Source organism: Dermacentor andersoni, chromosome 2 (assembly GCF_023375885.2).
Source record: "Dermacentor andersoni chromosome 2, qqDerAnde1_hic_scaffold, whole genome shotgun sequence".
Classification (NCBI taxonomy): Eukaryota; Metazoa; Arthropoda; class Arachnida; order Ixodida; family Ixodidae; genus Dermacentor; species Dermacentor andersoni.
This window is the reverse complement of record NC_092815.1, coordinates 222,332,675-222,403,723: the sequence shown is the minus strand read 5'-3', so window position 1 is coordinate 222,403,723 and position 71,049 is coordinate 222,332,675. Positions and strand designations below refer to the sequence as shown.

General features: G+C 56.0%; 2 long non-coding RNA genes across 2 annotated transcripts; both read right to left on the bottom strand.

The window, feature by feature from the left end:
* Positions 1–45,664: 45,664 nt before the first annotated feature.
* On the bottom strand, positions 45,665–48,157 carry LOC126539830 (uncharacterized). Its single transcript, XR_011892661.1, has 5 exons — positions 48,085–48,157; positions 47,979–48,029; positions 47,594–47,647; positions 46,525–46,739; positions 45,665–45,718 (listed from the first exon to the last, which is right to left on the bottom strand). It is a non-coding gene; the product is annotated as an uncharacterized lncRNA (long non-coding RNA).
* A 3,753-nt stretch (positions 48,158–51,910) lies between these two features.
* Positions 51,911–54,532, bottom strand: LOC129387124 (uncharacterized). Its single transcript, XR_008614425.2, has 3 exons — positions 53,671–54,532; positions 52,244–52,405; positions 51,911–51,991 (listed from the first exon to the last, which is right to left on the bottom strand). It is a non-coding gene; the product is annotated as an uncharacterized lncRNA (long non-coding RNA).
* Between the last annotated feature and the right edge of the window lie 16,517 nt (positions 54,533–71,049).

Below are 71,049 nucleotides of genomic sequence, written 5' to 3'. Positions count from 1 at the left end.
AGCCCGCCTGTTCGAACGCCGTGGCCCGTGGAAACCGACGCGTCCCGTACCCGAGAGCTAGCGCCGTTCCGTCCAGCCAATCGGCCGAGAATGAAAGTACGGCTGTCACGTTCACTCCCACAGCAGCCCGCCTGTTCGAACGCCGTCGCCACTGGAAACCGACGCGTCCCGTCCCCGAGAGCTAGCGCCGTTCGGTCCAGCCAATCGGCCCAGAATGCAACTACGGCTGTCACGATCGCTCCCACGGCAGCCCGCCTGTTCGAACACCGTGGCCCGTGGAAACCGACGCGTCCCGTACCCGAGAGCTAGCGCCGTTCCGTCCAGCCAATCGGCCGAGAATGAAACTACGGCTGTCACGTTCACTCGCATAGCAGCCCGCCTGTTCGAACGCCGTCGCCCGTGGAAACCGACGCGTCCCGTCCCCGAGAACTAGCGCCGTTCGGTCCAGCCAATCGGCCGACAATTGAACTACGACTGTCACGTTCACTCCCATAGCAGCACGCCTGTTCGAACGTCGTCGCCAGAGGAAACCGACGCGTCCCGTCCCCGAGAGCTAGCGCCGTTCGGCCCAGCCAAGCGGTCAAGAATGTAAATACGGCTGCCACGTTCGCTCCCATAGCAGCCCGCCTGTTCGAACGCCGTCGCCCGTGGAAACCGACGCGTCCCGTCTCCGAGAGATAGCGCCGTTCGGTCCAGCCAATCGGCCTACAATGGAACTACGGCTGTCACGTTCACTCCCATAGCACCCCGCCTGTTCGAAAGCCGTCACCCGTGGAAACCGATGCGTCGTCCCCGAGAGCTAGCGCCGTTCGGTCCAGCCAAGCGGTCAAGAATGTAACTACGGCTGTCAGGTTCGCTCCCATAGCAGCACGCCTGTTCGAACGTCGTCGCCAGAGGAAACCGACGCGTCCCGTCTCCGAGAGATAGCGCCGTTCGGCCCAGCCAAGCGGACGAGAATGCAACTACGGCTATCGCGTTCGCTCCCATAGCAGCCCACCTGTTCGAACGCCGTCGCCCGTGGAAACGGACGCGTCCCGTACCCGAGAGCTAGCGCCGTTCCGTCCAGCCAATCGGCCGAGAATGGAACTACGGCTGTCGCGTTCACTCCTATAGCAGGCCGCCTGTTCGAACGCCGTCACCCGTGGAAACCAATGCGTCGTCCCCGAAAGCTAGTGCCGTTCGGTCCAGCCAAGCGGTCAAGAATATAACTATGGCTGTCACGATCGCTCCCATAGCAGCCCGCCTGTTCGAACGCCGTCGCTTGTGGAAACCGACGCGTCATGTCCCCGAGCGCTAGCGCCGTTTGGTCTAGCCAATCGGCCGGGAATGCAACTACAGCTGTCACGCTCGCTCTCATAGCAGCCCGCCTGTTCGAAAGCCGTCACCCGTGGAAACCGATGCGTCGTCCCCGAGAGCTAGCGCCGTTCGGTCCAGCCAAGGGGTCAAGAATGTAACTACGGCTGCCAGGTTCGCTCCCATAGCAGCCCGCCTGTTCGAACGCCTTCGCCTGTGGAAATCAACGCGTCGTCCCCGAGAGCTACCGCCGTTCGTTCCAGCCAAGCGGCCGAAAATGCAACTACGGCTGCCACGTTCGCTCCCATAGCATCCCACCTGTTCGAACGCCTTCGCCCGTGGAAACCGACGCGTCGTCGCCGAGAGCTAGCGCCGCTCGGTCCAGCCAATCGGCCGAGAATGTAACTACGGCTGTCACGTTCACTCCCATAGCAGCCCGCCTGTTCGAACGCCATCGCCAGTGGAAACCGACGCGTCCCGTCTCCGAGAGATAGCGCCGTTCGGTCCAGCCAATCGGCCGACAATGGAACTACGGCTGTCACGTTCACTCCCATTACAGCCAGCCTGTTCGAACGCCGTCACCCGTGGAAACCGATGCGTCATCCCCGCGAGCTAGCGCCGTTCCGTCCAGCCAATCGGCCGAGAATGGAACTACGGCTGTCACGTTCAGTCCCAAAGCAGGCCGCCTGTTCGAACGCCGTCACCCGTGGAAACCAATGCGTCGTTCCCGAAAGCTAGTGCCGTTCGGTCCAGCCAAGCGGTCAAGAATATAACTATGGCTGTCACGATCGCTCCCATAGCAGCCCGCCTGTTCGAACGCCGTCGCCAGTTAAAACCGACACGTCCCGTCTCCGAGAGATAGCGCCGTTCGGTCCAGCCAAACGGCCGACAATGGAACTACGGCTGTCAGGTTCACTCCCATAGAAGCCCGCCTGTTCGAACGCCGTCACCCGTGGAAACCGATGCGTCATCCCCGCGAGCTAGCGCCGTTCGGTCCAGCCAAGGGGTCAAGAATGTAACTACGGCTGCCAGGTTCGCTCCCATAGCAGCCCCCCTGTTCGAACGCCTTCGCCTGTGGAAATCGACGCGTCGTCCCCGAGAGCTACCGCCGTTCGTTCTAGCCATGCGGCCGAAAATGCAACTACGGCTGCCACGTTCGCTCCCATAGCAGCCCACCTGTTCGAACGCCTTTGGCCGTGGAAACCGACTCGTCGTCGCCGAGAGCTAGCGCCGTTCGGTCCAGCCAATCGGCCGAGAATGTAACTACGGCTGTCACGTTCACTCCCATAGCAGCCCGCCTGTTCGAACGCCGTCACCCGTGGAAACCGATGCGTCGTCCCCGAAAGCTAGTGCCGTTCGGTCCAGCCAAGCGGTCAAGATCGTAACTATGGCTGTCACGATCGCTCCCATAGCAGGCCGCCTGTTCGAACGCCGTCGCCCGTGGAAACCGACGCGTCCCGCCCCGAGAACTAGCGCCGTTCGGTCTAGCCAATCGGCCGAGAATGCAACTACGGCTGTCACGCTCGCTCCCATAGCAGTCCGCCTGTTCGAACGCCGTCGCCAGTGGAACCGACGCGTCGCGTCACCGAGAGCTAGCGTCGTTCGGTCCAGCCAATGGGCCGAGAATGTAACTACGGCTATCACGTTCGCTCCCATAGCAGGCCGCCTGTTCGAACGCCGTCACCCGTAAAAACCAATGCGTCGTCCCCGAAAGCTAGTGCCGTTCGGTCCAGCCAAGCGGTCAAGAATTTAACTATGGCTCTCACGATCGCTCCCATAGCAGCCCGCCTGTTCGAACGCCGTCGCCCGTGGAAACCGACGCGTCATGTCCCCGAGAACTAGCGCCGTTTGGTCTAGCCAATCGGCCGAGAATACAACTACAGCTGTCACGCTCGCTCTCATAGCAGCCCGCCTGTTCGAAAGCCGTCACCCGTGGAAACCGATGCGTCGTCCCCGAGAGATAGCGCCGTTCGGTCCAGCTAATCGGCCGACAATTGAACTACGGCTGTCACGTTCACTCCCATAACAGCCCGCCTGTTCGAACGCCGTCACCCGTGGAAACCGATGCGTCATCCCCGCGAGCTAGCGCCGTTCCGTCCAGCCAATCGGCCGAGAATGGAACTATGGCTGTCACGTTCACTCCCATAGCAGGCCGCCTGTTCGAACGCCATCACCCGTGGAAACCGATGCGTCGTCCCTGAAAGCTAGTGCCGTTCGGTCTAGCCAAGCGCTCAAGAATGTAACTATGGCTGTCACGATCGCTCCCATAGCAGCCCGCCTGTTCGAACGCCGTCGCCCGTGGAAACCGACGCGTCCCGCCCCGAGAACTAGCGCCGTTCGGTCTAGCCAATCGGCCGAGAATGCAACTACGGCTGTCACGCTCGCTCCCATAGCAGTCCGCCTGTTCCAACGCCGTCGCCAGTAGAAACCGACGCGTCGCGTCTCCGAGAGCTAGCGCCGTTCGGTCCAGCCAATGGGCCGAGAATGTAACTACGGCTATCACGTTCGCTCCCGTAGCAGCCCAGCTGTTCGAACGCCGTCGCCCGTGGAAACCGACACGTCCCGTACCCGAGAGCTAGCGCCGTTCCGTCCAGCCAATCGGCCGAGAATGGAACTACGGCTGTCACGTTCACTCCCATAGCAGGCCGCCTGTTCGAACGCCGTCACCCGTGGAAACCAATGCGTCGTCCCCGAAAGCTAGTGCCGTTCGGTCAAGCCATGCGGTCAAGAATATAACTATGGCTGTCACGATCGCTCCCATAGCAGCCCGCCTTTTCGAACGCCGTCGCTTGTGGAAACCGACGCGTCATGTCCCCGAGAGCTAGCACCGTTTGGTCTAGCCAATCGGCCGAGAATGCAACTACAGCTGTCACGCTGACTCTCATAGCAGCCCGCCTGTTCGAAAGCCGTCACCCGTGGAAACCGATGCGTCGTCCCCGAGAGCTAGCGCCGTTCGGTCCAGCCAAGCGGTCAACAATGTAACTACGGCTGTCAGGTTCGCTCCCATAGCAGCCCGCCTGTTCGAACCCCTTCGCCCGTGGAAACCGACGCGTCCCGCCCCGAGAACTAGCGCCGTTCGGTCTAGCCAATCGGCCGAGAATGCAACTACGGCTATCACGCTCGCTCCCATAGCAGTCCGCCTGTTCGAACGCCGTCGTCAGTGGAAACCGACGCGTCGCGTCTCCGAGAGCTAGCGCCGTTCGGTCCAGCCAATGGGCCGAGAATGTAACTACGGCTATCGCGTTCGCTCCCATAGCAGCCCACCTGTTCGAACGCCGTCGCCCGTGGAAACAGACGCGTCCCGTACCCGAGAGCTACCGCCGTTCCGTCCAGCCAATCGGCCGAGAATGGAACTACGGCTGTCACGTTCGCTCCCATAGCAGCCCACCTGTTCGAACGCCTTCGCCCGTGGAAACCGACGCGTCGTCGCCGAGAGCTAGCGCCGTTCGGTCCAGCCAATCGGCCGAGAATGTAACTACGGCTGTCACGTTCACTCCCATAGCAGCCCGCCTGTTCGAACGCCATCGCCAGTGGAAACGGACGCGTCCCGTCTCCGAGAGATAGCGCCGTTCGGTCCAACCAATCGGCCGACAATGGAACTACGGCTGTCACGTTCACTCCAATAGCAGCCCGCCTGTTCGAACGCCGTCACCCGTGGAAACCGATGCGTCATCCCCGTGAGCTAGCGCCGTTCCGTCCAGCCAATCGGCCGAGAATGGAACTACGGCTGTCACGTTCACTCCCATAGCAGGCCGCCTGTTCGAACGCAATCGCCCGTGGAAACCGACGCGTCCCGCCCCGAGAACTAGCGCCGTTCGGTCTAGCCAATCGGCCGAGAATGCAACTACGGCTGTCACGCTCGCTCCCATAGCAGTCCGCCTGTTCGAACGCCGTCGCCAGTGGAAACCGACGCGTCGCGTCTCCGAGAGCTAACGCCGTTCGGTCCAGCCAATGGGCCGAGAATTTAACTACGGCTATCACGTTCGCTCCCATAGCAGCCCACCTGTTCGAACGCCGTCGCCCATGGAAACCGACGCGTCCCGTACCCGAGAGCTAGCGCCGTTCCGTCCAGCCAATCGGCCGAGAATGGAACTACGGCTGTCACGTTCACTCCCATAGCAGGCCGCCTGTTCGAACGCCGTCACCCGTAAAAACCAACGCGTCCCGTCCCCGAGAGCTCCGCCGTTCGGTCCAGCCAATCGGCCGAGAATGGAAATACGGCTTTCACGTTCGCTCCCATAGCAGGCCGCCTGTTCGAACGCAGTCGCCCGTGGAAACCGACGCGTCCCGCCCCGAGAACTAGCGCCGTTCGGTCTAGCCAATCGGCCGAGAATGCAACTACAGCTGTCACGCTCGCTCTCATAGCAGCCCGCCTGTTCGAAAGCCGTCACCCGTGGAAACCGATGCGTCGTCCCCGAGAGCTAGCGCCGATCGGTCCAGCCAAGCGGTCAACAATGTAACTACGGCTGTCAGGTTCGCTCCCATAGCAGCCCGCCTGTTCGAACGCCTTCGCCCGTGGAAACCGACGCGTCGTCCCCGAGAGTTAGCGCCGTTCAGTCCAGCCAATTGGCCGAGAATGCAACTACGGCTGGCACGCTCGCTCCCATAGCAGTCCGCCTGTTCGAACGCCGTCGCCAGTTAAAACCGACGCGTCCCGTCTCCGAGAGATAACGCCGTTCGGTCCAGCCTATCGGCCGACAATGGAACTACGGCTGTCACGTTCACTCCCATAGCAGCCCGCCTGTTCGAACGCCTTCGCCCGTGGAAACCGGCGCATCCCGTCCCCGAGAACTAGCGCCGTTCGGTCAAGCCAATCGGCCCAGAATGCAACTACGGCTGTCAGGTTCGCTCCCATAGCAGCCCGCCTGTTCGAACGCCTTCGCCAGTGGAAACCGACGCGTCCCGTCTCCGAGAGATAGCGCCGTTCGGCCCAGCCAAGCGGCCGAGAATGCAACTACGGCTGTCACGCTCGCTCCCACAGGAGCCCGCCAGTTAGAACGCCGTCGCCCGTGGAAACCAACGCGTCCCGTCCCCGAGAGCTCCGCCGTTCGGTCCAGCCAATCGGCCAAGAATGGAAATACGGCTTTCACGTTCGCTCCCATAGCAGCCAGCCTGTTCGAACGCCGTCGCCAGTGGAAACCGACGCGTCCCGTCTCTGAGAGCTTGCGCCGTTCGGCACAGCCAAGCGGTCAAGAATGTAACTACGGCTGTCACGTTCGCTCCCATAGCAGCCCGCCTTTCGAACGCCGTCGCCCGTGGAAACCGACGCCTCGTCCCCGAGAGCTACCGCCGTTCGGTCCAGCCAAGCGGCCGAAAATGCAACTACGGCTGGCACGCTTGCTCCCATAGCAGTGCGCCTGTTCGAACGCCGTCGCCAGTGGAAATCGACGCGTCGCGTCTCCGAGAGCTAGCGCCGTTCGGTCCAGCCAATGGGCCGAGAACGTAACTACGGCTATCACGTTCGCTCCCATAGCAGCCCGCCTGTTCGAACGCCGTCGCCCGTGGAAACCGACGCGTCCCGTACCCGAGAGCTAGCGCCGTTCCGCACAGCCAAGCGGTCAAGAATGTAACTACGGCTGTCACGTTCGCTCCCATAGCAGCCCGCCTGTTCGAACGCCGTCGCCCATGGAAACCGACGCGTCGTCCCCGAGAGCTACCGCCGTTCGGTCCAGCCAAGCGGCCGGAAATGCAACTACGGCTGCCACGTTCGCTCCCACAGAAGCCCACCTTTTCGAACGCCGTCACCCGTGGAAACCGACGCGTCCCGTCTCCGAGAGATAGCGCCGTTCGGTCCAGCCAATCGGACGACAATGGAACTACGGCTGTTACGTTCACTCCCATAGCAGCCCGCCTGTTCGAACGCCGTCACCCGTGGAAACCGATGCGTCATCCCCGCGGCTAAAGCCGTTCCGTCCAGCCAATGGGCCGAGAATGTAACTACGGCTGTCACGTTCGCTCCCATAGCAGCCAGCCTGTTCGAACGCCGTCGCCAGTGGAAACCGACGCGTCCCTTCTCCGAGAGCTAGCGCCGTTCGGCCCAGCCAAGCGGTCAAGAATGTAAATACGGCTGCCACGTTCGCTCCCATAGCAGCCCGCCTGTTCGAACGCCGTCGCCCGTGGAAACCGACGCGTCCCGTCTCCGAGAGATAGCGCCGTTCAGTCCAGCCAATCGGCCGACAATCGAACTACGGCTGTCACGTTCACTCTCATAGCAGCCCGCCTGTTCGAAAGCCGTCACCCGTGGAAACCGATGCGTCGTCCCCGAGAGCTAGCGCCGTTCGGTCCAGCCAAGCGGTCAAGAATGTAACTACGGCTGTCAGGTTCGCTCCCATAGCAGCACGCCTGTTCGAACGTCGTCGCCAGAGGAAACCGACGCGTCCCGTCTCCGAGAGATAGCGCCGTTCGGCCCAGCCAAGCGGACGAGAATGCAACTGCGGCTATCACGCTCGCTCCCCACAGGAGCCCGCGAGTTAGAACGCCGTCGCCCTTGGAAACCAACGCGTCCCGTCCCCGAGAGCTCCGCCGTTCGGTCCAGCCAATCGGCCGAGAATGGAAATACGGCTGTCACGTTCGCTCCCATAGCAGCCAGCCTGTTCGAACGCCGTCACCCGTGGAAACCGATGCGTCGTCCCCGAAAGCTAGCACCGTTCGGTCCACCCAATGGGCCGAGAATGTAACTACGGCTGTCACGTTCGCTCCCAAAGCAGCCCGCCTGTTCGAACGCCGTGACCCGTGGAAACCGACGCGTCCCGTCCCCGAGAACTAGCGCCGTTCGGTCTAGCCAATCGGCCGAGAATGCAACTACGGCTGTCACGCTCGCTCTCATAGCAGCCCGCCTGTTCGAACGCCGTCGCCCGTGGAAACCGACGCGCCGCGTCTCCGAGAGCTAGCGCCGTTCGGTCAAGCCAATGGGCCGAGAATGTAACTACGGCTGTCACGTTCGCTCCCATAGCAGCCAGCCTGTTCGAACGCCGTCGCCAGTGGAAACCGACGCGTCCCGTCTCCGAGAGCTAGCGCCGTTCGGCCCAGCCAAGCGGTCAAGAATGTAAATACGGCTGCCACGTTCGCTCCCATAGCAGCCCGCCTGTTCGTACGCCGTCGCCTGTGGAAACCGACGTGTCCCGTCTCCGAGAGATAGCGCCGTTTGGTCCAGCCAATCGGGCTACAATGGAACTACGGCTGTCACGTTCACTCCCATAGCACCCCGCCTGTTCGAAAGCCGTCACCCGTGGAAACCGATGCGTCGTCCCCGAGGGCTAGCGCCGTTCGGTCCAGCCAAGTGGTCAACAATGTAACTACGGCTGTCAGGTTCGCTCCCAAAGCAGTCCGCCTGTTCGAACGCCGTCGCCAGTTAAAACCGACGCGTCCCGTCTCCGAGAGCTAGCGCCGTTCGGCACAGCCAAGCGGTCAAGAATGTAACTACGGCTGTCACGTTCGCTCCCATAGCAGCCCGCCTGTTCGAAAGCCGTCGCCCGTGGAAACCGACGCGTCGTCCCCGAGAGCTACCGCCGTTCGGTCCAGCCAAGCGGCCGGAAATGCAACTACGGCTGCCACGTTCGCTCCCACAGAAGCCCACCTTTTCGAACGCCGTCGCGCGTGGAAACCGACGCGTCCCGTCTCCGAGAGATAGCGCCGTTCGGTCCAGCCAATCGGCCGACAATGGAACTACGGATTTCACGTTCGCTCCCATAGCAGCCCGCCTGTTCGAACGCCGTCACCCGTGGAAACCGATGCGTCATCCCCGCGAGCTAGCGCCGTTCCGTCCAGCCAATCGGCCGAGAATGGAACTACGGCTGTCACGTTCGCTCCCATAGCAGCCCGCCTGTTCGAATGCCTTCGCCCGTGGAAACCGACGCGTCGTTCCCGAGAGCTAGCGCCGTTCGGTCCAGCCAATCGGTCGAGAATGCAACTACGGCTGGCACGCTCGCTCCCATAGCAGTCCGCCTGTCCGAACGCCGTCGCCCGTGGAAACCGACGCGTCCCGTCCCCGAGAACTAGCGCCGTTCGGTCCAGCCAATCGGCCCAGAATGCAACTACGGCTGTCACGCTCGCTCTCATAGCAGCCTGCCTGTTCGAAAGCCGTCACCCGTGGAAACCGATGCGTCGTCCCCGAGAGCTAGCGCGGTTCGGTACAGACATGCGGTCAAGAATGTAACTACGGCTGTCAGGTTCGCTCCCATGGCAGCCCGCCTGTTCGAACACCGTCGCCAGAGGAAACCGACGCGTCCCGTCTCCGAGAGGTAGCGCCGTTCAGCCCAGCCAAGCGGCCGAGATTGCAACTACGGCTGTCACGCTCGCTCCCACAGGAGCCCGCCAGTTAGAACGCCGTCGCCCGTGGAAACCGACGCCTCCCGTCCCCGAGAGCTCCGCCGTTCGGTCCAGCCAATCGGCCGAGAATGGAAATACGGCTGTCACGTTCGCTCCCATAGCAGCCAGCCTGTTCGAACGCCGTCGCCTGTGGAAACCGACGCGTCCCGTCTCCGAGAGCTAGCGCCGTTCGGCCCAGCCAAGCCGTCAAGAATATAACTACGGCTGTCACGTTCGCTCCCATAGCAGCCCGCCTGTTCGAACGCCGTCGCCCGTGGAAACCGACGCCTCGTCCACGAGAGCTACCGCCGTTCGGTCCAGCCAAGCGGCCGAAAATGCAACTACGCCTGGCACGCTCGCTCCCATAGCAGTCCGCCAGTTCGAACGCCGTCGCCAGTGGAAACCGACGCGTCGCGCCTCCGAGAGCTACCGCCGTTCGGTCCAGCCAAGCGGCCGAGAATGCAACTACGGCTCGCACGCTCGCTCCCACAAGAGCCCGCCAGTTAGAACGCCGTCGCCCGTGGAAACCGACGCGTCCCGTCCCCGAGAGCTCCGCCGTTCGGTCCAGCCAATCGGCCGAGAAAGGAAATACGGCTGTCACGTTCGCTCCCATAGCAGCCAGCCTCTTCGAACGCCGTCGCCAGTGGAAACCGACGCGTCCCGTCTCCGAGAGCTAGCGCCGTTCGGCCCAGCCAAGCGGCCGAGAATGCAACTACGGCTGTCACGCTCGCTCTCCTAGCAGCCCGCCTGTTCGAAAGCCGTCACCCGTGGAAACCGACGCGTCGTCCGCGAGAGCTAGCGCCGTTCGGTCCAGCCAAGCGGTCAAGAATGTAACTACGGCTGTCAGGTTCGCTCCCATAGCAGCCCGCCTGTTCGAACGCCGTCGCCAGAGGAAACCGACGCGTCCCGCCTCCGAGAGATAGCCCCGTTCGGCCCAGCCAAGCGGCCGAGAATGCAACTACGGCTGTCACGCTCGCTCCCACAGGAGCCCGCCAGGTAGAACGCAGTCGCCCGTGGAAACCGACGCGTCCCGTCCCCGAGAGCTCCGCCGTTTGGTCTAGCCAATCGGCCGAGAATGGAAATACGGCTGTCACGTTCGCTCCCATAGCAGCCAGCCTGTTCGAACGCCGTCGCCAGTGGAAACCGACGCGTCCCGTCTCCGAGAGCTAGAGCCGTTCGGCCCAGCCAAGCGGTCAAGAATGTAACTACGGCTGTCACGTTCGCTCCTATAGCAGCCCGCCTGTTCGAACGCCGTCGCCCTCGGAAACCGACGCGTCGTCCCCGAGAGCTACCTCCGTTCGGTCCAGCCAAGCGGCCGAGAATGGAACCATGGCTGTCACGTTCACTCACATAGCAGGCCGCCTGTTCGAACGCCGTCACCCGTGGAAACCGATGCGTCGTCCCCGAAAGCTAGTGCCGTTCGGTCCAGCCAAGCGGTCAAGAATTTAACCATGGCTGTCACGATCGCTCCCATAGCAGCCCGCCTGTTCGAACGCCGTGGCCCGTGGAAACCGACGCGTCCCGTACCCGAGAGCTAGCGCCGTTCCGTCCAGCCAATCGGCCGAGAATGAAAGTACGGCTGTCACGTTCACTCCCACAGCAGCCCGCCTGTTCGAACGCCGTCGCCACTGGAAACCGACGCGTCCCGTCCCCGAGAGCTAGCGCCGTTCGGTCCAGCCAATCGGCCCAGAATGAAACTACGGCTGTCACGATCGCTCCCACGGCAGCCCGCCTGTTCGAACACCGTGGCCCGTGGAAACCGACGCGTCCCGTACCCGAGAGCTAGCGCCGTTCCGTCCAGCCAATCGGCCGAGAATGAAACTACGGCTGTCACGTTCACTCGCATAGCAGCCCGCCTGTTCGAACGCCGTCGCCCGTGGAAACCGACGCGTCCCGTCCCCGAGAACTAGCGCCGTTCGGTCCAGCCAATCGGCCGACAATTGAACTACGACTGTCACGTTCACTCCCATAGCAGCACGCCTGTTCGAACGTCGTCGCCAGAGGAAACCGACGCGTCCCGTCCCCGAGAGCTAGCGCCGTTCGGCCCAGCCAAGCGGTCAAGAATGTAAATACGGCTGCCACGTTCGCTCCCATAGCAGCCCGCCTGTTCGAACGCCGTCGCCCGTGGAAACCGACGCGTCCCGTCTCCGAGAGATAGCGCCGTTCGGTCCAGCCAATCGGCCTACAATGGAACTACGGCTGTCACGTTCACTCCCATAGCACCCCGCCTGTTCGAAAGCCGTCACCCGTGGAAACCGATGCGTCGTCCCCGAGAGCTAGCGCCGTTCGGTCCAGCCAAGCGGTCAAGAATGTAACTACGGCTGTCAGGTTCGCTCCCATAGCAGCACGCCTGTTCGAACGTCGTCGCCAGAGGAAACCGACGCGTCCCGTCTCCGAGAGATAGCGCCGTTCGGCCCAGCCAAGCGGACGAGAATGCAACTACGGCTATCACGCTCGCTCCCACAGGAGCCCGCCAGTTAGAACGCCGTCGCCCTTGGAAACCAACGCGTCCCGTCCCCGAGAGGTCCGCCGTTCGGTCCAGCCAATCGGCCGAGAATGGAAATACGGCTGTCACGTTCGCTCCCATAGCAGCCAGCCTGTTCGAACGCCGTCACCCGTGGAAACCGATGCGTCGTCCCCGAAAGCTAGCACCGTTCGGTCCACCCAATGGGCCGAGAATGTAACTACGGCTGTCACGTTCGCTCCCAAAGCAGCCCGCCTGTTCGAACGCCGTGACCCGTGGAAACCGACGCGTCCCGTCCCCGAGAACTAGCGCCGTTCGGTCTAGCCAATCGGCCGAGAATGCAACTACGGCTGTCACGCTCGCTCTCATAGCAGCCCGCCTGTTCGAACGCCGTCGCCCGTGGAAACCGACGCGCCGCGTCTCCGAGAGCTAGCGCCGTTCGGTCAAGCCAATGGGCCGAGAATGTAACTACGGCTGTCACGTTCGCTCCCATAGCAGCCAGCCTGTTCGAACGCCGTCGCCAGTGGAAACCGATGCGTCCCGTCTCCGAGAGCTAGCGCCGTTCGGCCCAGCCAAGCGGTCAAGAATGTAAATACGGCTGCCACGTTCGCTCCCATAGCAGCCCGCCTGTTCGAACGCCGTCGCCCGTGGAAACCGACGCGTCCCGTCTCCGAGAGATAGCGCCGTTCGGTCCAGCCAATCGGCCTACAATGGAACTACGGCTGTCACGTTCACTCCCATAGCACCCCGCCTGTTCGAAAGCCGTCACCCGTGGAAACCGATGCGTCGTCCCCGAGGGCTAGCGCCGTTCGGTCCAGCCAAGTGGTCAACAATGTAACTACGGCTGTCACGTTCGCTCCCAAAGCAGTCCGCCTGTTCGAACGCCGTCGCCAGTTAAAACCGACGCGTCCCGTCTCCGAGAGCTAGCGCCGTTCGGCACAGCCAAGCGGTCAAGAATGTAACTACGGCTGTCACGTTCGCTCCCATAGCAGCCCGCCTGTTCGAAAGCCGTCGCCCGTGGAAACCGACGCGTCGTCCCCGAGAGCTACCGCCGTTCGGTCCAGCCAAGCGGCCGGAAATGCAACTACGGCTGCCACGTTCGCTCCCACAGAAGCCCACCTTTTCGAACGCCGTCGCGCGTGGAAACCGACGCGTCCCGTCTCCGAGAGATAGCGCCGTTCGGTCCAGCCAATCGGCCGACAATGGAACTACGGATTTCACGTTCACTCCCATAGCAGCCCGCCTGTTCGAACGCCGTCACTCGTGGAAACCGATGCGTCATCCCAGCGAGCTAGCGCCGTTCCGTCCAGCCAATCGGCCGAGAATGGAACTACGGCTGTCACGTTCGCTCCCATAGCAGTCCGCCTGTCCGAACGCCGTCGCCCGTGGAAACCGACGCGTCCCGTCCCCGAGAACTAGCGCCGTTCGGTCCAGCCAATCGGCCCAGAATGCAACTACGGCTGTCACGCTCGCTCTCATAGCAGCCTGCCTGTTCGAAAGCCGTCACCCGTGGAAACCGATGCGTCGTCCCCGAGAGCTAGCGCGGTTCGGTACAGACATGCGGTCAAGAATGTAACTACGGCTGTCAGGTTCGCTCCCATGGCAGCCCGCCTGTTCGAACACCGTCGCCAGAGGAAACCGACGCGTCCCGTCTCCGAGAGATAGCGCCGTTCAGCCCAGCCAAGCGGCCGAGATTGCAACTACGGCTGTCACGCTCGCTCCCACAGGAGCCCGCCAGTTAGAACGCCGTCGCCCGTGGAAACCGACGCCTCCCGTCCCCGAGAGCTCCGCCGTTCGGTCCAGCCAATCGGCCGAGAATGGAAATACGGCTGTCATGTTCGCTCCCATAGCAGCCAGCCTGTTCGAACGCCGTCGCCTGTGGAAACCGACGCGTCCCGTCTCCGAGAGCTAGCGCCGTTCGGCCCAGCCAAGCGGTCAAGAATATAACTACGGCTGTCACGTTCGCTCCCATAGCAGCCCGCCTGTTTGAACGCCGTCGCCCGTGGAAACCGACGCCTCGTCCACGAGAGCTACCGCCGTTCGGTCCAGCCAAGCGGCCGAAAATGCAACTACGCCTGGCACGCTCGCTCCCATAGCAGTCCGCCAGTTCGAACGCCGTCGCCAGTGGAAACCGACGCGTCGCGCCTCCGAGAGCTACCGCCGTTCGGTCCAGCCAAGCGGCCGAGAATGCAACTACGGCTGGCACGCTCGCTCCCACAAGAGCCCGCCAGTTAGAACGCCGTCGCCCGTGGAAACCGACGCGTCCCGTCCCCGAGAGCTCCGCCGTTCGGTCCAGCCAATCGGCCGAGAATGGAAATACGGCTGTCACGTTCGCTCCCATAGCAGCCAGCCTGTTCGAACGCCGTCGCCAGTGGAAACCGACGCGTCCCGTCTCCGAGAGCTAGCGCCGTTCGGCCCAGCCAAGCGGCCGAGAATGCAACTACGGCTGTCACACTCGCTCTCATAGCAGCCCGCCTGTTCGAAAGCCGTCACCCGTGGAAACCGACGCGTCGTCCGCGAGAGCTAGCGCCGTTCGGTCCAGCCAAGCGGTCAAGAATGTAACTACGGCTGTCAGGTTCGCTCCCATAGCAGCCCGCCTGTTCGAACGCCGTCGCCAGAGGAAACCGACGCGTCCCGTCTCCGAGAGATAGCCCCGTTCGGCCCAGCCAAGCGGCCGAGAATGCAACTACGGCTGTCACGCTCGCTCCCACAGGAGCCCGCCAGGTAGAACGCAGTCGCCCGTGGAAACCGACGCGTCCCGTCCCCGAGAGCTCCGCCGTTTGGTCTAGCCAATCGGCCGAGAATGGAAATACGGCTGTCACGTTCGCTCCCATAGCAGCCAGCCTGTTCGAACGCCGTCGCCAGTGGAAACCGACGCGTCCCGTCTCCGAGAGCTAGAGCCGTTCGGCCCAGCCAAGCGGTCCAGAATGTAACTACGGCTGTCACGTTCGCTCCTATAGCAGCCCGCCTGTTCGAACGCCGTCGCCCTCGGAAACCGACGCGTCGTCCCCGAGAGCTACCTCCGTTCGGTCCAGCCAAGCGGCCGAGAATGGAACCATGGCTGTCACGTTCACTCACATAGCAGGCCGCCTGTTCGAACGCCGTCACCCGTGGAAACCGATGCGTCGTCCCCGAAAGCTAGTGCCGTTCGGTCCAGCCAAGCGGTCAAGAATTTAACCATGGCTGTCACGATCGCTCCCATAGCAGCCCGCCTGTTCGAACGCCGTGGCCCGTGGAAACCGACGCGTCCCGTACCCGAGAGCTAGCGCCGTTCCGTCCAGCCAATCGGCCGAGAATGAAAGTACGGCTGTCACGTTCACTCGCACAGCAGCCCGCCTGTTCGAACGCCGTCGCCAGTGGAAACCGACGCGTCCCGTCCCCGAGAGCTAGCGCCGTTCGGTCCAGCCAATCGGCCCAGAATGCAACTACGGCTGTCACGATCGCTCCCATAGCAGCCCGCCTGTTCGAACACGGTGGCCCGTGGAAACCGACGCGTCCCGTACCCGAGGGCTAGCGCCGTTCCGTCCAGCCAATCGGCCGAGAATGAAACTACGGCTGTCACGTTCACTCGCATAGCAGCCCGCCTGTTCGAACGCCGTCGCCCGTGGAAACCGACGCGTCCCGTCCCCGAGAACTAGCGCCGTTCGGTCCAGCCAATCGGCCGACAATTGAACTACGACTGTCACGTTCACTCCCATAGCAGGCCGCCTGTTCTAATGCCGTCACCCGTGGATAGCGATGCGTCGTCCCCGAAAGCTAGTGCCGTTCGGTCCAGCCAATCGGCCGAGAATGCAAGTACTGCTGTCGCGCCCGCTCCGATTGTAGCCCGCCAGTTCGAACGCCGTCGCCCGTGGAAACCGACGCGTCCCGTCCCCGAGAGCTCCGCCGTTCGGTCCAGCCAATCGGCCGAGAACGGAAATGCGGCTGTCACGTTCGCTCCCATAGCAGCCCACGTGTTCGAACGCCGTCGCCAGTGGAAACCGACGCGTCCCGTCTCCGAGAGCTAGCGCCGTTCGGTCCAGCCAATCGGCCGACAATGGAACTACGGCTGTCACGTCCACTCCCATTGCAGCCCGCCTGTTCGAACGCCGTCACCCGTGGAAACCGATGCCTCATCCTTGAGAGCTTGTGCCGTTCGTTCCAGCCAAGCGGCCGAAAATGCAACTACGGCTGCCACGTTCGCTCCCACAGCAGCCCGCCTGTTCGAACGCCGTCGCCAGTTGAAGCCGACGCGTCGTCCCCGAGAGCTACCGCCGTTCGGTCCAGCCAAGCCGCCGAGAATGCAACTACGGCTGTCATGCTCGCTCCCATAGGAGCCCGCCAGTTCGAACGCCGTCACCCGTGGAAACCGACGCGTCCCGTCCCCGAGAGCTCCGCCGTTCGGTCCAGCCAATCGGCCGAGAATGGAAATACGGCTGTTACGTTCGCTCCCATAGCAGCCCGCCTGTTCGAACGCCGTCGCCCGTGGAAACCGACGCGTCGTCCCCGAGAGCTACCGCCGTTCGGTCCAGCCTAGCGGCCGAAAATGCAACTACGGCTGCCACGTTCGCTCCCATAGCAGCCCACCTGTTCGAACGCCTTCATCTGTGGAAACCGACGCGTCGTCCCCGAGACCTAGCGCCCTTCGGTACAGCCAATCGGACGAGAATGCAACTAGGGCTGTCACGCTTGCTCCCATAGCAACCCGCCTGTTCGAACGCCGTGGCCCGTGGAAACCGACGCGTCCCGTCCGCGAGAGCTAGCGCCGTTCGGTCCAGCCAATCGGCCGAAAATGCAACTACGGCTGGCACGCTCGCTCCCATAGCAGTCCGCCAGTTCGAGCGCCGTCGCCAGTGGAAACCGACGCGTCGCGCCTCCGAGAGCTACCGCCGTTCGGTCCAGCCAAGCGGCCGAGAATGCAACTACGGCTGGCACGCTCGCTCCCACAAGAGCCCGCCAGTTCGAACGCCGTCGCCCGTGGAAACCGACGCGTCGTCCCCGAGAGCTAGCGCTGTTCGGTCCAGCCAAGCGGTCAAGAATGTAACTACGGCTGTCAGGTTCGCTCGCATAGCAGCCCGCCTGTTCGAACGCCGTCGCCAGAGGAAACCGACGCGTCCCGTTTCCGAGAGATAGCGCCGTTCGGCCCAGCCAAGCGGCTGAGAATGCAACTACGGCTGTCACGCTCGCTCCCACAGGAGCCCGCTTGTTCGAACGCCGTCACCCGTGGAAACCGATGCGTCATCCCCGCGAGCTAGCGCCGTTCGGTCCAGCCAAGTGATCAAGAATGTAACTACGGCTGTCAGGTTCGCTCCCATAAGCCCGCCTGTTCGAACGCCATCACCCGTGGAAACCGACGCGTTCCGTACCTGAGAGCTAGTGCCATTCCGTACAGCCAATCGGCCGAGAATGGAACTACGGCTGTCACGTTCACTCCCATAGCAGGCCGCCTGTTCGAACGCCGTCACCCGTGGAAACCGATGCGTCGTCCCCGAGAGCTAGTGCCGTTCGCTCCAGTCAAGCGGTCAAGAATGTAACTATGGCTGTCACGATCGCTCCCATAGCAGCCCGCCTGTTCGAACGCCGTCGCCCGTGCAAGCCGACGCGTCCCGTCTTCGAGAACTAGCGCCGTTCGGTCCACCCAATCGGCCAAGAATGCAACTACGGCTGTCACGCTCGCTCTCATAGCAGCCCGCCTGTTCGAAAGGCGTCACCCGTGGAGACCGATGCGTCGTCCCCGAGAGCTAGCGCGGTTCGGTCCAGCCAAGCGGTCAAGAATGTAACTACGGCTGTCAGGTTCGCTCCCATAGCAGCCCGCCTGTTCGAACGCCGTCGCCAGAGGAAACCGATGCGTCCCGTCTCCGAGAGATAGCGCCGTTCGGCCCAGCCAAGCGGCCGAGAATGCAACTACGGCTGTCACGCTCGCTCCCACAGGAGCCCGCCAGTTAGAACGCCGTCGCCCATGGAAACCGACGCGTCCCGTCCCCGAGAGCTCCGCCGTTCGGTCCAGCCAATCGGCCGAGAATGGAAATACGGCTGTCACGTTCGCTCCCATAGCAGCCAGCCTGTTTGAACGCCGTCGCCAGTGGAAACCGACGCGTCCCGTCTCCGAGAGCTAGCGCCGTTCGGCCCAGCCAATCGGCCGAGAATGTAACTACGGCTGTCACGTTCGCTCCCATAGCAGTCCGCCTGTTCGAACGCCGTCGCCAGTGGAAACCGACGCGTCGCGTCTCCGAGAGCTAGCGCCGTTCGGTCCAGCCAATGGGTCAAGAATGTAACTACGGCTGTCACGTTCGCTCCCATAGCAGCCCGCCTGTTCGAACGCCGTCGCCCGTGGAAACCGACGCGTCCAGTACCCGAGAGCTAGCGCCGTTCGGTCCAGCCAATCGGCCGAGAATGTAACCACGGCTGTCACGTTCACTCCCAAAACAGCCCGCCTGTTGGAACGCCGTCGCCAGTGGAAACCCACGCGTCCCGTCTCCGAGAGATAGCACCGTTCGGTCCAGCCAATCGGCCGACAATGGAACTACGGCTGTCACGTTCACTCCCATAGCAGCCCGCTTGTTCGAACGCCGTCACCCGTGGAAACCGATGCGTCATCCCCGCGAGCTAGCGCCGTTCGGTCCAGCCAAGTGATCAAGAATGTAACTACGGCTGTCAGGTTCGCTCCCATAAGCCCGCCTGTTCGAACGCCATCGCCAGTTGAAACCAACGCGTCGTCCCCGAGAGCTACCGCCGTTCGGTCCAGCCAAGCCGCCGAGAATGCAACTACGGCTGTCACGCTCGCTCCCATAGGAGCCCGCCAGTTCGAACGCCGTCACCCGTGGAAACCTACGCGTCCCGTCCCCGAGAGCTCCGCCGTTCGTTCCACCCAATCGGCCGAGAATGGAAATACGGCTGTTACGTTCGCTCCCATAGCAGCCCGCCTGTTCGAACACCGTCGCCCGTGGAAACCGACGCGTCGTCCCCGAGAGCTACCGCCGTTCGGTCCAGCCTAGCGGCCGAAAATGCAACTACGGCTGCCACGTTCGCTCCCATAGCAGCCCACCTGTTCGAACGCCTTCATCTGTGGAAACCGACGCGTCGTCCCCGAGACCTAGCGCCCTTCGGTACAGCCAATCGGCCGAGAATGCAACTAGGGCTGTCACGCTTGCTCCCATAGCAGCCCGCCTGTTCGAACGCCGTGGCCCGTGGAAACCGACGCGTCCCGTCCGCGAGAGCTAGCGCCGTTCGGTCCAGCCAATCGGCCGAGAATGGAACTACGGCTGTCACATTCGCTCCCATAGCAGCGCGCCGGTTCGAACGCCGTCACCCGTGGTAACCGATGCGTCGTCCCCGAGAGCTAGCACCATTCGGTGCAGCCAAGCGGTCAAGAATCTAACTATGGCTGGCACGTTCGCTCCCATAGCAGACCGCCTGTTCGAACGCCGTCGCCCGTGGAAACCGACGCATCCCGTCCCCGAGAGCTAGCGCCGTTCGGCCCAGCCAAGCGGCCGATAATGCAACTACGGCTGTCACGCTCGCTCCGATTGGAACCCGCCAGTTCGAACGCCGTCGCCCGTGGAAACCGACGCGTCCCGTCCCCGAGAGCTCCGCCGTTCGGTCCAGCCAATCGGCCGACAATGGAACTACGGCTGTCACGTCCACTCCCATAGCAGCCCGCCTGTTCGAACGCCGTCACCCGTGGAAACCGATGCCTCATCCCCGAGAGCTTGTGCCGTTCATTCCAGCCAAGTGGTCAAGAATGTAACTACGGCTGTCACGTTCGCTCCCATAGCAGCCCGCCTGTTCGAACGCCGTCGCCCGTGGAAACCGACGCGTCCAGTACCCGAGAGCTAGCGCCGTTCGGTCCAGCCTATCGGCCGAGAATGCAACTACGGCTGTCACGCTCGCTCTCAAAGCAGCCCGCCTGTTCGAAAGCCGTCATCCGTGGAAACCGATGCGTCGTCCCCGAGAATTAGCGCCGTTCGGTCCAGCCAAGCGGTCAAGAATGTAACTACGGCTGTCAGGTTCGCTCCCATTGCAGCCCGCCTGTTCGAACGCCGTCGCCAGAGGATACCGATGCGTCCCGTCTCCGAGAGATAGCGCCGTTCTGCCCAGCCAAGCGGCCGAGAATGTAACCACGGCTGTCACGTTCACTCCCAAAACAGCCCGCCTGTTGGAACGCCGTCGCCAGTGGAAACCCACGCGTCCCGTCTCCGAGAGATAGCACCGTTCGGTCCAGCCAATCGGCCGACAATGGAACTACGGCTGTTACGTTCACTCCCATAGCAGCCCGCCTGTTCGAACGCCGTCGCCCGTGGAAACCGACGCGTCGTCCCCGAGAGCTAGCGCCGTTCGGTCAAGCCAAGCGGTCAAGAATGTAACCACGGCTGTCACGTTCACTCCCAAAACAGCCCGCCTGTTGGAACGCCGTCGCCAGTGGAAACCCACGCGTCCCGTCTCCGAGAGATAGCACCGTTCGGTCCAGCCAATCGGCCGACAATGGAACTACGGCTGTCACGTTCACTCCCATAGCAGCCCGCTTGTTCGAACGCCGTCACCCGTGGAAACCGATGCGTCATCCCCGCGAGCTAGCGCCGTTCGGTCCAGCCAAGTGATCAAGAATGTAACTACGGCTGTCAGGTTCGCTCCCATAAGCCCGCCTGTTCGAACGCCATCACCCGTGGAAACCGACGCGTTCCGTACCTGAGAGCTAGTGCCATTCCGTACAGCCAATCGGCCGAGAATGGAACTACGGCTGTCACGTTCACTCCCATAGCAGGCCGCCTGTTCGAACGCCGTCACCCGTGGAAACCGATGCGTCGTCCCCGAGAGCTAGTGCCGTTCGCTCCAGTCAAGCGGTCAAGAATGTAACTATGGCTGTCACGATCGCTCCCATAGCAGCCCGCCTGTTCGAACGCCGTCGCCCGTGCAAGCCGACGCGTCCCGTCTTCGAGAACTAGCGCCGTTCGGTCCACCCAATCGGCCAAGAATGCAACTACGGCTATCACGCTCGCTCTCATAGCAGCCCGCCTGTTCGAAAGGCGTCACCCGTGGAGACCGATGCGTCGTCCCCGAGAGCTAGCGCGGTTCGGTCCAGCCAAGCGGTCAAGAATGTAACTACGGCTGTCAGGTTCGCTCCCATAGCAGCCCGCCTGTTCGAACGCCGTCGCCAGAGGAAACCGATGCGTCCCGTCTCCGAGAGATAGCGCCGTTCGGCCCAGCCAAGCGGCCGAGAATGCAACTACGGCTGTCACGCTCGCTCCCACAGGAGCCCGCCAGTTAGAACGCCGTCGCCCATGGAAACCGATGCGTCCCGTCCCCGAGAGCTCCGCCGTTCGGTCCAGCCAATCGGCCGAGAATGGAAATACGGCTGTCACGTTCGCTCCCATAGCAGCCAGCCTGTTTGAACGCCGTCGCCAGTGGAAACCGACGCGTCCCGTCTCCGAGAGCTAGCGCCGTTCGGCCCAGCCAATCGGCCGAGAATGTAACTACGGCTGTCACGTTCGCTCCCATAGCAGTCCGCCTGTTCGAACGCCGTCGCCAGTGGAAACCGACGCGTCGCGTCTCCGAGAGCTAGCGCCGTTCGGTCCAGCCAATGGGTCAAGAATGTAACTACGGCTGTCACGTTCGCTCCCATAGCAGCCCGCCTGTTCGAACGCCGTCGCCCGTGGAAACCGACGCGTCCAGTACACGAGAGCTAGCGCCGTTCGGTCCAGCCAATCGGCCGAGAATGTAACCACGGCTGTCACGTTCACTCCCAAAACAGCCCGCCTGTTGGAACGCCGTCGCCAGTGGAAACCCACGCGTCCCGTCTCCGAGAGATAGCACCGTTCGGTCCAGCCAATCGGCCGACAATGGAACTACGGCTGTCACGTTCACTCCCATAGCAGCCCGCTTGTTCGAACGCCGTCACCCGTGGAAACCGATGCGTCATCCCCGCGAGCTAGCGCCGTTCGGTCCAGCCAAGTGATCAAGAATGTAACTACGGCTGTCAGGTTCGCTCCCATAAGCCCGCCTGTTCGAACGCCATCGCCCGTGGAAACCGACGCGTTCCGTACCTGAGAGCTAGTGCCATTCCGTCCAGCCAATCGGCCGAGAATGGAACTACGGGTGTCACGTTCACTCCCATAGCAGGCCGCCTGTTCGAACGCCGTCACCCGTGGAAACCGATGCGTCGTCCCCGAGAGCTAGTGCCGTTCGCTCCAGTCAAGCGGTCAAGAATGTAACTATGGCTGTCACGATCGCTCCCATAGCAGCCCGCCTGTTCGAACGCCGTCGCCCGTGCAAGCCGACGCGTCCCGTCTTCGAGAACTAGCGCCGTTCGGTCCACCCAATCGGCCAAGAATGCAACTACGGCTGTCACGCTCGCTCTCATACCAGCCCGCCTGTTCGAAAGGCGTCACCCGTGGAGACCGATGCGTCGTCCCCCAGAGCTAGCGCGGTTCGGTCCAGCCAAGCGGTCAAGAATGTAACTACGGCTCTCAGGTTCGCTCCCATAGCAGCCCGCCTGTTCGAACGCCGTCGCCAGAGGAAACCGATGCGTCCCGTCTCCGAGAGATAGCGCCGTTCGGCCCAGCCAAGCGGCCGAGAATGCAACTACGGCTGTCACGCTCGCTCCCACAGGAGCCCGCCAGTTAGAACGCCGTCGCCCATGGAAACCGACGCGTCCCGTCCCCAAGAGCTCCGCCGTTCGGTCCAGCCAATCGGCCGAGAATGGAAATACGGCTGTCACGTTCGCTCCCATAGCAGCCAGCCTGTTTGAACGCCGTCGCCAGTGGAAACCGACGCGTCCCGTCTCCGAGAGCTAGCGCCGTTCGGCCCAGCCAATCGGCCGAGAATGTAACTACGGCTGTCACGTTCGCTCCCATAGCAGTCCGCCTGTTCGAACGCCGTCGCCAGTGGAAACCGACGCGTCGCGTCTCCGAGAGCTAGCGCCGTTCGGTCCAGCCAATGGGCCGAGAATGTAACTACGGCTATCACGTTCGCTCCCATAGCAGCCCACGTGTTCGAACGCCGTCGCCCATGGATACCGACGCGTCCCGTACCCGAGAGCTAGCGCCGTTCCGTCCAGCCAATCGGCCGAGAATGGAACTACGGCTGTCACGTTTACTCCCATAGCAGGCCGCCTGTTCGAACGCCGTCACCCGTGGAAACCGATGCGTCGTCCCCGAAAGCTAGTGCCGTTCGGTCCAGCCAAGCAGTCAAGAATGTAACTATGGCTGGCACGTTCACTCCCATAGGAGGCCGCCTGTTCGAACGCCGTCACCCGTGGAAACCGATGCGTCGTCCCCGAAAGCTAGTGCCGTTCGGTCCAGCCAATCGGCCGAGAATGCAACTACGGCTGTCACGCTCGCTCTCATAGTAGCCCGCCTGTTCGAAAGCAGTCACCCGTGGAAACCGATGCGTCGTCCCCGAGAGCTAGCGCCGTTCGGTCTAGCCAAGCGGCCAACAATCTAAGTATGGCTGTCAGGTTCGCTCCCATAGCAGCCGGCTTGTTCGAACGCCTTCGACCGCGGAAACCGACGCGTCGTCCCCGAGAGCTAGCGCCGTTCGGTCCAGCCAATCGGTCGAGAATGCAACTACGGCTATAACGTTCGCTCCCATAGCAGCCTACGTGTTCGAACGCCTTCGCCCATGGATACCGACGCGTCCCGTACCCGAGAGCTAGCGCCGTTCCGTCCAGCCAATCGGCCGAGAATGGAACTACGGCTGTCACGTTCACTCCCATAGCAGGCCGCCTGTTCGAACGCCGTCAACCGTGGAAACCGATGCGTCGTCCCCGAAAGCTAGTGCCGTTCGGTCCAGCCAAGCAGTCAAGAATGTAACTATGGCTGGCACGTTCACTCCCATAGCAGGCCGCCTGTTCGAACGCCGTCACCCGTGGAAACCAATGCGTCGTCCCCGAAAGCTAGTGCCGTTCGGTCCAGCCAATCGGCCGAGAATGCAACTACGGCTGGCACGCTCGCTCCCATAGCAGTCCGCCTGTTCGAACGCCGCCGCCAGTTAAAACCGACGCGTCCCGTCTCCGAGAGATAGCGCCGTTCGGTCCAGCCAATCGGCCGACAATGGAACTACGGCTGTCACGTTCACTCCCATAGAAGCCCGCCTGTTCGAACGCCGTCACCCGTGGAAAACGATGCGTCATCCCCGCGAGCTAGCGCCGTTCGGTCCAGCCAAGGGGTCAAGAATGTAACTACGGCTGTCAGGTTCGCTCCCATAGCAGCCCGCCGGTTCGAACGCCGTCGCCAGAGGAAACCGATGCGTCCCGTCTCCGAGAGATAGCGCCGTTCGGCCCAGCCAAGCGGCCGAGAATGCAACTACGGCTGTCACGCTCGCTCCCACAGGAGCCCGCCTGTTCGAACGCCTTCGCCCGTGGAAACCGACGCGTCGTCGCCGAGAGCTAGCGCCGTTCGGTCCAGCCAATCGTCCGAGAATGGAAATACGGCTGTCACGTTCACTCCCATAGAAGCCCGCCTGTTCGAACGCCGTCACCCGTGGAAAACGATGCGTCATCCCCGCGAGCTAGCGCCGTTCGGTCCAGCCAAGGGGTCAAGAATGTAACTACGGCTGTCAGGTTCGCTCCCATAGCAGCCCGCCGATTCGAACGCCGTCGCCAGAGGAAACCGATGCGTCCCGTCTCCGAGAGATAGCGCCGTTCGGCCCAGCCAAGCGGCCGAGAATGCAACTACGGCTGTCACGCTCGCTCCCACAGGAGCCCGCCTGTTCGAACGCCTTCGCCCGTGGAAACCGACGCGTCGTCGCCGAGAGCTAGCGCCGCTCGGTCCAGCCAATCGGCCGAGAATGTAACTACGGCTGTCACGTTCACTCCCATAGCAGCCCGCCTGTTCGAACGCCATCGCCAGTGGAAACCGACGCGTCCCGTCTCCGAGAGATAGCGCCGTTCGGTCCAGCCAATCGGCCGACAATGGAACTACGGCTGTCACGTTCACTCCCATAACAGCCCGCCTGTTCGAACGCCGTCACCCGGGGAAACCGATGCGTCATCCCCGCGAGCTAGCGCCGTTCCGTCCAGCCAATCGGCCGAGAACGGAACTACGGCTGTCACGTTCACTCCCAAAGCAGGCCGCCTGTTCGAACGCCGTCACCCGTGGAAACCAATGCGTCGTCCCCGAAAGCTAGTGCCGTTCGGTCCAGCCAAGCGGTCAAGAATATAACTATGGCTGTCACGATTGCTCCCATAGCAGCCCGCCTGTTCGAACGCCGTCGCTTGTGGAAACCGACGCGTCATGTCCCCGAGAACTAGCGCCGTTTGGTCTAGCCAATCGGCCGAGAATGCAACTACAGCTGTCACGCTCGCTCTCATAGCAGCCCGCCTGTTCGAAAGCCGTCACCCGTGGAAACCGATGCGTCGTCCACGAGAGCTAGCGCCGTTCGGTCCAGCCAAGCGGTCAACAATGTAACTACGGCTGTCAGGTTCGCTCCCATAGCAGCCCGCCTGTTCGAACGCCTTCGCCCGTGGAAACCGACGCGTCGTCCCCGAGAGTTAGCGCCGTTCGGTCCAGCCAATCGGCCGAGAATGCAACTACGGCTGGCACGCTCGCTCCCATAGCAGTGCGCCTGTTCGAACGCCGTCGCCAGTTAAAACCGACACGTCCCGTCTCCGAGAGATAGCGCCGTTCGGTCCAGCCAAACGGCCGACAATGGAACTACGGCTGTCAAGTTCACTCCCATAGAAGCCCGCCTGTTCGAACGCCGTCACCCGTGGAAACCGATGCGTCATCCCCGCGAGCTAGCGCCGTTCGGTCCAGCCAAGGGGTCAAGAATGTAACTACGGCTGTCACGTTCACTCCCATAGCAGGCCGCCTGTTCGAACGCCGTCACCCGTGGAAACCGATGCGTCGTCCCCGAGAGCTACCGCCGTTCGTTCCAGCCATGCGGCCGAAAATGCAACTACGGCTGCCACGTTCGCTCCCATAGCAGCCCACCTGTTCGAACGCCTTCGGCCGTGGAAACCGACTCGTCGTCGCCGAGAGCTAGCGCCGTTCGGTCCAGCCAATCGGCCGAGAATGTAACTACGGCTTTCACGTTCACTCCCATAGCAGCCCGCCTGTTCGAATGCCATCGCCAGTGGAAACCGACGCGTCCCGTCTCCGAGGGATAGCGCCGTTCGGTCCAGCCAATCGGCCGATATTGGAACTACGGCTGTCACGTTCACTCCCATAGCAGGCCGCCTGTTCGAACACCATCACCCGTGGAAACCGATGCGTCGTCCCCAAAAGCTAGTGCCGTTCGGTCTAGCCAAGCGCTCAAGAATGTAACTATGGCTGTCACGATCGCTCCCATAGCAGCCCGCCTGTTCGAACGCCGTCGCCCGTGGAAACCGACGCGTCCCGCCCCGAGAGCTATTGTCGTTCGGTCCAGCCAATGGGTCGAAAATGTAACTACGGCTATCACGTTCGCTCCCATAGCAGCCCACCTGTTCGAACGCCGTCGCCCGTGGAAACCGACGCGTCCCGTACCCGAGAGCTAGCGCCGTTCCGTCCAGCCAATCGGCCGAGAATGGAACTACGGCTGTCACGTTCACTCCCATAGCAGGCCGCCTGTTCGAACGCCGTCAACCGTGGAAACCGATGCGTCGTCCCCGAAAGCTAGTGCCGTTCGGTCCAGCCAAGCAGTCAAGAATGTAACTATGGCTGGCACGTTCACTCCCATAGCAGGCCGCCTGTTCGAACGCCGTCACCCGTGGAAACCAATGCGTCGTCCCCGAAAGCTAGTGCCGTTCGGTCCAGCCAATCGGCCGAGAATGCAACTACGGCTGGCACGCTCGCTCCCATAGCAGTCCGCCTGTTCGAACGCCGCCGCCAGTTAAAACCGACGCGTCCCGTCTCCGAGAGATAGCGCCGTTCGGTCCAGCCAATCGGCCGACAATGGAACTACGGCTGTCACGTTCACTCCCATAGAAGCCCGCCTGTTCGAACGCCGTCACCCGTGGAAAACGATGCGTCATCCCCGCGAGCTAGCGCCGTTCGGTCCAGCCAAGGGGTCAAGAATGTAACTACGGCTGTCAGGTTCGCTCCCATAGCAGCCCGCCGGTTCGAACGCCGTCGCCAGAGGAAACCGATGCGTCCCGTCTCCGAGAGATAGCGCCGTTCGGCCCAGCCAAGCGGCCGAGAATGCAACTACGGCTGTCACGCTCGCTCCCACAGGAGCCCGCCTGTTCGAACGCCTTCGCCCGTGGAAACCGACGCGTCGTCGCCGAGAGCTAGCGCCGTTCGGTCCAGCCAATCGTCCGAGAATGGAAATACGGCTGTCACGTTCACTCCCATAGAAGCCCGCCTGTTCGAACGCCGTCACCCGTGGAAAACGATGCGTCATCCCCGCGAGCTAGCGCCTTTCGGTCCAGCCAAGGGGTCAAGAATGTAACTACGGCTGTCAGGTTCGCTCCCATAGCAGCCCGCCGATTCGAACGCCGTCGCCAGAGGAAACCGATGCGTCCCGTCTCCGAGAGATAGCGCCGTTCGGCCCAGCCAAGCGGCCGAGAATGCAACTACGGCTGTCACGCTCGCTCCCACAGGAGCCCGCCTGTTCGAACGCCTTCGCCCGTGGAAACCGACGCGTCGTCGCCGAGAGCTAGCGCCGCTCGGTCCAGCCAATCGGCCGAGAATGTAACTACGGCTGTCACGTTCACTCCCATAGCAGCCCGCCTGTTCGAACGCCATCGCCAGTGGAAACCGACGCGTCCCGTCTCCGAGAGATAGCGCCGTTCGGTCCAGCCAATCGGCCGACAATGGAACTACGGCTGTCACGTTCACTCCCATAACAGCCCGCCTGTTCGACCGCCGTCACCCGGGGAAACCGATGCGTCATCCCCGCGAGCTAGCGCCGTTCCGTCCAGCCAATCGGCCGAGAACGGAACTACGGCTGTCACGTTCACTCCCAAAGCAGGCCGCCTGTTCGAACGCCGTCACCCGTGGAAACCAATGCGTCGTCCCCGAAAGCTAGTGCCGTTCGGTCCAGCCAAGCGGTCAAGAATATAACTATGGCTGTCACGATTGCTCCCATAGCAGCCCGCCTGTTCGAACGCCGTCGCTTGTGGAAACCGACGCGTCATGTCCCCGAGAACTAGCGCCGTTTGGTCTAGCCAATCGGCCGAGAATGCAACTACAGCTGTCACGCTCGCTCTCATAGCAGCCCGCCTGTTCGAAAGCCGTCACCCGTGGAAACCGATGCGTCGTCCACGAGAGCTAGCGCCGTTCGGTCCAGCCAAGCGGTCAACAATGTAACTACGGCTGTCAGGTTCGCTCCCATAGCAGCCCGCCTGTTCGAACGCCTTCGCCCGTGGAAACCGACGCGTCGTCCCCGAGAGTTAGCGCCGTTCGGTCCAGCCAATCGGCCGAGAATGCAACTACGGCTGGCACGCTCGCTCCCATAGCAGTCCGCCTGTTCGAACGCCGTCGCCAGTTAAAACCGACACGTCCCGTCTCCGAGAGATAGCGCCGTTCGGTCCAGCCAAACGGCCGACAATGGAACTACGGCTGTCAAGTTCACTCCCATAGAAGCCCGCCTGTTCGAACGCCGTCACCCGTGGAAACCGATGCGTCATCCCCGCGAGCTAGCGCCGTTCGGTCCAGCCAAGGGGTCAAGAATGTAACTACGGCTGTCACGTTCACTCCCATAGCAGGCCGCCTGTTCGAACGCCGTCACCCGTGGAAACCGATGCGTCGTCCCCGAGAGCTACCGCCGTTCGTTCCAGCCATGCGGCCGAAAATGCAACTACGGCTGCCACGTTCGCTCCCATAGCAGCCCACCTGTTCGAACGCCTTCGGCCGTGGAAACCGACTCGTCGTCGCCGAGAGCTAGCGCCGTTCGGTCCAGCCAATCGGCCGAGAATGTAACTACGGCTTTCACGTTCACTCCCATAGCAGCCCGCCTGTTCGAATGCCATCGCCAGTGGAAACCGACGCGTCCCGTCTCCGAGGGATAGCGCCGTTCGGTCCAGCCAATCGGCCGATATTGGAACTACGGCTGTCACGTTCACTCCCATAGCAGGCCGCCTGTTCGAACACCATCACCCGAGGAAACCGATGCGTCGTCCCCAAAAGCTAGTGCCGTTCGGTCTAGCCAAGCGCTCAAGAATGTAACTATGGCTGTCACGATCGCTCCCATAGCAGCCCGCCTGTTCGAACGCCGTCGCCCGTGGAAACCGACGCGTCCCGCCCCGAGAGCTATTGTCGTTCGGTCCAGCCAATGGGTCGAAAATGTAACTACGGCTATCACGTTCGCTCCCATAGCAGCCCACCTGTTCGAACGCCGTCGCCCGTGCAAACCGACGCGTCCCGTACCCGAGAGCTAGCGCCGTTCCGTCCAGCCAATCGGCCGAGAATGGAACTACGGCTGTCACGTTCACTCCCATAGCAGGCCGCCTGTTCGAACGCCGTCACCCGTGGAAACCGATGCGTCGTCCTCGAGAACTAGCGCCGTTCGGTCCAGCCAAGCGGTCAACAATGTAACTACGGCTGTCACGTTCGCTCCCATAGCAGCCCGCCTGTTCGAACGCCTTCGCCCGTGGAAACCGACGCGTCGTCCCCGAGAGTTAGCGCCGTTCGGTTCAGCCAATCGGCCGAGAATGCAACTACGTCTTGCACGCTCGCTCCCATAGCAGTCCGCCTGTTCGAACGCCGTCGTCAGTTAAAACCGACACGTCCCGTCTCCGAGAGATAGCGCCGTTCGGTCTAGCTAATCGGCCGACAATTGAACTACGGCTGTCACGTTCACTCCCATAACAGCCCGCCTGTTCGAACGCCGTCACCCGTGGAAACCGATGCGTCATCCCCGCGAGCAAGCGCCGTTCCGTCCAGCCAATCGGCCGAGAATGGAACTATGGCTGTCACGTTCACTCCCATAGCAGGCCGCCTGTTCGAACACCATCACCCGTCGAAACCGATGCGTCGTCCCCAAAAGCTAGTGCCGTTCGGTCTAGCCAAGCGCTCAAGAATGTAACTATGGCTGTCACGATCGCTCCCATAGCAGCCCGCCTGTTCGAACGCCGTCGCCCGTGGAAACCGACGCGTCCCGCCCCGAGAACTAGCGCCGTTCGGTCTAGCCAATCGGCCGAGAATGCAACTACGGCTGTCACGCTCGCTCCCATAGCAGTCCGCCTGTTCGAACGCCGTCGCCAGTGGAAACCGACGCGTCGCGTCTCCGAGAGCTAGCGCCGTTCGGTCCAGCCAATGGGCCGAGAATGTAACTACGGCTATCACGTTCGCTCCCATAGCAGCCCAGCTGTTCGAACGCCGTCGCCCGTGGAAACCGACGCGTCCCGTACCCGAGAGCTAGCGCCGTTCCGTCCAGCCAATCGGCCGAGAATGGAACTACGGCTGTCACGTTCACTCCCATAGCAGGCCGCCTGTTCGAACGCCGTCACCCGTGGAAACCAATGCGTCGTCCCCGAAAGCTAGTGCCGTTCGGTCCAGCCAAGCGGTCAAGAATATAACTATGGCTGTCACGATCGCTGCCATAGCAGCCCGCCTTTTCGAACGCCGTCGCTTGTGGAAACCGACGCGTCATGTCCCCGAGAGCTAGCACCGTTTGGTCTAGCCAATCGGCCGAGAATGCAACTACAGCTGTCACGCTGACTCTCATAGCAGCCCGCCTGTTCGAAAGCCGTCACCCGTGGAAACCGATGCGTCGTCCCCGAGAGCTAGCGCCGTTCGGTCCAGCCAAGCGGTCAACAATGTAACTACGGCTGTCAGGTTCGCTCCCATAGCAGCCCGCCTGTTCGAACCCCTTCGCCCGTGGAAACCGACGCGTCCCGCCCCGAGAACTAGCGCCGTTCGGTATAGCCAATCGTCCGAGAATGCAACTACGGCTGTCACGCTCGCTCCCATAGCAGTCCGCCTGTTCGAACGCCGTCGTCAGTGGAAACCGACGCGTCGCGTCTCCGAGAGCTACCGCCGTTCGGTCCAGCCAATGGGCCGAGAATGTAACTACGGCTATCGCGTTCGCTCCCATAGCAGCCCACCTGTTCGAGCGCCGTCGCCCGTGGAAACCGACGCGTCCCGTACCCGAGAGCTACCGCCGTTCCGTCCAGCCAATCGGCCGAGAATGGAACTACGGCTGTCACGTTCGATCCCATAGCAGCCCACCTGTTCGAACGCCTTCGCCCGTGGAAACCGACGCGTCGTCGCCGAGAGCTAGCGCCGTTCGGTCCAGCCAATCGGCCGAGAATGTAACTACGGCTGTCACGTTCACTCCCATAGCAGCCCGCCTGTTCGAACGCCATCGCCAGTGGAAACGGACGCGTCCCGTCTCCGAGAGATAGCGCCGTTCGGTCCAACCAATCGGCCGACAATGGAACTACGGCTGTCACGCTCACTCCTATAGCAGCCCGCCTGTTCGAACGCCGTCACCCGTGGAAACCGATGCGTCATCCCCGTGAGCTAGCGCCGTTCCGTCCAGCCAATGGGCCGAGAATGGAACTATGGCTGTCACGTTCACTCCCATAGCAGGCCGCCTGTTCGAACGCCGTCACCCGTGGAAACCGATGCGTCGTCCCCGAAAGCTAGTGCCGTTCGGTCCAGCCAAGCGGTCAAGAATGTAACTATGGCTGTCAAGATCGCTCCCATAGCAGGCCGCCTGTTCGAACGCAGTCGCCCGTGGAAACCGACGCGTCCCGCCCCGAGAACTAGCGCCGTTCGGTCTAGCCAATCGGCCGAGAATGCAACTACGGCTGTCACGCTCGCTCCCATAGCAGTCCGCCTGTTCGAACGCCGTCGCCAGTGGAAACCGACGCGTCGCGTCTCCGAGAGCTAGCGCCGTTCGGTCCAGCCAATGGGCCGAGAATGTAACTACGGCTATCACGTTCGCTCCCATAGCAGCCCGCCTGTTCGAAAGCCGTCATCCGTGGAAACCGATGCGTCGTCCCCGAGAATTAGCGCCGTTCGGTCCAGCCAAGCGGTCAAGAATGTAACTATGGCTGTCAAGATCGCTCCCATAGCAGGCCGCCTGTTCGAACGCAGTCGCCCGTGGAAACCGACGCGTCCCGCCCCGAGAACTAGCGCCGTTCGGTCCAGCCAATGGGTCAAGAATGTAACTACGGCTGTCACGTTCGCTCCCATAGCAGCCCGCCTGTTCGAACGCCGTCGCCCGTGGAAACCGACGCGTCCAGTACCCGAGAGCTAGCGCCGTTCGGTCCAGCCAATCGGCCGAGAATGCAACTACGGCTGTCACGCTCGCTCTCAAAGCAGCCCGCCTGTTCGAAAGCCGTCATCCGTGGAAACCGATGCGTCGTCCCCGAGAATTAGCGCCGTTCGGTCCAGCCAAGCGGTCAAGAATGTAACTACGGCTGTCAGGTTCGCTCCCATAGCAGCCCGCCTGTTCGAACGCCGTCGCCAGAGGATACCGATGCGTCCCGTCTCCGAGAGATAGCGCCGTTCTGCCCAGCCAAGCGGCCGAGAATGTAACCACGGCTGTCACGTTCACTCCCAAAACAGCCCGCCTGTTGGAACGCCGTCGCCAGTGGAAACCCACGCGTCCCGTCTCCGAGAGATAGCACCGTTCGGTCCAGCCAATCGGCCGACAATGGAACTACGGCTGTTACGTTCACTCCCATAGCAGCCCGCCTGTTCGAACGCCGTCGCCAGAGGAAACCGATGCGTCCCGTCTCCGAGAGATAGCGCCGTTCGGTCCAGCCAATCGGCCGACAATGGAACTACGGCTGTCACGTTCACTCCCATAGCAGGCCGCCTGTTCGAACACCATCACCCGTGGAAACCGATGCGTCGTCCCCAAAAGCTAGTGCCGTTCGGTCTAGCCAAGCGCTCAAGAATGTAACTATGGCTGTCACGATCGCTCCCATAGCAGCCCGCCTGTTCGAACGCCGTCGCCCGTGGAAACCGACGCGTCCCGCCCCGAGAGCTATTGTCGTTCGGTCCAGCCAATGGGTCGAAAATGTAACTACGGCTATCACGTTCGCTCCCATAGCAGCCCACCTGTTCGAACGCCGTCGCCCGTGGAAACCGACGCGTCCCGTACCCGAGAGCTAGCGCCGTTCCGTCCAGCCAATCGGCCGAGAATGGAACTACGGCTGTCACGTTCACTCCCATAGCAGGCCGCCTGTTCGAACGCCGTCACCCGTGGAAACCGATGCGTCGTCCTCGAGAGCTAGCGCCGTTCGGTCCAGCCAAGCGGTCAACAATGTAACTACGGCTGTCACGTTCGCTCCCATAGCAGCCCGCCTGTTCGAACGCCTTCGCCCGTGGAAACCGACGCGTCGTCCCCGAGAGTTAGCGCCGTTCGGTTCAGCCAATCGGCCGAGAATGCAACTACGTCTTGCACGCTCGCTCCCATAGCAGTCCGCCTGTTCGAACGCCGTCGTCAGTTAAAACCGACACGTCCCGTCTCCGAGAGATAGCGCCGTTCGGTCTAGCTAATCGGCCGACAATTGAACTACGGCTGTCACGTTCACTCCCATAACAGCCCGCCTGTTCGAACGCCGTCACCCGTGGAAACCGATGCGTCATCCCCGCGAGCAAGCGCCGTTCCGTCCAGCCAATCGGCCGAGAATGGAACTATGGCTGTCACGTTCACTCCCATAGCAGGCCGCCTGTTCGAACACCATCACCCGTGGAAACCGATGCGTCGTCCCCAAAAGCTAGTGCCGTTCGGTCTAGCCAAGCGCTCAAGAATGTAACTATGGCTGTCACGATCGCTCCCATAGCAGCCCGCCTGTTCGAACGCCGTCGCCCGTGGAAACCGACGCGTCCCGCCCCGAGAACTAGCGCCGTTCGGTCTAGCCAATCGGCCGAGAATGCAACTACGGCTGTCACGCTCGCTCCCATAGCAGTCCGCCTGTTCGAACGCCGTCGCCAGTGGAAACCGACGCGTCGCGTCTCCGAGAGCTAGCGCCGTTCGGTCCAGCCAATGGGCCGAGAATGTAACTACGGCTATCACGTTCGCTCCCATAGCAGCCCAGCTGTTCGAACGCCGTCGCCCGTGGAAACCGACGCGTCCCGTACCCGAGAGCTAGCGCCGTTCCGTCCAGCCAATCGGCCGAGAATGGAACTACGGCTGTCACGTTCACTCCCATAGCAGGCCGCCTGTTCGAACGCCGTCACCCGTGGAAACCAATGCGTCGTCCCCGAAAGCTAGTGCCGTTCGGTCAGCCAAGCGGTCAAGAATATAACTATGGCTGTCACGATCGCTGCCATAGCAGCCCGCCTTTTCGAACGCCGTCGCTTGTGGAAACCGACGCGTCATGTCCCCGAGAGCTAGCACCGTTTGGTCTAGCCAATCGGCCGAGAATGCAACTACAGCTGTCACGCTGACTCTCATAGCAGCCCGCCTGTTCGAAAGCCGTCACCCGTGGAAACCGATGCGTCGTCCCCGAGAGCTAGCGCCGTTCGGTCCAGCCAAGCGGTCAACAATGTAACTACGGCTGTCAGGTTCGCTCCCATAGCAGCCCGCCTGTTCGAACCCCTTCGCCCGTGGAAACCGACGCGTCCCGCCCCGAGAACTAGCGCCGTTCGGTATAGCCAATCGTCCGAGAATGCAACTACGGCTGTCACGCTCGCTCCCATAGCAGTCCGCCTGTTCGAACGCCGTCGTCAGTGGAAACCGACGCGTCGCGTCTCCGAGAGCTACCGCCGTTCGGTCCAGCCAATGGGCCGAGAATGTAACTACGGCTATCGCGTTCGCTCCCATAGCAGCCCACCTGTTCGAGCGCCGTCGCCCGTGGAAACCGACGCGTCCCGTACCCGAGAGCTACCGCCGTTCCGTCCAGCCAATCGGCCGAGAATGGAACTACGGCTGTCACGTTCGATCCCATAGCAGCCCACCTGTTCGAACGCCTTCGCCCGTGGAAACCGACGCGTCGTCGCCGAGAGCTAGCGCCGTTCGGTCCAGCCAATCGGCCGAGAATGTAACTACGGCTGTCACGTTCACTCCCATAGCAGCCCGCCTGTTCGAACGCCATCGCCAGTGGAAACGGACGCGTCCCGTCTCCGAGAGATAGCGCCGTTCGGTCCAACCAATCGGCCGACAATGGAACTACGGCTGTCACGCTCACTCCTATAGCAGCCCGCCTGTTCGAACGCCGTCACCCGTGGAAACCGATGCGTCATCCCCGTGAGCTAGCGCCGTTCCGTCCAGCCAATGGGCCGAGAATGGAACTATGGCTGTCACGTTCACTCCCATAGCAGGCCGCCTGTTCGAACGCCGTCACCCGTGGAAACCGATGCGTCGTCCCCGAAAGCTAGTGCCGTTCGGTCCAGCCAAGCGGTCAAGAATGTAACTATGGCTGTCAAGATCGCTCCCATAGCAGGCCGCCTGTTCGAACGCAGTCGCCCGTGGAAACCGACGCGTCCCGCCCCGAGAACTAGCGCCGTTCGGTCTAGCCAATCGGCCGAGAATGCAACTACGGCTGTCACGCTCGCTCCCATAGCAGTCCGCCTGTTCGAACGCCGTCGCCAGTGGAAACCGACGCGTCGCGTCTCCGAGAGCTAGCGCCGTTCGGTCCAGCCAATGGGCCGAGAATGTAACTACGGCTATCACGTTCGCTCCCATAGCAGCCCGCCTGTTCGAAAGCCGTCATCCGTGGAAACCGATGCGTCGTCCCCGAGAATTAGCGCCGTTCGGTCCAGCCAAGCGGTCAAGAATGTAACTATGGCTGTCAAGATCGCTCCCATAGCAGGCCGCCTGTTCGAACGCAGTCGCCCGTGGAAACCGACGCGTCCCGCCCCGAGAACTAGCGCCGTTCGGTCCAGCCAATGGGTCAAGAATGTAACTACGGCTGTCACGTTCGCTCCCATAGCAGCCCGCCTGTTCGAACGCCGTCGCCCGTGGAAACCGACGCGTCCAGTACCCGAGAGCTAGCGCCGTTCGGTCCAGCCAATCGGCCGAGAATGCAACTACGGCTGTCACGCTCGCTCTCAAAGCAGCCCGCCTGTTCGAAAGCCGTCATCCGTGGAAACCGATGCGTCGTCCCCGAGAATTAGCGCCGTTCGGTCCAGCCAAGCGGTCAAGAATGTAACTACGGCTGTCAGGTTCGCTCCCATAGCAGCCCGCCTGTTCGAACGCCGTCGCCAGAGGATACCGATGCGTCCCGTCTCCGAGAGATAGCGCCGTTCTGCCCAGCCAAGCGGCCGAGAATGTAACCACGGCTGTCACGTTCACTCCCAAAACAGCCCGCCTGTTGGAACGCCGTCGCCAGTGGAAACCCACGCGTCCCGTCTCCGAGAGATAGCACCGTTCGGTCCAGCCAATCGGCCGACAATGGAACTACGGCTGTTACGTTCACTCCCATAGCAGCCCGCCTGTTCGAACGCCGTCGCCAGAGGAAACCGATGCGTCCCGTCTCCGAGAGATAGCGCCGTTCGGCCCAGCCAAGCGGCCGAGAATGCAACTACGGCTGTCACGCTCGCTCCCACAGGAGCCCGCCAGTTAGAACGCCGTCGCCCATGGAAACCGACGCGTCCCGTCCCCGAGAGCTCCGCCGTTCGGTCCAGCCAATCGGCCGAGAATGGAAATACGGCTGTCACGTTCGCTCCCATAGCAGCCAGCCTGTTTGAACGCCGTCGCCAGTGGAAACCGACGCGTCCCGTCTCCGAGAGCTAGCGCCGTTCGGCCCAGCCAATCGGCCGAGAATGTAACTACGGCTGTCACGTTCGCTCCCATAGCAGTCCGCCTGTTCGAACGCCGTAGCCAGTGGAAACCGACGCGTCGCGTCTCCGAGAGCTAGCGCCGTTCGGTCCAGCCAATGGGCCGAGAATGTAACTACGGCTATCACATTCGCTCCCATAGCAGCCCACGTGTTCGAACGCCGTCGCCCATGGATACCGACGCGTCCCGTACCCGAGAGCTAGCGCCGTTCCGTCCAGCCAATCGGCCGAGAATGGAACTACGGCTGTCACGTTCACTCCCATAGCAGGCCGCCTGTTCGAACGCCGTCACCCGTGGAAACCGATGCGTCGTCCCCGAAAGCTAGTGCCGTTCGGTCCAGCCAAGCAGTCAAGAATGTAACTATGGCTGGAACGTTCACTCCCATAGGAGGCCGCCTGTTCGAACGCCGTCAACCGTGGAAACCGATGCGTCGTCCCCGAAAGCTACTGCCGTTCGCTCGCTCGCTCCCATAGCATCCCACTTGTTCGAAAGCCGTCACCCGTGGAAACCGATGCGTCGTCCACGAGAGCTAGCGCCGTTCGGTCCAGCCAAGCGGTCAACAATGTAACTACGGCTGTCAGGTTCGCTCCCATAGCAGCCCGCCTGTTCGAACGCCTTCGCCCGTGGAAACCGACGCGTCGTCCCCGAGAGTTAGCGCCGTTCGGTCCAGCCAATCGGCCGAGAATGCAACTACGGCTGGCACGCTCGCTCCCATAGCAGTCCGCCTGTTCGAACGCCGTCGCCAGTTAAAACCGACACGTCCCGTCTCCGAGAGATAGCGCCGTTCGGTCCAGCCAAACGGCCGACAATGGAACTACGGCTGTCAAGTTCACTCCCATAGAAGCCCGCCTGTTCGAACGCCGTCACCCGTGGAAACCGATGCGTCATCCGCCGCTAGCTAGCGCCGTTCGGTCGAGCCAAGGGGTCAAGAATGTAACTACGGCTGCCAGGTTCGCTCCCATAGCAGCCCGCCTGTTCGAACGCCTTCGCCTGTGGAAATCGACGCGTCGTCCCCGAGAGCTACCGCCGTTCGTTCCAGCCATGCGGCCGAAAATGCAACTACGGCTGCCACGTTCGCTCCCATAGCAGCCCACCTGTTCGAACGCCTTCGGCCGTGGAAACCGACTCGTCGTCGCCGAGAGCTAGCGCCGTTCGGTCCAGCCAATCGGCCGAGAATGTAACTACGGCTGTCACGTTCACTCCCATAGCAGCCCGCCTGTTCGAATGCCATCGCCAGTGGAAACCGACGCGTCCCGTCTCCGAGGGATAGCGCCGTTCGGTCCAGCCAATCGGCCGATATTGGAACTACGGCTGTCACGTTCACTCCAATAGCAGCCCGCCTGTTCAAACGCCGTCACCCGTGGAAACCGATGCGTCATCCCCGTGAGCTAGCGCCGTTCCGTCTAGCCAATCGGCCGAGTATGGAACTACGGCTGTCACGTTCACTCCCATAGCAGGCCGCCTGTTCGAACGCCGTCACCCGTGGAAACCGATGCGTCGTCCCCAAAAGCTAGTACCGTTCGGTCCAGCCAAGCGGTCAAGAATGTAACTATGGCTGTCACGATCGCTCCCATAGCAGGCCGCCTGTTCGAACGCCGTCGCCCGTGGAAACCGACGCGTCCCGCCCCGAGAACTAGCGCCGTTCGGTCTAGCCAATCGGCCGAGAATGCAACTACGGCTGTCACGCTCGCTCCCATAGCAGTCCGCCTGTTCCAACGCCGTCGCCAGTGGAACCGACGCGTCGCGTCTCCGAGAGCTAGCGTCGTTCGGTCCAGCCAATGGGCCGAAAATGTAACTACGGCTATCACGTTCGCTCCCATAGCAGCCCACCTGTTCGAACGCCGTCGCTCGTGGAAACCGACGCGTCCCGTACCCGAGAGCTAGCGCCGTTCCGTCCAGCCAATCGGTCGAGAATGGAACTACGGCTGTCACGTTCACTCCCATACCAGGCCGCCTGTTCGAACGCCGTCACCCGTAAAAACCAATGCGTCGTCCCCGAAAGCTAGTGCCGTTCGGTCCAGCCAAGCGGTCAAGAATTTAACTATGGCTCTCACGATCGCTCCCATAGCAGCCCGCCTGTTCGAACGCCGTCGCCCGTGGAAACCGACGCGTCATGTCCCCGAGAACTAGCGCCGTTTGGTCTAGCCAATCGGCCGAGAATGCAACTACAGCTGTCACGCTCGCTCTCATAGCAGCCCACCTGTTCGAAAGCCGTCACCCGTGGAAACCGATGCGTCGTCCCCGAGAGCTAGCGCCGTTCGGTCCAGCCAAGCGGTCAACAATGTAACTACGGCTGTCACGTTCGCTCCCATAGCAGCCCGCCTGTTCGAACGCCTTCGCCCGTGGAAACCGACGCGTCGTCCCCGAGAGTTAGCGCCGTTCGGTTCAGCCAATCGGCCGAGAATGCAACTACGGCTTGCACGCTCGCTCCCATAGCAGTCCGCCTGTTCGAACGCCGTCGTCAGTTAAAACCGACGCGTCCCGTCTCCGAGAGATAGCGCCGTTCGGTCCAGCTAATCGGCCGACAATTGAACTACGGCTGTCACGTTCACTCCCATAACAGCCCGCCTGTTCGAACGCCGTCACCCGTGGAAACCGATGCGTCATCCCCGCGAGCAAGCGCCGTTCCGTCCAGCCAATCGGCCGAGAATGGAACTATGGCTGTCACGTTCACTCCCATAGCAGGCCGCCTGTTCGAACACCATCACCCGTGGAAACCGATGCGTCGTCCCCAAAAGCTAGTGCCGTTCGGTCTAGCCAAGCGCTCAAGAATGTAACTATGGCTGTCACGATCGCTGCCATAGCAGCCCGCCTTTTCGAACGCCGTCGCTTGTGGAAACCGACGCGTCATGTCCCCGAGAACTAGCGCCGTTTGGTCTAGCCAATCGGCCGAGCAACTACAGCTGTCACGCTCGCTCTCATAGCAACCCGCCTGTTCGAAAGCCGTCACCCGTGGAAACCGATGCGTCGTCCCCGAGAGCTAGCGCCGATCGGTCCAGCCAAGCGGTCAACAATGTAACTACGGCTGTCAGGTTCGCTCCCATAGCAGCCCGCCTGTTCGAACGCCTTCGCCCGTGGAAACCGACGCGTCGTCCCCGAGAGTTAGCGCCGTTCGGTCCAGCCAATCGGCCGAGAATGCAACTACGGCTGGCACGCTCGCTCCCATAGCAGTCCGCCTGTTCGAACGCCGTCGCCAGTTAAAACCGACGCGTCCCGTCTCCGAGAGATAACGCCGTTCGGTCCAGCCTATCGGCCGACAATGGAACTACGGCTGTCACGTTCACTCCCATAGCAGCCCGCCTGTTCGAACGCCTTCGCCCGTGGAAACCGACGCATCCCGTCCCCGAGAACTAGCGCCGTTCGGTCAAGCCAATCGGCCCAGCATGCAACTACGGCTGTCAGGTTCGCTCCCATAGCAGCCCATCTGTTCGAACGCCTTCGCCAGAGGAAACCGACGCGTCCCGTCTCCGAAAGATAGCGCCGTTCGGCCCCGCCAAGCGGCCGAGAATGCAACTACGGCTGTCACGCTCGCTCCCACAGGAGCCCGCCAGTTAGAACACCGTCGCCCGTGGAAACCAACGCGTCCCGTCCCCGAGAGCTCCGCCGTTCGGTCCAGCCAATCGGCCGAGAATGGAAATACGGCTGTCACGTTCGCTCCCATAGCAGCCCGCCTGTTCGAACGCCGTCGCCAATGGAAACCGACGCGTCCCGTCTCCGAGAGCTAGCGCCGTTCGGCCCAGCCAAGCGGTCAAGAATGTAACTACGGCTGTCACGTTCGCTCCCATAGCAGCCCGCCTGTTCGAACGCCGTCGCCCGTGGAAACCGACGCGTCCTCCCCGAGAGTTACCGCCGTTCGGTCCAGCCAATCGGCCGAGACTGCAACTACGGCTGTCGCGCTCGCTCTCAAACCGCCCGCCTGTTCGAAAGCCGTCATCCGTGGAAACCGATGCGTCGTCCCCGAGAATTAGTGCCGTTCGGTCCAGCCAAGCGGTCAAGAATGTAACTACGGCTGTCACACTCGCTCCCATAGCAGTCCGCCTGTTCGATCGCCGTCGCCAGTGGAAGCCGACGCGTCGTCTCCGAGAGCTAGCGCCGTTCGGTCCAGCCAATCGGCAGAGAATGGAACTACGGCTGTCACGTTCGCTCCCATAGCAGCGCGCCTGTTCGAATGCCGTCGCCCGTGGAAACCGACGCGTCGTCCCCGAGAGCTAGCGCCGTTCGGTCAAGCCAAGCGGTCAAGAATGTAACCACGGCTGTCACGTTCACTCCCAAAACAGCCCGCCTGTTGGAACGCCGTCGCCAGTGGAAACCCACGCGTCCCGTCTCCGAGAGATAGCACCGTTCGGTCCAGCCAATCGGCCGACAATGGAACTACGGCTGTTACGTTCACTCCCATAGCAGCCCGCCTGTTCGAACGCCGTCGCCCGTGGAAACCGACGCGTCGTCCCCGAGAGCTAGCGCCGTTCGGTCGAGTCAATCGACCGAGAATGCAACTATGGCTGTCGCGTTCGCTCTCTTAGCAGCCCGCCTTTTGTAACGACGTCGCTCGTAGAAAACGGCGCGTCCCTTCCCCGAGAGATAGCGCCATTCGGCCCAGCCAAGCGGTAGAGAATGCAACTACGTCTGACGCGTTCGCTCCAATAGCAACCCGGCTGTTCGAACGCCGTCGCCCGTGGAAACCGACGCATCACGTCCCCGATAGCTAGTGGCATTCGGCCAAGCCAAGCGGCAGAGAATGCAACTGCGGCTCTAACGATCGCTCCCATAGCAGCCCGCCTGTTCGAACGCCGTCCCCCGTGGAAACCGACGCATTCCGTCCCCGAGAGCTAGCGCCGTTCGGCCCAGCCAAGCGGCCGAGAATGCATCTACGACTGGCACGCTCGCTCCCGTCGCCAGTGGAAGCCGACGCGTCGTCTCCGAGAGCTAGCGCCGTTCGGTCCAGCCAATGGGCCGAGAATGTAACTACGGCTATAACGTTCGCTACAATAGCAGCCCGCCTGTTCGAACGCTGTCGCCCGTGGAAACCGACGCGTCCCTTCCCCGAGAGCTAGCGCCGTTCGGTCCAGCCAATCGGCCGAGAATGGAACTACGTCTGTCACGATCGCTCCCATAGCAGCCCGCCTATTCGAACGCCGTCGCCCCTGGAAACCGACGCGTTGCGTTATGGAGCGCTAGTGCCGTTCGGTCCAGCCAATCGGCCGAGAATGTAACTACGGCTCTCACGTTCGCTCCCATAGCAGCCCGCCTGTTCGAACGCCGTCGCCCGTGGAATCCGACGCGTCGTCCCCGAGAGCTAGCGCCATTCTATCTAGCCAATCGGCCGAGAATGCAACTACGGCTGTCATGTTCACTCCCATAGCAGCCCGCCTGTTTGAACGCCGTCGCCCGTGGAAGCCGACGGTCTCGTCCCCGAGAGCTAGCGCCGTTCGGCCCAGCCACGCGGCCAAAAATGCAACTACGGCTGCCACGTTCGCTCCCATACGAGCCCGCCTGTTCGAATGTCGTCGCCCGTCGAAAGCGACGCGTCCCGTCCCCGAGAGCTAACGCCGTTCGGCCCAGCCAAGCGGCAGAGAATGCAACAACGGCTGTCGCGTTCGCTCCCATAGCAGCCCGCCTGTTCGAACGCCGTCGCCCGTGGAAACCGACGCGTCCCGTCCCCGAGAGCTAGCGCCGTTCGGTGCAACTAAGCGGCCTAAAATGCAACTACGGCTGCCACGTTCGTTCCCGTTGCAGCCCGCCTGTTCGAACTCCGATGCTGCCGTTTTCTACCGCTGCAGCGAGAGCGCGCAGCGATATATCGCTACCCGAGTGTAATGCGACACGTCTCAGTTTCCGAAAAGTCTTTATTGCGACCGGTGTGAGCTCCAGGAGACTGCCTTTGCAAAGCAAGTCAATACAGTTCTTTTCTAGCGCTGCAGCATGAGCGCGCAGCGATATATCGCTCCCCAAGTTTTATGCGACGCGTCTCAGCTTCTGAAAAGTCTTTATTGCAACCGGCGTAAGCTCCAGGAGACTGCCTGTGCAAAGCAAGTCAATACAGCCCTTTTCAAGCGCTGCAGCAGGAGCGCGCACCGATATATCGCACTCCGAGTGTTATGCGACGCGTCTCAGTTTCCCAAAAGTGTATTGCGAGCAGCGTAATCCTCAGGAGACAGCCTGTGCAAAGCAAGGCGATGCAGCCCTTTTCTTCCTCTGTAGCAAAAGCGCGAAGCGATATATCGTGCCCCGAGTGTAATGCGACACGTCTCAGTTTCAGAAAAGTTTTTATTGCGACCGGTGTGAGCTCCAGGAGACTGCCTGTGCAAAGCAACGCGATGCTACTCTTTTCTAGCGCTGCAGCAAAAGCGCGCACCGATATATCGCACTCCGACTGTTATGCGACGCGTCTCAGTTTCCGAAAAGTGTATTGCGAGCAGCGTAATCCTCAGGAGACAGCCTGTGCAAAGCAAGGCGATGCAGCCCTTTTCTTCCTCTGTAGCAAAAGCGCGCAGCGAGATATCGGGCGCCAAGTGTAATGCGACACGTCTCAGTTTCAGAAAAGTCTTTTTTGCGACCGGTGTAAGCTCCAGGAGACTGCGTGTGCAAAGCAAGGCGATGCAGCCCTTTTCTAGCGCTGCAGGAAGAGCGCGCAGCGATATATCGCGCCCCGAGTGTTATGCGACGCGTTTCAGTTTCCGAGAAGTGTATTGCGAGCAGCGTAATCCTCAGGAGAGTGCCTGTGCAAAGCAAGGCGATGCAGCCCTTTTCTTCCGCTACAGCGAGAGAGCGCAGTGGTATATCGTGCCCCGAGTGTAATACGATACGTCTCAGTTTCAGAAAAGTCTTTATAGCGACCGGTGTAAGCTCCAGAAGACTGCTTGTGCAAAGCAAGGCGATGCAGCCCTTTTCTAGCGCTGGAGCAAGAGCGCGTCGCGATATATCGCACCCCGAGTGTTATGCGAGGCGTCTCAGCTTCAGAAAAGTCTTTATTGCGACCGGTGTAAGCTCCAGGAGACTGCTTGTGTAAAGCAAGGCGATGCAGCCCTATTCTACATTTGCAGCGAGAGCACGCAGCGATATATCGCACCTCTAGTGTTTTGTGATGCGTCTGGGTTTCTGAAAAGTCTTTATTGCGACCGGTGTGAGCTCCAGGAAACTGCCTGTGCAAAGCAAGTCAATACAGCCCTTTTCTAGCGTTGCAGCAAGAGCGCGCAGCGATATATTGCACCCCAAGTGTTATGCGACGCGTCTCAGCTTCTGAAAAGTCTTTATTGCGACCGGCGTAAGCTCCAGGAGACTGCCTATGCAAATCAAGTCAATACAGCCCTTTTCTAGTGCTGCAGCAAGAGCGCGCACCGATATATCGCACTCCGAGTGTTATGCGACGCATCTCCCCAGACAACGCACTGACGTCCTGAGTATGTCCTCAGTACGTCCCCTCAAGGACATTGCAACGTCCTGAGTACATCCTCTACTGGTCCTTGCAAAGGCCTAGAAAGGTCCTCATGTCCGACCTCGGCACATCCTCGGAACATCCTCAGATAGCCCACAAGGATTTTTCTAGGATGTTTCGAGGACTTATTAGGGTGCACTGTAGGCTTCCTTGAATGCAGAATTTTTGCATTCAATAACGTCGTTTAGCTTTTAACAGAGCATAACACTAAGGCATGCTTATGGGCTGCACATATTGCTGCGTCCAGAAGTTGATCATAATGAATGGAATGCCTTGGTGCCTCGGCTTGCTGGGTAATATACAAGGCTAATTTACACATATTAAACAGCCAATGCTGAGAGGGCATTACGTGACAAAAGTAGCACATGCTCTTGCCATGATCAGCTAGTTTTCAACACACATGCACAGTAAGGTTTGGTGCTGCTTAATTGCCTGACGTGTGGTTGTAAATTGAATTGGCTACTTCATCTATCGCACGAAACTCAATATTGAAGGTGCCATGAGCACCTTGCCCAGATAATGTCAATTCTGCCTTTTGCATCATGGATGAAATTCTAGCTGCAAGAAAATGTAATTTTTCTGTACCAACGAAAATGAATCTACCTGGTTCTAAAAAGTATCTGTAGCAGGCAATGCATACGGGTGATAGTCATGGCACCTGCTAAAGCAAACACAAATATAACCAGTTTCCCAATGACTAGAGTTTATTATAGACTGGTGGCACCTGCCAAGGCCAGCAATAAATCTTGAGCAAATTGACTCTTCTTGAAATCTTGAATTTTCAGGCATTTAATCAGAGAAATCCGAGTTCACATCCAGTGAGCCTAGAAGAAAATGTATACTGTGATGATGAGCACTGATAATGACAATGGTTCTACAAGAATATAAATATTGCAAGTACAGCAAAGTGCAACTTCTCAAACAGGCAGCCCATGCAGCTATGTTGGGTGCCAGACAGCATCCAAATTGTCATATGGGGATCAAACCCATAAGCACGAAAACACTCGCCTTCAAATGTTAAGTATTCATGTAGGATAATAATGTTTTGAGTATTTTTCACGATAGTCTAAATACCAAACTCACTTTCAGATGTGGCAGCCTTGGCCTGCTGTTTTCGAAGTTTTTCGCCAGAGTGGCGCAGCCACACCTTTATTATACTCTCGACATCATTTCTTTTTGATGTGGGAAAATTTTGCATTACAGCCCCTGAAAGATCCACTGGAGATTACTTATACAACATTGTACATATACAAGCTCAAAGCAAAACATTAACAGTATCCAGAAACAACAGGAAAGTACATATTAGCCATCTTAGCTTGCCCAAGTACAATAGTACTTGGCTCAGCTGGTTTAACACTCCTCAGCTTGACATTTACGAAGTATGCATACCCATACAAGTTTGACTTTTGAAAGCGAGAAAGGAAACTATTCTACCAAGTTTCTTTTTACCGACAATATAAACATTCAGGCAGCCAATGCCTTACTTTGATTGTGTCAGCCACTTGCAATGCAGAAAAACTTTTCTTTCCTTTTTTGCCAAGCCAACTGTACTGCACCGCCACTTTTTGGCTTAGCAAAATTCCTAAAATGCGCTGTGTTGCGGGTCCTATGCTGCTGCCTCCAAGACCATGAAATTGCTGCATCTGTAAAACATGGGTAGTGACGGGAAGGGGGCTTGTTGGTGAATCATCAGGAATACTTTTGATGTAGCGCTAAATGTAACATGGACACTAGGAGGCACATAAAAGGATAACACACAGTGCTCTAGCAACAACCTATTCTCAAAACCAGACCGCTTATATACCATCAGTGGCAAGCAGACATAGATCACGTGGAAGCACTGAGACATGCACTATGAAAGTCGCACTGTCGAACCATATTCACGACCCACGATAATCTACCAGAACAAATTGTCACCGCTTATGCAGGAAGTCTAACTCCTTGCGAAACAACACTATTGATGGCTTGCTAATGCAAAATTCACTAAGTGCGTCGATATGCTCGGACTCGGCAATCTGGCCAACAATAATCATGTTTTCGCCATCATTGTTGCTCGATATAAAGAGGTCACCTTATTGATTGTTGAGGCAGAGCATATCGACATACTTGGTGAATTTTGCATTAACAAGCCATCAATAGCGTTATTTCCCAAGGAGTTAGCTTTCCTGCGTAAGCAATGACAATTTCGATGGTGTGATTTTCATAGCGCATGTCTCAGTGCTTCCACATGATCTATGTCTGCTTGAGGCTGATGGTATAGAAGCAGTCTGGTTTTGAGAATAATCACTGTTGCTTGTAGCGCAGTGTGTTGTCCTTTTTATGTGCCTCCTAGTGTCAGTGTTATGTTTTGCTCTGCACCACTATTCCTGTAAAACGTGCACTGGAATGTCAGTTTCATATATGCAAGTACATTTGATAGAGGAGGTAAAGAGAAGAAAAAATATCAGACCAGGCGTGTCCTTGTTCCTTCATTTGTTGATATCTCGGCATCAAATTCTTCAAATGCCTCGATGTCCTCGAATGGTTTTGGGACCACATCCTTTGCGGGCCCAACTGTCAAAGGGCCACTGCATAGCTGTTGTGCAATGGCATCAAGTTGGCGCCCTTGGTGCTCAACCCTCATTAAAATTGTTTGCAAGATCTTGAAGACCTGGTGTTCAAAATCTACAAAGATTGAGGTAACAATAACAATGTAATAAAAATCTGCAGCTTACTGACATATTCGAAAAGAAATGTATGTAATCATTGTTTTCTGCTAGCACTAGCCCATGGAGCTAGAACTTGGGTAACTAAGAAAATTGACAAAAAAGGCAATCGTGCAATTAGCAATGAAACAAAAAATTTACATGTAAATGCAGAAGGTAGGCAAATGACATTCTAGTTTAGAATAAAGGGAAGTGAAACTGGAAAGGTTGTCTCATGTATGTAATGGTAGACCAGATGAATGGTGATATATAAAGGGAAGAGTAGGCAGTTGAGGGCAGCAGAGAATTATGCAGACAGAGTGATGAGATCAAGAAATCTGCAGGCATAGGTTAGGTTTGGCAGATAAGCATACAGCCAATTTGAGATGGAAGGTGGAGGCCATCCACCTGTAGTAGACAAGGCAAGCTGACAATGAAAACTCGGATGATGCACACTCGTAGTTTCTTGTCTATTTCACATTGACAGCAAAAATCCATGCGCACAAAAGTCTTCAATTTTAGGGTGGTTGCTTGGGCTAGTTGATAATTCATGATCAAAAATAATGTACAGCGCGAAGGACAGGGACTGCAAGAGACGACATATACAGCGCTGTGTATGTCGTCTCTCGCAGTCCTTGTCCTTCGCGCTGTACGTTATTTTTGATCTTAAATTTTGTCCAGGGTGTCACACTCAACTGTGATTTTGGATGCTAACCATTATGTTAAAAAAAGCCCAAGGAATCCAGGCATGCATTATGCACAGGCAGAATACGTAGCACTAGAAAGCATCTCAAATTAGAACACCAGTCTAATAGAATGTAGTTTTTTGCTTACCAGATGGCCCATTTATGGTTGAAACCGACCTGCTTGTGGGCCTTGAGGTAGGTGCTGCAAGTTATTTAGCCATTGAGAGTGAATTTCCCGCACAAGGTTCTTTGCCAATGAAATGTCCATCAATAGCAAAACAAGGTTTTCTAGTTCACAAGTTTGCAGTTGCATAGCATGCGGACGTTGAGGTTGCATTATGAATGTAATCACATTTTGCAAGCTCATTCAGCAGTATTGCCTAATTAAATTGCAACGGAATCTACTCTCTGCTGTACCAGAAAGCAATACTGCAATAGTCATGCAATAGTCATGCCCTGTTGTATGACAGAGCATGGCCAAACTTAGCATTCAAATTATCACTTAGTATCAACTAAAAGTAACATGCACTTACTAGACAGTACATCAGCAGTGGGAAATGAAGCCCTGCTCAGCCCATATGATCCTGCAAGTTATGGCAAGATAAGTAACAGCAGTGCAATCAATATACATAGTCTTACCTGATCGTGAGAAGTCATTTCTTGGCTGAGAGGCAACTGTAAGAGGCGAGCAGGCATGGGTGCTAGTTTTCTGGCGTCTCTCCAACCCTATTTGCAAAGACAAGTGTCGATGCAACAAAGGGAATAAATTGGCATGCCATGGTACTAGAACATGATGCACTCAACCTACCTAAATGTTCATGCTCAAATGGCTGGCTCCTACAGTCGTAATGGCCTTCAAAAAAAAAACAGCACAAATATAGTATTGGAGCTGATTTCGATAGCCATGCATACCTTACCTGAGCTTGGTGTCGCCGTTCGGTTAACACACGGCCACAAGCCTGGCAAGTCACTCTGAGCGTTGTCTGCAATGTCACCAAAATAGAAGCAATACACTGCAGTTTCGAATAAAATTATCACATTGACAAAATGTGTGCATTTTTGAACAGTCTACAAATTCAAATCTACCTTCTCCACATGGCATTGAGATGCAACTTAAACTGCTGTTTTCTGCAATGTAACGTGCATTTAGCGTTGGACTCATAATGAGCAATTTTGCAAACTCAATATAAATGGCTCAGTCAGCTACACCCCACTGCTTGTAGCAAAGAAAACCTGCCATTAAATGTGAGAACATGTAGTGAGAGTATGTAGGTTGTATTCGTTTACTCAAAGTGTTGAAATATGTACACAGACAGTGAGCATACGGTAGCATAAGTAGCAACTTTCGGGTGACCACTCAGACTACACCGAATCCATGCAGCCATCATATTAAATTTTTGTGCAGCTGGCCCCTTGTGAAAAGATGCTTGTGGGTTTTTGAGTAAATGCAAATTCTGAGATATCCAACAAAGATTTAAAGATTTGCCCCATTGGCACCTGCATGATACATAACTTGTTTTGCTTTGTGGTGATTTTTGATTTTGTCAGTTAAATCAGCAACACAATATGTATTAGTCGATGATGGACAAAGACTTTAAAAATAATTATACAGAATATGCAAGGTTAAACTTTGTTCAGCCACTTTAAGACAAACTAGAGGTCTTACCATCACATTCAGGACGCCGTGGAAAGCTCCGCTGCAGTGGCTCCCTTGCAGAACACTCAGGACTACCATGGATTCTTTCTGCACAAGAACACAAGGCATCACTTCAGCTGGGTCCAATTGCTTGTAATTCTTAATTTAATTTTATGCAATTCACAATTCTTAATTGTAATTGCTTGTAATTTATAACTAAATGCCAGAACATGTGGTAAAAGTTTGTAGGTTGTATTCATTTATGAAAAGTGTCAAAATATGTAAACAACGAGAAGGGGATTAACTGAGGGGCCCCGATAATCACGAGAAGCCTACAAACAAAGACACCAAGGAAAACATGGGGGAAATTACTTGTAGTTACTAATGGAATTAAAGAAATCATTAATTAACGGAAATGAAGGTGGATGAAAAAACAACTTGCCACAGGTGGGGAACGATCCCATGTCTTCGGATTATGGGTGCGACGCTCTAACCAATGGAGTTACCGCAGTGCCGTTTCCCCATCCACTTTCTTGGGTATTTACCTTGGGAGTGTTAGCTAGCGCCGCCACTCACAAACCTTGTCAGCGGATGTGGAACATCCTCTCTGCTGCAGGCGTCACGAGTACGTGATCTTTTTGGGCGAAGGCAACTGGTCAATAAACCCCCACATGCTACCTGAAGGCACCAATCTTGCCAGATTCGAGACCCTCAAGTGGTCAATAAACCCATGCATGCTACCTGAAAGTATCGATGTTGCCGGATTCCAGACCCTTGTTGAGGGTCTCGAATCTGGCAACATTGATGCCTTCAGGAAGCACGCGTGGGTTTATTGACCAGTTGCCTTCAACCAAAAAAATCACGTACTCGTGACGCCTGCGGCAGAAAGGATGTTCCAATCAGCCGCTAAGGTTTGCGAGTGGTAGCACTTGCTAACACTCCCAAGGTTACTTGTAGTAAAACAAATACCCAAGAAAGTGGATGGGGAAATGGCACCGCGGTAGCTCAATTGGCTAGAGCATCGCATGCGTAACACGAAGACGCATCATTCCCCACCTGTGGCAAGTTGTTTTTTCATCCACCTTCATTGCCAGTAATTTATCATTTCTTTAATTCAATTAGTGCATACAAATAATTTCCCTATCCCTATGTTGTCCTTGGAGTCTTTGTTTGTTGGCTTCTCAAAATATGTAAACAGACACATTCTCATTTATGTTGTACCAAGATAATTTTTCTATTAATAACGAATGTGACACAACATGAAATGCTTTTCAGATGTCAAGAAATATACAGTCAACAGAGTGTCCTATATCCCGTGCACTCGTTAAGTGATGAACGAATTCTGTAATCTGGGTGACACACGAGTAACCGCTGCGAAAACCATGCTGATGGGTATTTAACAATGAGCATGCACTAAGATGACTCATATTAGTATAAAACTTCTGCTCAAAAACTTTACATGTCACACTGGTCAAAGACACTGGTCAATAATTTGAAACAATATTTAAAAGTCCTGATTTAAGATAGGCACAACGTTTGCAAGTTTTCATTCATCAGGTAAAAATCAGTCTTATAATGACTTGGTGAAGAAAATCTGCAGCTACTTTGACAAAGAAAAAGCACAAGAAAAGAGCAGGATCGTGGGTAAACTGTCTGGTGTAGTAGCACTGTTTTCTTTCAAGCATTCCTAAGAATGACACGATTCCTCGCTCTTCAAATAGAACAGCGGCCATGGGTTTGGTACTGATAAAGTCAGGGCAATAGTCGGCCGGGCAAATGTTGCTTTCAGCAGTAGAAAATACCAAGCTGAAAAGCGCCTTAAGGCACTTCACTTTCTCCAGACTATAGTGAACAATAATTCCGTCATGATGAAGTGGTGGGACGGACAACCCACCCTTCCTATTTTTAAAATATATACTGCCAAAATCCTTTAGGGTGACCAAAGGACTAGAAGTAGGCAAATTTGACTTTTTGAACCAAGCTATTCATATCTTTTGTAATATTTCTGAACTGATTCTTGCAATTATTTTCTTTTTAGGCATGCATATAGATGTCTCTCTTCAACGCATCTGCGCACCTCTTTTGTAAACCATGGCTTGCTTTTGGTGCGACGTTTCGTCAACACCCATGACAGCACGTATCGTTCAAGCAGATCAAAAAGGTTATCTTTCAGTGTGCTGAAACACAAGCTAACCCAACACAAGCTAGTGGTCTTACCATTATATGCAGAGCACTGTGGAACGTTCCACGAGTGCAGTGACTCCTTTCCAGACCGCTTTGCAGTACCATGCATTCTTTCTGCACAAGAACATAAAGTATAACTTGGAAAGAATTCTGCTCGTTGCAATCATAACAGCGGTACTTGTTAATAGTATAAAAACATTTTGTAATACTAATGTTTCAGGTTCAATATTTAGACCCGTTAGGTGCACAGACAGCTACATAAACGTTAATGGGCTTGACATCCCTGCAGCCAGCGATGTTAAAATTTGCTACGTGCTGTGATACAAGCTCTCTGTGATGACAATTGTCAATGCAAATGTTACATAATAACAAATACGAACATGCAGCAAATGAGCAAATGACATGCCACAACTCTTTCAAGCAACAAGTAAAACTGAAATGTGGTTCGATGGCCTGCACATCACATATTGCACCTACATAGCAAAACAAGTGATGCAAAAATTACCAGATTTAGTTGCAATTACCAAAAATTGTGGCAATGCAATCAGCAGCTTCTTTTGAGTTAAACAATCAGATGTTTAAACTACATTATAAAACTGACAACTTCATTTATGCACCATAAATGCATGCAAGAAACCATACCAATATATGCCGAGTGCTGTGAAACAGTCGAAATACTTGACGGTTCCATCCTTGCAGATCTTTCTGCAATACCATGTGTTGCTCCTGCATGAGAACATGACAAAATTGCCTGAGCACTCTAGGTGTAACAGTTGATTAGAGAAAGGGAGGGGGGGGGGCAACACGTGCCCAGTGTGCCACTCCCTGGCTATACGTCCACTGGCAATATAGAGCACCGCTGATGACTGTCATGCATAGCAGACTAGTAAACAGTATTTCACAAATCTAGTAACCCTCCAATATGAAGACCATGACATCTTTGTCACCTCTTTACAGATAGCTGAAAAAAATGCATACTTTTCTGCATAGACTGTGGTGGCTGCGGGACTGGCATCTCGTCTTCGTCACTGTAGAGCCTTCTTTTCTTTTTCCTTTTTCCTCTGCCACGTTCACTTGCACTTGCGATGTCTGAGTTGTCTTCAGCTTTTCTGAGGCCCCGTACAGCATCATCGTAATTGGCTGAAATTGGCAATATTATTCCGCACTGGCTTTAAAAATACAGGACATCACTGGAACTTTAAATGTATTCAAACTGCATATGTATTCAAAAAGGTTACTTGCCACAAGCAGCAGTTACCTTTTTGTTCATTTTCATGTCCCTTTACTGCATTATTTCTACACCTCAATTAACTATAATTTCACCTATGCCCTCTCTGGCTTAACTGATTTTTCATATGAGTAGGAAATTAAGGCAAAAATGAAAGACAAGTATGGCATAAGTATAAATAAATGGGCAGCATTAATTTGCAAATTTCATTTGAATGCGGGCAAGAATTAAAATACAAGCACCGTTTAAAACAAGATCACTGCAGTTAAAGCCTCACCTAACTAAGCAGTTCATTGTGGTCCCACATTGTCAATAATCTGCTTTGACCTATAAAAGCAATTTACCCCAACTTCTTCATATTGGTACCAATGGAATACGGGAGATAGTGACGGCATTCCTTGCGCTGTAAGCAACATAGTGTAGTGCTGTATGGAACTACCATGCTGAACTATTATTGCAATGATCAACTATGGCCTACTTTTCTGGTGCAAAGTGGCAGAAGTAACATTTTCTATGTGAATAAAGATGCTCCTATTCAGCAACAGAAGTGTTTAGTCAGCTATGGTTAAACGCAGTACAACCACATGCCCCAACCAGTGTGGGCACTCACTTGTGCAGTTGTCCACAAAAAGGCCCTACAACCTAAAACTATTCCACTATGTTTTTATTCCAAATTGGTCATTAGCCGTCTTCGATAGGTCAGAATGTTTCGAGTCCAGCCCATATGAGTGGGCGCCACACCAATATGGGCAGATCCCAAGCCATTTTGACCTATCACAGAGGGCTAATGGCCAATTTGGAATAAAAACAGATTGGAATAGTTTTAAGTTATAGCTGCAATAGTTTGTTTTAAGACTTTCTATTAAAATTATCTGAACAAGTATGTACAAGACGCTTAAATAACAGCATGTTCTCCCTGAAGACATAGTGGCCGACATTTAATTTGCAAGCTCAACATTCACCTTTCACTCGCTTGATCTGAAGCTTTGGTATGACCTATAGGTTCTATCATAAACAGGTGGGGCTTCAGAACAGAATTCAACATAGTGCAAGCTGCATGCAGAATTAGTTAATTTGCATGTTTAATAAAGCACACAAGTCTACCTGTTCGAAGAGTACACAATCATTGCAATACGGCTGCAGCCTGCATATATAAAATGGACAAAATAAATATTACCAAATGCCTCAACCACTTCACAAGGCAGACTCCTCCAGCCATTTCCAGGCATGGCCCCAGCTTTTAACAAGCTTTTTATGTATTTTGTTTGTGGAGGCCACATGCAGCCGTTGCCATCGATCCAGTTTTTATGTATAATGGCAACAGCATCATCTTCTTCAGGAAATTTCACTACTATGTAGAGGCCACCTTGCAAAAAAAGAAAGAAACCTAGTTTATTTCCAAAAGCATTACACTAATGAGGACAAATGAAATTGCAACATCTGTACAGCAACATGACAACTATTGCGGAACAACAGCATGCAAAAGTGGAAAAATAATATTTTCTCTCTTGAACAACACTCTCAGACATTTCTGAAGTATACTCTGAACTGGCCAGGACCGCAAGCCAGAAAGCTGAGATGCAATGCAAATCCCAAGCATTCTTGATTGACAAGGTTTTGTATACAAGTCTCTTCTTTGGAGGAACTCTCTTCCTATCACAAAGGGTGTGCCTGACTTGTCATGCACAAAGTTCTCCACAATAATAATTGTTCCATTATTTAGTGTGCAGCAGCTGTTCTTCTTACCAGCTACCAGTACAACATTGCCAGGTAATGTGGCCTTTTTAAACTGTGTGCCTTGGAATGGCAGAATCAATGGACCGCAGTTATGCTCTACAGAAAATAGACCTTCTGATGGTACCAAATTCCTTTTTGGAACATTTCTTTGCTCTGACAATCTATTGCAGAGCTGCTCAAGGGGATGTTCAGGTTTTCGTATCATTCTCTTGATGTTTGACATGTAGTTTTCAAATGGAAATGCACTCCAAGCATCCAGGGAACCTAGGTGCAACACATCAGATGCAATGTGGCTTAAGCCATGCACATTGTGCGACACTTGCTCTTGTCCATAAATGCTGATGAAGTTTCGAAGAAAAATGTTTAACAAGTCACCTGCATAACTAACCTCACTTGCAGTTGAATTAGGTGAGGCTAGTATTGTAATGGCCACATGCAGTGTAAGAAAATTCTCATACATGTGGGAAGGGATTGTAGAAAACACTAAAGGCCCTCCGTATAGTAAGAAGAAGCGAAGTTCAGTTGCCTTCCAGCGATCTAGCTCCACCAGACTTCGCGGCTTCCTATTAAAATCAGAAGGAATGAACTTTGCAAGTTTAATGTTCCTCTCAGAGATTTCACTTCGAACTTTAGAGCCAAGTCTCACTTCTTTCGGCCCGCGAACCCACAGAACAAGGAGTTTTTGCATGACACCTAAGCAGACAAGGTGCATGTAGTCCAAAGGCACATCCTTTACCATATCTATTGGGAGTTCCTCCAAAATACTGCGGCCTGTGTGGTGTTGCTCCTGACTCTGGTTGCGAAAACTGTTATCAGTACGGAGGGTGTTAGCAAAAGTCGGGAAACAAACTCTTCCTGCTCTATACATTCCCTTGACGGTGCATTTTGTGCAGCTGAAATATCCTGTGTAGCTCCTGATATAAAGGACAAAGGCTTTAGCAGGTGCATCACAAATTATACTATGCAGCTTCACAGGAACTGATGCATCATGAACAGAAAGGCCTTCCGCCAGCAGTTCTTTGGCTTCCTCAACAAAGCACTGCAAGAACTCATTTGCATCTTGCGGTTTGGTTTTGCCGAAAAAAACACTGACAACAAATGGTTCTCGATCTTCAAAATTTCGGATGCGGCCGAGGATGATCCAGAATTGGTCTCTCGAACTCTTGGCTAGTGGCAGACCATCAATGTTAAAGCTAAGACTAAGCTCGGCAGGCAAGTGCTCACGGCCAAGAAGTGTTTGCCGCAGTCCTGCCTCTAGGCCAAAATGGTGAAATTTCCCTCCTCCTAGCTCTTTGATGTTGAGGACCCTTTTTGGAGTTTGCAGAAGAGCTCTAGCAGACGACGGTAGTGACGAAAGGCAACTGTGGCTTCGCAGAACTGCCAATAGTGACGTGACCGCGGCCTGAGGGCAGCGCGATTCAACAGCCCATGCTTGCAACATCTGCCGTATGGTCAACACATTGCTCTCGCCACTATCAGATTCAGAGTCCTGCGTGATTTGTGCATCACTGCTTTGGAGTTGGCGTTGTTCGTGTTGCAACAAAATGGTCGAAGGCGACGAGTCCACGTCGCCATCAGATAAAGAACCGCTGACTAGGTCACTCACTAACTCAGTGTCCACTACGCCATGCTGACACACCACTTGCACATCGTCATGAACAAAACGTGCTAGCTCTGGACTCAACTCAGGAGATTGCGCTATCTCTCTATCATCCAAATTCATTTCACGCTGATTCTCCACGCGACCGCAGTCATCCGCGCCGGATACGAAAGACAGCGCCTGTGTGGGCTCCGTTGCATGTGAGGCGCTGCACGCCGGCGCTGCGAAGTCATTGTGAACGTCTCTTAGGAAATGAACACACGCATCAACGCGCCGTTTTCGCTCCCGGCGAAACTGTCGTTCACTACTTTCCTCCATCACGAGCACAACAAACAACACCACGGTTTTCAGAAGGCTGGACAGCACTCACCGGCATTCACATCTGGCTCCAGGTCATTTTTTGCTGTCATGACTTCATCAGCGACCGCATCGCACTGCGCCATCTTTTTGATTGAGCGCCCCGCCAAAATGGGAGGCTCGGGCTTGGCTTGACTTCATCCCAGTGTTGCCAGCGGCCAAAAAAAAAAAACGCGGGGGCGGCGATATTGAACAAAATGTCATTCTTTACAACGCTTATTTTTTTGCCAAGCAGTCCGTAAGGGAGACGGCTAAGGGAAAATATAGCTCATTTACCAAAATTGCATCGACGACTTATTTATGCCGATGTTCGTTCAGTTCAGGCAAAACGTCTAATTAGGTTATCATCGTAACTTCATAGCCTTTCATACATAACCAGCTATTTTTAATTGTATTTCGTAATAAATCAACACTTAAACGGCATTTATTTCACAACTAGCAGCTTTCCAAGGGATTAACAGATTTGTTATCCTGAACACGTCCTTTTGAGGACAATTCTAGGATAATCCTGCAACTGTTATCCTCAGGACATCTTCAGAACGACGCAGAACGGACGAGGGCGCCTCTACCTTTTCATGACGTCCCCAGGACATCCTCAGAACGACACTGAACGGACGAGGACGTTTGTACCTTTTGAGGACGTACTCGGGACGTCGAGTGTTGTCTGGGTCAGTTTCCGAAAAGTGTATTGCGAGCAGCGTAATCCTCAGGAGACAGCCTGTGCAAAGCAAGGCGATGCAGCATTTTCTTCCTCTGTAGCAAAAGCGTGCAGCGATATATCATGCCCCGAGTGTAATGCGACACGTCTCAGTTTCAGAAAAGTCTTTATTGCGACCGGTGTGAGCTCCAGGAGACTGCCTGTGCAAAGCAAGGCGATGCAGCCCTTTTCTAGAGCTGCAGCAAGAGCGCGCAGCGATATATCGCACGCCGAGTGTAATGCACGCGTCTCAGTTTCCGAAAAGTGCATGGCAAGCAGCGTAATCCTCAGGAGACAGCCTGTGCAAAGCAAGGCGATGCAGCCCTTTTCTTCCTCTGTAGCAAAAGCGCGCAGCGAGATATCGGGCGCCAAGTGTAATGCGACACGTCTCAGCTTCAGAAAAGTCTTTATTGCGACCGGTGTAAGCTACAGGAGACTGCGTGTGCAAAGAAAGGCGATGCAGCTCTTTTCTAGCGCTGCAGGAAGAGCGCGCAGCGATATATCGCACCCCGAGTGTTATGCGACGTGTCTCAGTTTCCGAAAAGTGTTTTGCGAGCAGCGTAATCCTCAGGAGACTGCCTGTGCAAAGCAAGGCGATGCAGCCCTATTCTACTGTTGTAGCGAGAGCACGCAGCGATATATCGCACCCAGACTGTTATGCGCCGCGTCTCAGCTTCTGAAAAGTTATTATTGCAACCGGCGTAAGCTCCAGGAGACTGCCTGTGCAAAGCAAGGCGATGCAGCCCTTTTCTAGCGCTGCAGCAAGAACGGGCAGCGATATATTCCGCCCTGAGTGTTATGCGACGCGTCTCAGCTTCAGAAAAGTCTTTATTGCGACCGGCGTAAGCTCCAGGAGACTGCCTGTGCAAAGCAAGGCGATGCAGCCTTTTTCTAGCGCTGCAGCAAGAGCGCGCAGCGATATATCGCACCCCGAGTGTTATGCGACGCGTCTCAGTTTCCGAAAAGTGTATTGCTAGCAGCGTAATCCTCAGGAGGCTGCCTGTGCAAAGCAAGGCGATTCAGGCCTATTCTACTGCTGCAGCGAGAGCACGCAGCAATAAAAAGCGCTCCGAGTGTTATGCGACGCGTCTCAGTTTCAGAAAAGTATTGCTACCGGTGTAAGCTCCAGGAGACTGTCTGTGCAAAGCAAGGCGATGCAGCCCTTTTCTAGCGCTGCAGCAAGAGCGCGCTGCGATATATCGCTCCACGAGTGTTATGCTACGCGTCTTAGTTTCCGAAAAGTGTATTGCGAGCACCGTAATCCTCAGGAGAGTGCCTGTGCAAAGCAAGGCGATGCAGCCCTATTCTACTGCTGCAGCGAGAGCGCACAGCGATAAAATGCGGTCCGAATAGTTTGCGACGCGTCTCAGCTTCAGAAAAGTCTTTATTGCGACCGGCGTAAGCCCTAGGAGATTGTCTGTGCAAATCAAGGTGATGCAACCCTTTTCTAACGTTGTAGCGAGAGCGCGCATCGATATATCGCACCCCGAGTGTTATGCGACGCTTCTCAGTTTAAGTTCCAGCGATAGCTTCCCGCGCGTACTAGCCACAGCGTGTGCTGCGAAAGAAAGCGCTTCGTACCATCGCAGAAGAGGGCCCACAACAAGCAAGCGATTCGAAAGCGCGTGGGTTATGCAGCAACTTTCCGGTACTGTCGGGAGGTGGGAGCCTGCGCGCGTGTGATTTGGCAACGCCTCCTTTATTTAATAAAGGAGGCGTTGGATCTGTTAACTCTGTGCGCTTCGGAAACGGCGTCGTTGCATTCGCTACATTTGACGGTGTTTTTGCCCGTCAAACTTGGCAGGCAGTCTGGCAACATTGATCCGCAAAGCTGGCAACAAACTTAAACCACACCAGTCCGAACTCTGCCCTGGCGTACACCTGACGACAGGCCGATCTGTTTCTGCTGCGGCCGAATCGGTCACGTTTCCCATCATTGCCGGAGCCGTTGGCCGTCCCCTCCTCGAGACACCTTCCGGAATTCAAGTCCGCCCCGAAGTTCCTCACCCCGTCGCTTCTACGACGCGTCTGACACCACTACTTCGACTCGCCGCTATGCTCGCTCGCCCTCGACTCAACGTCGCCAGCCACATCCGCCCCAGCTTTACCGCTCGCCCTCGCCGACTTACCCAGGACCGTCCCATCGGGAAAACTTGGCAATGCGGCACCTCGAAGTGGTACTGCAATGCCAGATTCGCCGCAAAATCCTCCTTTGACGCTGTTTACAAGACATAACCTTCTTTAAGTCCAAGTTGATGGCACACCCGTCGCAGCACTCATAGATACAGGAGCACACATATCGATTATGACCAGTCGCCTACGCCGCTATTTAAAGAAAATTGTTACGCCTGCCGTTACTCGGTTCGTACGAATCGCCGACGGTAGCACGGTGACCGTGGTTTAAATGTGTACTGCACGTGTGAGCATTTCCGGCCGCCATACTGTCGTCCTTTTCACTGTGCTTGACCAATGCCCCCATGACCTTATACTAGGCCTAGACTTCCTCTCTGCCCATTCAGCGCTCATCAACTGTTCAAGTACTGTGCGTCTTGACCTGCCTCTAGTGGACGTTCCTCCGACACCACATGAAATTCGCCTAAGACCGACAGATTTTGTTCACATTCCACCACAGGTGTTGACATACATCGAAATGTCGCCTTCTACGCCAGTACCCGATGGTGATTACATCTCCGCTCCCATAACTGCCATCGTTTTCACCCACAACGTTACTGTCCCGCATAGAATCCTGAGGGTCACAGACAATCGCACGTATCTCCCTGTGGTCAATTTCGGGCTCGCTAAGCAAATTCTGCCTAAAGATATCACCCTGGTTACAATCACTGCTTTAGAAGTTAGTTGCGTTGAGACTCTTGCTGTCGACGCTTCCTGTGAGCCTTTCCGGTCGGACAAATGCACTGACAACGACATTAGGAAAATGATTGCCCCGAATCTCACTCCTACGGAGTCTGAACAGCTCTGCAGTCTGTTGCTTTCCTACAAGAATACATTCCACTTGAACACCCGACCCTTAGGCCAGACGTCACTTGTCAAACATCGTATCCATACAGGCGATAATCCACCCATCCATCGGCGACCCTACCGAGTCTCAGCTTCGGAGCGTCACGTCATCAAAACGGAAGTAGACAAGATGCTAGCAAAAGACATCATTGAGCCATCGTCAAGTCCCTGGGCGTCCCCTGTCGGGCTGGTCAAAAAGAAGGACGGCTCATGAAGATTTTGCGTCGATTACCGCCTCCTCAACCGCTTCACGAAGAAGGACGTCAACCCACTACCTCGTATTGATGACGCCCTTGATTGCCTATACGGGGTACAGTATTTTTCGTCTATCGACCTGCGGTCCGGATATTGGCAAATCGCTGTCGATGATCTCGATCCTGAAAAGACCGCCTTTATAACGCCTGATGGTCTTTACCACTTCAAAGTTATGCCTTTTGGGCTTAGCAACGCTCCGGCTACCTCTGAGCGTATGATGGACTCATTACTCCAAGGATTCAAGTGGTCGACTTGTCTGTGCTACCTAGATGATGTTATTGTGTTCTCACCCTCATTCAGCACCCACATTGAGCGCCTTTCAGCTGTACTTGCCGTTTTTCGCAAGGCCGGTCTACAGCTCAACTCCAAGAAATGTAACTTCGGCCACCGTGAGATTACTGTTCTTGGACATGTCGTCAGTGCGACTGGCATCCGACCGGACCCAGAGAAAATTCGCGCCGTGAAAGAGTTTATAACCACAGAAAGTTGAGCTAGTTTGTAAGGATCCATTATGTAAAAAAATATAAGGCCTCACGAGAACGTGAGGCCTTATAGCCTCACGTTCTTGCGTATAACTCGATAAGGGCTCTGACGGAGTGGTCGAGCACACTCTTTGGTTATTATGCGATGCTTTGCGACTGGTGTTTGTCGAATCCTTGACGTTGTCGAAAAGCACTCTTTGTACCGTCGAAGTAAACTTCTGAGCTGTTGTTGCTTAATCATGGGGAGACTTGAAGTTGTGTCGAAGTCTGGTTCGCGAACTACGGTCGTCGGGGCAGATGCGGCAGAATCCGAGATGACAAACGCATTGCTGGTTTCCAGAATTTCTTCGATGTATGCGATCGTCGTGCCCTTGTTGATGTGCTTGAACTCCTGGCTGAAGTTTGTCAGCAACACTTTTGTGTTTCCTTCGTAGAGTCGAGCGACTCCCTTGCGACGCAAATTTCGCGATCGAGCAGTAGACGTTGGTCGCCTTCGATGACGCCTTCTACGTCAGCAGGTGTTTCGGTGCCGACCGAAATAACAATGCTGGAGCGAGGCGGGATGCTCACTTGAACTTCGAGCACACTCAAGGCACGTTGACTAGGAAGGCTCTCCGGCGGTATCGCTTGATCTTCCGACAGCGTTATTGACTGCGACTTCAGGTCAATGATTGCGCCGTGTTGGTTCAGGAAGTCCATGCCAAGAATGACGTCTCGTGAACACTGTCGGATGATAACGAAGGTGGCAGGGTAAGTCCGGTCGTGAATGGTAATTCTTGCCGTGCACATTCCAGTCGGCGTTATGAGGTGTCCTCCAGTGGTCCGAATTTGAGGGCCTTCCCATGAAGTCTGAACTTTCTTCAACTGGGCGGCGATGTGTCCACTGATGACGGAGTAATCGGCCCCTGTGTCCACTAAGGCGGTAACTGCGTGGCCGTCGAGAAGCACGTCGAGGTCGGTAGTTCTTTGTCTGGCGTTGCAGTTAGGTCTTGGCGTCGGATCACGGCTGCATCGTGTTGAACTGAAGTTGGAACGTCGCGTCGTCAAGTCGTCTTTCGTCGGTGTAGTCTTGGCTTCCTGACTTCGTCGGGACGGCGGCGCGTCGATATTATGTCGTCGAGATGGTCTCTTCGTCGTCTTCGTCGGTGGCGGAGGATCTTCGTCAATTCGTCGAACAGCAACCGCACCTCCATCGGTTGCTGCTTTTAGTTTTCCGGATATGGGCTCGCAGAGCGGCCCCGGGCTGGGCCGGTTTATGGTCGGCGCGGTCCACAAAGTTCTGCACCATTCAAGTCACGAGATGAAATCAGATAACACAAGGTTCGGCGACAACAGACAGCGGATAGAAGCATCGATAACGTTCCAGAAATTTCGGATACATGCAGGCGCGTCCCGCGCTGTGCGATAACATTTGTTAGGCGGCGAAACGTGGTCGCCCGATAAAGATAAGTACAGGCGTAAATATAAACGAGAAGAAAGGGGGTTAACCGAGGGGCCCGATGTTTTATTAGTCATATCACAAGCAGCCAACAAACATTAACACCAAGGACAACATAGGGGAAATTACTTGTGCTTAATAAATGAAATAAAGAAACGATAAATTAATGGAAATGAATGAGGATGAAAAAACAGCTTGCCGCAGGTGGGGAACGATCTCACAACCTTCGCATTTCGCGTGCGATGCTCTACCAATTTAGTTACCACGGCGCCGTTTCCCCATCTACTTTTTCGGTATTCATGTTTCCTAGTAGAACAATGGATGGATGGATGGATGGATTGATGGATGGATGGATGGATGGAAGGATGGATGGATGGATGGATGGATGGATGGATGGATGGATGGATGGATGGATGGATGGATGGGTGGGTGGGTGGGTGGATGGATGGATGGATGTTATGAGCGTCCCCTTTGGAACGGGGCGGTGGGTTGCGCCACCAAGCCCTTGCTACTATGCTGCCTGATATCCTACCTAGGTTAAACAATGAAAAAAGAAAAAAAAACACTATGAACTACCACGCCCAAATTTTCTGATCCCCTATTGCGAACTGTGATTTCGTACGTCTCCGTCTTTTGTCGTTTCCCTACTTTTCTTCCACCAATCCTCCAATCGCCTCTCACTAATGTCTATTGCGGACATGTTTGCTTTACCACTGCTCCCTCTGAACCCAAGGGCTTCGAGGCCAGTGGTGCCTAAATCGACCACTGGGTAGACGTCTTCACATTCTAATAAAACATGCTCCGTAGTTTCGCTAGCTTTACCGCAGCAAGCACATGCTTCTTCTTCCTTCTTATATCTCGCTTTATAGGTGCGTGTTCTAAGGCATCCCGATCTCGCTTCGAAAAGTAATGAGCTTCACTTTGAGTTATCGTAAATGGTGTCTTTCCTGATTTCGTTTTTTCCTCTTATGTAGTTACTCATGGCAGGTTTCTTTTCCATTGCCGCCACCCATGAGATTAATTCAGCCTCTCTGACTTTCCGCTTGACCTTCTTTGTTGCTGTGTTGCCCACCCCACAGGCCGCATACTTGCTGGTAAGCTTCCTAGTTCTTTTCCTCCACTGTGAATCAATGTTTTTCCTGGACAGATACCTGAACACTCTCCCAGACCATTTAAGTTCTTCCATATTACTCATCCGTTCCACATACTCAATTTTACTGCGAGCTTCCCTCACTTCAAAACTAGTCCAGCCCATATCACCCTGCACAGCTTCATTTGTAGTCTTCCCGTGAGCGCCCAGTGCGAGGCGACCCACTGACCTTTGGTTCCCGCCGAGTCCTGATTGTACCCCTGATTTAAAGCAAACAACCGCATTTCCAAAAGTAAGTCCTGGAACCATTACCCCTTTCCACATACCTCGGAGGACCTCGTAGCTATTGTATCCCCATAGCGCTCTGTGCTTCATTATGGCTGTATTTCGCTTCCCCTTGACTGTTATGTTTTTTTCCTGTGTTTCCATATATCCATTGCCTTCGTTTATCCATATACCAAGGTATTTATATTCTGTTACCCGAGGTATTTCTTTGCCCTGTATCTCCACTGTCTGTTCACTGTTTTCATTGAATACCATAACACCTGATTTTCTAACACTAAATTTCAAACCTAAATTGATGCCTTCCTGTCCACAGATATTAGCCAGACGTAGCAAATCACTTTGCTTGTTAGCTAGCAACACAATGTCGTCCGCATAAAAAAACCTGGGAGTTTCTGCTCTATTACTGTACCCCCCTGTTTGTATGAGAGATTAAACCAGATATTACTTCCTTCTAGCGCCCTCTCCATCCTCACCACGTACATCATAAACAGCAGCGGGGATAAAGGGCACCCCTGCCTCAGTCCCTTGTTGATATGAACTTTCTCATAGCTCCTCATCCCTTCTCATTCAACGCAAACAGTCTTTTCTAGGTAAATCTGTCTCAAAAGCTGTAGACAATCGTTACCTAAGCCTTCCCCTTCCAGAATATCCCACAAAATGTTGCGGTCTACGTTGTCGTAGGCTCCTGTAATGTCTAAAAAGGCCACATACAACGTTCTGCTTTTTGCTTTTGTTATTTCAATACACTGAGTACGTACAAACAAGTTATCATCCAAACACCTACCTATTCTGAAGCCATTCTTAAGCTCTCCCAAAATGCCATTATTCTCTGCCCATGCTTGAAGCTTTAATTTGATTGCTTGCATTGCTAGCCTGTATATTACCGATTTAATGGTCAACGGTCTATACGAGTGAATTCTGTCTTTCTTCCCCTTACCTTTATAAATTAAATTCATTCTGCTTTGTCGCCAACCGTCAGGTATTGGTGTATCTTCCTGGAAAGCCTGGAAAGCCTCCATTGGAAAGCCTCCATTTTCTGAAGCCTAGTATCGACATCACAGTGTGTGCCGGTTGATTCGACGCCCTCTCCACTCTCATCCGTCTCCTCATCTGCCTTGAGGAACCCCCCGCGGACTGCCTGCTTTCCTGTCTTTCTTGCCGTGTATTGCGCAGCTTTTTGCAAATACTATAATACCATAATAATGCTACTATTGATGCAATTACTTACAATTACTACTATATGCAATTAGTCCGGCAGCAGTGCACCCAGCGAGCAGGGCGACTAAGTGATCCTGTATATCGTTACAGCCACACGTTTCCTGGGGCCTTGGATCAACGCTTCGGCTTGCCATCAACGACGCAGGCTGCCTGTGCCCTTTGGTTACCGTGACGCCCGTGCATCCTACTGCGCATTCTCGTCTCTGCCTACGCTGACGGAGCAGAGTGCCCGGCTGCCTACATAAGCACGGAATCCTTGCTTCGCTCTTGTCCGGCAGCAGTGCACCCAGCGAGCAGGGCGACTCAGTGATCCTGTATATCGTTACAGCCACACGTTTCCTGGGGCCTTGGATCAACGCTTCGGCTTGTCATCAACGACGCAGGCTGCCTGTGCCCTTTGGTTACCGTGACGCCCGTGCATCCTACTGCGCATTCTCGTCTCTGCCTACGCTGACGGAGCAGAGTGCCCGGCTGCCTACATAAGCACGGAATCCTTGCTTGGCTCTTCAGTCCGGCAGCAGTGCACCCAGCGAGCAGGGCGACTAAGTGATCCTGTATATCGTTACAGGTAAGAACAAACGACCTTGACACGTTATAGTAATTACCTTGCTTGCTGCACTGCTGCCGGACAACCAAAAATAGATATATATTTTGTATTTTGACTGCTTTTGACGTGGGCACACGATGTCAAAGAAAGAAGAAAAGGAACTCGCAAGTGCGTTTTCAGACTTCCGCAGGGAAATGCGGGCTGAAATGAGGCAAATAAAAGATAGTCTGCGCTTCTGTAGCGACACCTGTGATGAAGTTAAGGCAATTACTGGTGACATCAAGGCGTTACAACAAGAAATAAAAGCGTTAACAGCTCAGAATCAACATCTCAAAGCGGAAAACGAGAGACTTGAAAAGAAAGTGGACGAGCTCGAACAATATCAGCGAAGTAATAACCTGGAAATCAGGGGTGTGCCAGAGGAGCTCGACTCGACCTCAGTGATAAAAAAGATCGGTGAACTTGTTGGTGAAGCGGTAACTGATACTGATATCGACATTTGCCACCGGGTGCCCACGGCCCGCAGAGAGGATAAGAACATCGTTGTACGGTTCATATCGCGAACCAAGCGCAACACGTTCCTTGCCAAGTCAAAAAAAAAAGAAGCTGTCATCTGAAGATGTCGGATATAAGGGCACAGGCATCACTACCATTTACGTGAATGAGCACTTAACACGACAGAACAAGCAACTTCTTGGGGCTGCCCTTGCGGAAAAGAAAAAAGCCGGATGGAAATACGTCTGGGTCAGCTCGGGTAAAATTTTGGCACGGAAAGATGAACAGACCGATGCCATTCGAATTGCAAACAAACAAGATATCGCCCGCATCAAATAATCTTAGACGTCATTGTGTTGGTCCGGGTTTCTCATTTAATCAGTATGATGCTCAACTCATCCTCTTTCATTACTGAATCGTCCACGCTAAAATCAAATCTTCAATATTTACACCCATGTTTTTCCTTATTACACTTAAATGTCTGTAGCATGAGGAACAAACAAGATGAGCTGGACATCTGGCTAAAGTCCCTGCAAGTTAATTTTGACGCATTCATGTTCACAGAAACATGGTTAAGCAAAGATGAGCCTTCTACTTGTTTCACTGATTACATTCCAATACGATTAGACAGAACTGGTAGAGGTGGTGGCCTGAATATTTATCTACAGCGAAAGTATGCATATCATATTGTTCATGAGTGCACAGTTATGAATAGGGATATAGAGTGCCTAACGCTGACCTAACGGTGCCTAACGGTGGAAACCAGCACGTTCTTAATTGCTGATCTGTACAGGCCACCGACTGGATACAAGCGGCATTTCCCTACAGCATTTAGAAAATGTAATAATCTATTGTATTAATACTAATAAGCAGTCCTTTCTCTTGGGAGATGTAAACATCGACACGTTGGCCGACGACTCTTCTGCGCGCGACTTGATGAATCTTTTATCCTCTTATGGGTGCGAAAATGCTATTTCTATGCCAACCCGAATTACTTCACAAAGTTCTACTTCCATAGATATATGTGTTTCAAACCAGAATGCATCAGATTTCAAAGCAGGGGCATTATCATGTGACATCAGTGACCATCTGCCTACATTCTTTGCCACACAACACATCCTAACCACGAACTATAAACGCAGCAGGCTTGAACATAGGGTGGTGAACGACTCATCGTTAAGCTACTTTCATTCTTTAATTGAGCGGGCTGACTGGTCAAACGTGTACTTACAGCAGGATGCAAATTCTGCGTATGAGGTTTTTCTTCGGGTCTTTCTTAGTTGCTACAATGATGCATTTCCACTGAGAGAGTATAAGAAATGCAATGGGAAGATTAAAAAGCCATGGATTGACACCGCCCTGCTAAAACGCATCAAGAAGAAAAATAATATGTTCCACAAATTCATAAAATGCAAAGACGGTGACTTGTTCAAAGAATTTAAAAAATATCGCAATCAATTAAACGCTGATATAAAGAAAGCCAAACTTGCATATTATGAAGCAATGTTTGCTAGGATAAGAACGGATCCGGCAAAGATCTGGAGACAGGTAAATTACCTTACTGGAAGGAACCCATCACCGGTTAAGGCTGACCAAATAGTAATCAATGACTCTATAGGAGGCAAGACGCTAGCAGATGAAATTAACGAGTATTTCATTAATGCAGCCGTACCCCAGCCGTCTATTCAACAAAGTGGGCTCTACTGGCCTTCTCGTCGAGTAAATTCATTTGTTTTGGATGTCGTTACCGAAAGAGAAATCAATGGTCTTATAATATGCTTAAAAAATAATGTCGCAAGTGGGTATGATGAAATTAAAGTTGAACCTGTAAAGCGAGTGTCACTAATTATCAGCCCTGTCCTAGCCTATCTCATTAGTCTCACATTTTCTACTGGAGTCTTCCCAGATAAATTAAAGCTGGCCAAAGTAATTCCAATACACAAAGGAGGTAGAATTGACGATATTACTAATTACCGGCCAATCTCAGTGCTACCGGTGTTTTCAAAGATTTACGAATTGTCAATCAATAACAGGCTGTCAAAATATCTAACCAAGTATCATATAATATCACCCTCACAGTATGGTTTTCAGAAAAACAAGGCAACTCAGGACGCTCTTCTTGCCGTCAAGCAGCAAATAATCAGAAATTTCGAAGATCAGCTCTTCACCTTAGGCATATTTCTCGATCTGCACAAAGCTTTTGATTCCGTTGACCACGAAATCTTAGCTATAAAATTAGATTGCTATGGAATTCGAGGTATCACATTGGACCTTATCAAGAGCTACTTATCGTTTCGGCGTCAGTTTGTTAAAATAGACTGTAGTTCTTCAAAACAGCTTGACATGAAACTAGGTGTCCCGCAAGGTTCGATATTAGGCCCGTTACTTTTCCTCTTATGTGTTAATGACATTACGGAACTAAAAAGAACACCCACAATAACCATGTTTGCAGATGACACTAGTTTATTCTTTACAGGTAGAACACTGCATGACATTGAGCAATCGGCCAATCTGTATTTAAGTGATTTATCCGCCTGGTTGCAACAAAACAAACTTCAGTTGAATGCAGTAAAAACAAAGTACATGATATTTAAACCAATCAATAAGCATAAAAAAATGATTAACTTACAGTACAGAGGACATAAGTTAGAACAAGTAAGTGTGCAAAAGTTCCTTGGGGTATGGTTTAGTGAAGAGTTGTCTTGGACCCCCCATGTCAATCATCTGCTCTCCGAACTCGCGAAGTCTGTTGGATGTATTAGAAAAATAGCTCCTCTTATACCCCTTTGGCTAAAGCAATCACTATATTACTCCCTGTTCTATTCTAAACTTTTGTATGGCATTCTGGTCTGGGGGACAACGACAAAAGGGAACTATGATAGGCTACAGCTGCTGCAAAAACGTGTCCACCGGATTTTTGTGAACCACACCAGCCCTATTAGTTTGTTGCCGACACAACCACTATTTCCTAGATTTGATGTTTTACCTGCAAATAAAGTCTATTTATGGATACTGGCACAGCGAATTTATAAACAGAAACTCCACAGTATTTACACACCTGTCTTGGCGCAATACGATATTTGTAACCCCAAGCGCAGAAATAAAAAAGTCAGAACAAATTATGGCAAACAAGATCTGGAATATCAGGTAATAGACATGATAAATAACTGTGCTTCTAGTTTGGATTTCTGCCTACCCAGAAAAACGTTCAAACGTGAACTGCGGTCCATTTTGTTTTCCGTCGATTCTGTTTTTCGTTGAAATTGTTAAGTTACAGTGACAAATGTAAATTTCCGTTTCAATTGTTGACTTCCTTTTAAGTATTTTTGTGATATGAGCGAATCTTCAATGTGATTTTTAAAAAATAAACTATCCATAGTGTTTAAGTACACCCATATTGTATAGAATGCATGATGTATGTATGATGTAGGCTGTATGCGTGTACTATTTGAAACGCCGCCTCTCTTTTGTTGCCAGCTCTCTGCTGTACTGCTGTGGACTGCTCCTTTTGTTACGGGGGCAGAGACCTCGTCAGGCAATCGTGCCTGTAGTCTCTGCCACCCGCAGGATGATGTGATTTTCCTGCAAATAAAAACTGACTGACTGACTGACTGACTGACTGACTGACTGACTGACTGACTGACTGGCTGACTGGCTGGCTGACTGGCTGGCTGGCTGGCTGGCTGACTGACTGACTGGCTGGCTGGCTGGCTGGCTGGCTGGCTGGCTGGCTGGCTGGCTGGCTGGCTGGCTGGCTGGCTGGCTGGCTGGCTGGCTGGCTGGCTGGCTGGCTGGCTGGCTGGCTGGCTGGCTGGCTGGCTGGCTGGCTGGCTGGCTGGCTGGCTGGCTGGCTGGCTGGCTGGCTGGCTGGCTGGCTGGCTGGCTGGCTGGCTGGCTGGCTGGCTGGCTGGCTGGCTGGCTGGCTGGCTGGCTGGCTGGCTGGCTGGCTGGCTGGCTGGCTGGCTGGCTGGCTGGCTGGCTGGCTGGCTGGCTGGCTGGCTGGCTGGCTGGCTGGCTGGCTGGCTGGCTGGCTGGCTGGCTGGCTGGCTGGCTGGCTGGCTGGCTGGCTGGCTGGCTGGCTGGCTGGCTGGCTGGCTGGCTGGCTGGCTGGCTGGCTGGCTGGCTGGCTGGCTGGCTGGCTGGCTGGCTGGCTGGCTGGCTGGCTGGCTGGCTGGCTGGCTGGCTGGCTGGCTGGCTGGCTGGCTGGCTGGCTGGCTGGCTGGCTGGCTGGCTGGCTGGCTGGCTGGCTGGCTGGCTGGCTGGCTGGCTGGCTGGCTGGCTGGCTGGCTGGCTGGCTGGCTGGCTGGCTGGCTGGCTGGCTGGCTGGCTGGCTGGCTGGCTGGCTGGCTGGCTGGCTGGCTGGCTGGCTGGCTGGCTGGCTGGCTGGCTGGCTGGCTGGCTGGCTGGCTGGCTGGCTGGCTGGCTGGCTGGCTGGCTGGCTGGCTGGCTGGCTGGCTGGCTGGCTGGCTGGCTGGCTGGCTGGCTGGCTGGCTGGCTGGCTGGCTGGCTGGCTGGCTGGCTGGCTGGCTGGCTGGCTGGCTGGCTGGCTGGCTGGCTGGCTGGCTGGCTGGCTGGCTGGCTGGCTGGCTGGCTGGCTGGCTGGCTGGCTGGCTGGCTGGCTGGCTGGCTGGCTGGCTGGCTGGCTGGCTGGCTGGCTGGCTGGCTGGCTGGCTGGCTGGCTGGCTGGCTGGCTGGCTGGCTGGCTGGCTGGCTGGCTGGCTGGCTGGCTGGCTGGCTGGCTGGCTGGCTGGCTGGCTGGCTGGCTGGCTGGCTGGCTGGCTGGCTGGCTGGCTGGCTGGCTGGCTGGCTGGCTGGCTGGCTGGCTGGCTGGCTGGCTGGCTGGCTGGCTGGCTGGCTGGCTGGCTGGCTGGCTGGCTGGCTGGCTGGCTGGCTGGCTGGCTGGCTGGCTGGCTGGCTGGCTGGCTGGCTGGCTGGCTGGCTGGCTGGCTGGCTGGCTGGCTGGCTGGCTGGCTGGCTGGCTGGCTGGCTGGCTGGCTGGCTGGCTGGCTGGCTGGCTGGCTGGCTGGCTGGCTGGCTGGCTGGCTGGCTGGCTGGCTGGCTGGCTGGCTGGCTGGCTGGCTGGCTGGCTGGCTGGCTGGCTGGCTGGCTGGCTGGCTGGCTGGCTGGCTGGCTGGCTGGCTGGCTGGCTGGCTGGCTGGCTGGCTGGCTGGCTGGCTGGCTGGCTGGCTGGCTGGCTGGCTGGCTGGCTGGCTGGCTGGCTGGCTGGCTGGCTGGCTGGCTGGCTGGCTGGCTGGCTGGCTGGCTGGCTGGCTGGCTGGCTGGCTGGCTGGCTGGCTGGCTGGCTGGCTGGCTGGCTGGCTGGCTGGCTGGCTGGCT